The sequence below is a fragment of the Hevea brasiliensis genome, chromosome 2, assembly GCF_030052815.1.
Source record: "Hevea brasiliensis isolate MT/VB/25A 57/8 chromosome 2, ASM3005281v1, whole genome shotgun sequence".
NCBI lineage: Eukaryota > Viridiplantae > Streptophyta > Magnoliopsida > Malpighiales > Euphorbiaceae > Hevea > Hevea brasiliensis.
In genome coordinates, this window is record NC_079494.1 from 37,845,470 (window position 1) to 37,917,558 (window position 72,089).

Below are 72,089 nucleotides of genomic sequence, written 5' to 3' on the forward strand. Positions count from 1 at the left end.
GAAATTTTTACAGCAACAAGATAAGATATAGACAAACAACTTTCATGAGGGACACAAATCTAAATTATGCCATTAACCTAATCAAATCATTGAGCAAAGTGAAGTTTACTGTACTGAGATTTCCAGAATTTTCATTTGAGCAGTAATGTTTGGATGGCTATAACTCTCTCTAGAAAACTCGGATTTAGACGATTCTTGAACCGATGAAAACCTAAGGCATAGTAGAACATTTCATATGAAGAAAGTTAGGCCAAATTATGAACTTAACTTGATCAAATTACTGACCAAAGTTGGACCAAAATCTGCCAAAACCCAAAAGTGCAGCATGAACAGTATACGTGAACAGTAAACTTATTTTGGCCATAACTTGAGCTACAAAACTCCAAATGGAGTGATTCAAAAAAAGAAATTCAACTAGACAAAATAAGGAACAACTTTCATGTTTACCATTTCCTCAAATTCCCACTGTAGAAATATCAAATGGAACAATAAAGATGAAGCACCAAATCTGAAAATTTTGTTCAATTAGCATTAAGCTTAGAAATGGTATTGGCAACCAATACCAACAAGTTTTAAATACAAAATGTGGTATGTTTGGGGTGTTAAAACCAATACACCTATTTTCTATCCAAAAGTCAACATTTTTGTTGACCAATGAGGTGAATAGTGACACCAAAACCAAAAATTGGCAATTTTGCCAAAATGACCTAAGCTTTGAGAAAGTGACCAAAACTAACAAGTTTTGAATACAAAATGTGGTATGTTGGGAGTATTAAAACCAATGTACCTATTGTTTATGCAAAAGTCAACATTTCAGGTGACTAATGAAATGAATAGTGACATGAAAACTTAAAATTCAAAAATTGTGAAACTTAAAAATGCAAAATGCCCTAGTAGGCCTAATGTGATTGGTTTGGATAGTTTGGCATGCCAATAGGGTATTGTTTTAGCAGTACTGCGAAAGGAAAGGCTTTATGCCTGTATTCATGGCTTTATGCCCGTATCCATGGCTTTTATGCCCGTATTCATGGCTTTTATGTCGATTATGTGATATCATGGCTTTTTAGCCATATTGACTGCATACGTGGTTGGCGCTCACGTCCCATGGTATGACGCCCGAGGCACCATCGGTGTCCAACGACCGTTATCCATCCGATCGTCCAAAGATAGGTTACTTGCGCATGGAAAAGTATAACTGTGATTGAACTGATTATTAAAGAAAATACGAAAATTAAGTATCAGGAATGATTACAAAAATACAAAGAAGCTCAATATCATGAAGAAAATAATTAACGAAATGCATGAAGAAGTTAATATCATGAAACATGATTAGCCCTCGACTACACAATAAGTTAGTAATTATTCATTTCTTATGAACACAATAGCAAGGAAATTATTATTTTTATTTGCATATTGTATTTTCTTGTATTATTGGCACCACTAAGCTTTATGCTTAGCGCGTCGCTTTTGCAACGCGTAGGTACTGAAGATTTGGACAGAGGGCCCAGTAGACCACAGATTGGGTAAGGCCGTTCACAGTTCTGCATAGTGTCCGTGTCACCTCAACTTCTGTAGTGCATTGGTAAGACACTAGGTGTCATTTTGGCATTCTGTAATAAATTTTGATTTTCTCATATGTAATGAAACTTATGTAATGTATTTTGATTTTCATGTAAATAATGCAAATTTGTGCTTGTAAATGGAAAAGTGAATATTGATCTGTGACTGTTACATGACTATCAAACGAGATGAATGATTGAGAATTGAAATTGAGAAATGAATGGTTGACAAATGTTGAGATGATGATTATTGGAGTTTGAGACTAATTGAATACGAATATATGAATATTGGAAGTGTTTTTCACAGGTTCCGAAGAACTGTTTTCTCCATTTTTAGCCGGTACTCCGCCGGATTTTCTTTAAAATTTTCGGAACCTCAAATAAATTACAATTTCAATAAATGAATTATAATTCACAAGTTATATTCAAAAGGAAGAATAAAAATGAATTAAGATAAAATAGAGTGCTTGGCACACTAAGTGGCATAACTTGCTCGGCTACACTGTAGTCGGGTAAGGGGCATCACATTTAGTGGTATCAGAGCACGGTTTAGGCGTTTCTGGGCCTAGATTGAGTCCATACCATGCATTGCATTTGTAAGAGTCGAGGTGACACTAATGCAGATCTGTTTGTCTTTGTTATTTTGAATAGGATATGGACCCTTCATCTCAGAGAGCTGTTGAGGAGGAAGTGGAGAGTCATGATCCACCTGCAGTAGCTGAGACTGGGGGTAGGGGAGAACCTACTCCACCAGCTCAAGCAGAGCCTGCTCAGCCTCCACAGGCCATGTTCCAGCAAATGGCCGATTTCTTTAGACAAATGGCAGGGGTAATGCCAGCACCACCACCACCACCACCAGCTCCACAGCAGAAATCACACCTGGAAAAACTGAGGAAGTTTGGAGCAGTGGACTTCTATGGTAAGAGAGAAGATGATTATGTTGCAGCTGATAATTGGTTGAACAGAACAGGCAGAGTTCTAAAACAACTCCACTGCACCCCAGAGCAAAATTTAGAGGCTGCCATATCTCTGTTGCAAGATGATGCCTATGAGTGGTAGGACACGGTATCCAGTGAAGTGCAGCCAGAAGTTATGACATGGGACTTCTTTCTCTCCGAGTTTAAGAAGAAATATGTGGGTACTGTATACCTGGAAGAGAGAAGAAGGGAATTCATTAACCTGAGGCAGAAACAGTTGTCAGTGGCTGAATATGAGAAGGAATTTGTTTGATTAAGCCGCTATGGAAGGGAGATAGTCCCTAATGAAGCTGAAAGATGTAAGAGATTTGAAGAGGGACTAAATGACAACATCAAGATCCAGCTCACTGCCTTGGGAATCACTGACTTCACCAAGATAGTGGAAGCTGCATTAAAAGTGGAGAAAGTGAGAATAAATGAACAAAATAGGAAAGATAGGCAGCGTAAGAGGGAATTTGGACCAGGACAGTCAAGTATACCAACTGATAGTAAGAAGTTTAAGGGTTCTAGTTCACAAGATCAGACACAGGGCCACAGAGGCCAAATTGGAATATCTATAGCTAGTTTCCCGGGCACAATAACAAGGGGATCAACCCCAAAGCTTGAATGTATGCATTGTGGTAGAAGACACAGAGGGGAGTGTCGACTGTTAACTCGAGAGTGTTTCAAATGTGGGGCTACGGATCATTTCATAAGAGATTGCCCTCAGAGGAGTGGTTCAATAGCTCCGGTACAAGTTGATAGACCTTCCCCTATAGTTCAAAGGGGTAAAAGATCGGGTAGAGCAGAAACGGCTGACATTACACAGAAGATTGTTTCTGAGACAGTTGAAAAGCCCGAAGTCAGGGTGGCACCACAAGTATATGCTATGGAAGCTCAGGAAGAGCCAAACCCAGACACTGATGAGGCGATACAAGGAAGTGAAGAAACAAGGAGGTAGCAACTCCCCGATTACTTAAGTCAGGTAAATTTCGAGGACGAAATTTAAATTAGAGGGAAAGAGTTGTAACACCCTCCCGGTAGCACTCCGTACATTCTACTATTCCGATGACCGGTGTCGGTCCGGACAGCTAGAATGTCCAGAAAAATATTTAAACTAAAGTCAGGAATCATAATTAACTCAAATATTAACAAGAAAAATTTAGTAAAAATTTTAGAAATAAAATACAACCAAGTTAAACGAGCCGGTGCCCAAGCGATGGGTAACCAGAGGTAAGTTGCGGTTCTCGCAACGAGGAGCCCTAGACCCGGAAAAAAATTCATAAAATAATTTTTGGGGCTCCAGAGAAGGGTCATTGAGGTTCCTATGGCATTAGAATGCCAAGAAAATATTTAGAAAAATTTTTCAATCGGTACAGACAATTTTGACCCGTTAAGCCAAACGGAGGGCATTTTGGTCATTTCGCCTTTAGAGGTGATTTTTGACCGACTTGTCCAGTTGAGTAAATAATTAATATGACATAAAATATGGATAAACATTACTAGAAATTAAATTGAAGATGAGTAGTGGAGGAAAGAAAAGAAAGTGAAGAAAAAGCTTATTTATGACATCATTGTGATGTCATTTAAAATTGCCAACCAATCACCATTAAGTAACCATTTGACTAACTAATAAAAGAGCTAAATAAAGACCAAGGAAGACCAAAAACCAGCTGCCTTCTCTTCAGCCAAAAACGTGAGTTTCTCTTCTTCCTCCCTCCATTGATGTTCAATCAAGCAAGCTTAATTTCCTACCTTGTTTCACCATAAAACCCTAACCCCGCTTCATTAAAATTTTACCCTACACCTTAAACAAGCTTTTGGCAGCCTAGAAGAGGAAAGAAAGAGAAGTTTGAGTTGGGAAAAAAACTGCCCTATTCAAGGTTAGTGCACTATATACCTAAAACTCTTTAATTTCATGAAATGGAACTTGAATTTAGTAAGAAAATGTAATTTAAATGAACAAAATTCATGTGTATGTGTACATGAGTTTTGGCTGCCCTAGTGAAGGAATAGGAAGGAGTGTTTTTGATGAGCTTGAAGTGAACTAGAATTATGTAGGAAGTTTATAAACATAAGAATAATAAGTTGGTATGCTAACTAAGGCATTTTGTAGAAAACCTAATGTGAAGCTAGGGTTTTGGGGAGTGAAAATTGACTTGGCTTAGGAAATTGTTAGAGCACATTTTAATGGTCAATTAGTGACCATCTTAGGTAAGTTGACCATAAAATGGACTGAAAAATAGGATTGCAAAGGGAAGTTGCAGTCGCCCTAGACAAGAAAGCAGAGGGACTGAAAATTCAGTCCACTTGCACTACCATAACTTGGGCTGTGTTGGTCCAATTTGTGTTTGGCCAATTGGACATGAAACTAGGCTTATAATGGCACATTTTCGCTGAAGAAACCATGCCCAAAAGACCAAAGCAAGAGGACCAAAACTTGGCCCCAATCCAGATACCCTGCAAACAGCCCCTGCAGAAATGACCAAATGAACAGGCCATAACTCACTGTAGATATGGTCAATTGACCTGAAATTTTTACAGCAACAAGATTAGATATAGACAAACAACTTTCATTAAGGAAACCAATCTAAATTATGCCATTAACCTAATCAAATCATTGAGCAAAGTGAAGTTTACTGTACTGAGATTTCTAGAATTTTCATTTGAGCAGTAATGTTTGAATGGCTATAACTCTCTCTAGAAAACTCGGATTTAGGTGATTCTTGAACCGATGAAAACCTAAGGCATAGTAGAACATTTCATATGAAGAAAGTTAGGCCAAATTATGAACTTAACTTGATCAAATTACTGACCAAAGTTGGACCAAAATCTGCCAAAACCCAAAAGTGCAGCATGAACAGTACACGTGAACAATAAACTTATTTTGGCCATAACTTGAGCTACAAAACTCCAAATGGAGTGATTCAAAAAAACAAATTCAACTAGACAAAATAAGGAACAACTTTCATGTTTACCATTTCCTCAAATTCCCACTATAGAAATATCAAATGGAACAATAAAGATGAAGCACCAAATCTGAAAATTTTGTTCAATTAGCATTAAGCTTAGAAATGGTGTTGGCAACTAATACCAACAAGTTTTAAATACAAAATGTGGTATGTTTGGGGTGTTAAAACCAATACACCTATTTTCTATCCAAAAGTCAACATTTTTGTTGACCAATGAGGTGAATAGTGACACCAAAACCAAAAATTGGCAATTTTGCCAAAATGACCTAAGCTTTGAGAAAGTGACCAAAACTAACAAGTTTTGAATACAAAATGTGGTATGTTGGGAGTATTAAAACCAATGTACCTATTGTTTATGCAAAAGTCAACATTTTAGTTGACTAATGAAATTAATAGTGACATGAAAACTTAAAATTAAAAAATTGTGAAACTTAAAAATGCAAAATGCCCTAGTAGGCCTAATGTGATTGGTTTGGATAGTTTGGCATGCCAATAGGGTATTGTTTTAGCAGTACTGCGAAAGGAAAGGCTTTATGCCTGTATTCATGGCTTTATGCCCGTATCCATGGCTTTTATGCCCGTATTCATGGCTTTTATGTCGATTATGTGATATCATGGCTTTTTAGCCATATTGACTGCATACGTGGTTGACGTTCTGCGTCCCATGGTATGACGGCCCGAGGCACCGCGGTGTCCAGTGCCAACGACCCGTTATCCAGTCCGATTCAAAGATAGGTTACTTAGGCATGGAAAAGTATAACTGTGATTGAACTGATTATTAAAGAAAATACGAAAATTAAGTATCAGGAATGATTACAAAAATACAAAGAAGCTCAATATCATGAAGAAAATAATTAACGAAATGCATGAAGAAGTTAATATCATGAAACATGATTAGCCCTCGACTACACAATAAGTTAGTAATTATTCATTTCTTATGAACACAATAGCAAGGAAATTATTATTTTTATTTGCATATTGTATTTTCTTGTATTATTGGCACCACTAAGCTTTATGCTTAGCGTCGCTTTGCAACGCTGTAGGTAATCAAGATTTGGACAGAGGGCCCAGAGACCACGATTGGGTAAGGCCGTTCACGATTACGCATAGTGTCCGTGTCACCTCAACTTCATAGTGCATTGGTAGGACACTAGGTGTCATTTTGGCATTCTGTAATAAATTTTGATTTTTTTTCATAAGTAATGAAACTTATGTAATGTATTTTGATTTTCATGTAAATAATGCAAATTTGTGCTTGTAAATGGAAAAGTGAATATTGATCTCATGGATCATACATGACTATCAAACGAGATGAATGATTGAGAATTGAAATTGAGAAATGAATGGTTGACAAATGTTGAGATGATGATTATTGGAGTTTGAGACTAATTGAATACGAATATATGAATATTGGAAGTGTTTTTCACAGGTTCCGAAGAACTGTTTTCTCCATTTTTAGCCGGTACTCCGCCGGATTTTCTTTAAAATTTTCGGAACCTCAAATAAATTACAATTTCAATAAATGAATTATAATTCACAAGTTATATTCAAAAGGAAGAATAAAAATGAATTAAGATAAAATAGAGTGCTCGGCACACTGAGTGGCATAACTTGCTCGGCTACACTGTAGTCGGGTAAGGGGCGTCACAGTGTGCCGATACATCGTGTGGCATTGCTTACTCGGGTATGCTGTACACGGGTAAGGGGTGTCACATTTAGTGGTATCAGAGCACGGTTTAGGCGTTTTTGGACCTAGATTGAGTCCATACCATGCATTGCATTTGTAAGAGTCGAGGTGACACTAATGCAGATCTGTTTGTCTTTCTTATTTTGAATAGGATGTGGACCCTTCATCACAGAGAGCAGTCGAGGAGGAAGTGGAGAGTCATGCTCCACCTGCACCAGCTGAGACTGGGGGTATGGGAGAACCTGCTCCGCCAGCTCAAGCAGAGCCTGCTCCGCCAGCTCAAGCAGAGCCTGCTCAGCCTCCACAGGCCATGCTCCAGCAAATGGCCAATTTTTTCAGATAAATGGCTGGGGTAATGCCAGCAGCACCACCACCACCAGCTCCACAGCAGAAATCACACCTGGAAAGGCTAAGAAAATTTGGAGCAGTGGACTTCTTCGGCAAGAGAGAAGATGATTCTGTTGCAGCCGAAAACTGGTTGAATAGAACAGGTAGAGTCCTAAAACAACTCCACTGCACCCCAGAGCAAAACTTGGAAGCTGCTGTATCTCTGCTGCAAGACGATGCCTATGAATGGTGGGACACGGTATCCAGTGAAGTGCAGCCAGAAGCTATAACTTGGGACTTCTTTCTCTCAGAATTCAAGAAGAAATATGTGGGTATTGTGTACCTGAAAGAGAGAAGAAAAGAGTTTATTAATCTGAGGCAGAGACAGTTGTCAGTGGTCGAGTATGAGAAGGAATTCGTTCGATTAAGCCGCTACGGAAGGGAGATAGTCCCTAATGAAGCTGAAAGGTGTAAGAGATTTGAAGAGGGACTACATGAAAACATAAAGATCCAGCTCACTACCTTGGGAATCACAGAATTTACCAAGTTAGTGGAAGCTGCAATAAAGGTTGAAAAAGTAAGAATCAGTGAGCAGACTAGAAGGGATAGACAACAGAAGAGGGGACCAGGTCAGTCTAGTTCAGCTCCTGCATCTGGGAAGAAGTTCAGAGGTCCATCTGCACAGAGTTTGGGTCAGCCACAAGGTCAGGGTCACCTCGGGGCCCAGCCACGCTTTACCCCTAGAGAGGTCACCCACACCATCGTGAGGCGCCTCTCCAGGGATGGGGTTCAGGGGACCAGCCCCAGTATCTTCTGCATGTCCACACTATTTGAAATGGCATAAGGGGGAGTGTTGGAGAGTGACTGGTGCCTGCTTAAGGTGTGGGTCAACAGAGCATCAGTTGAAGAACTGTCCACGCAGAACGACTACAGCTGCTCCAACACAAGCAGACAGACCCGCTCCTGCACCACAAAGGGGTAGGAAATCTGGCAAATCTGAGGCAGTGGGACCATCACAGAGGCCTGCATCTGAGCCAGCAGAGAGGCCAGATAACAGACCACCTGCCAGAGCCTATGCCATTAGAGCTCAGGAGGAGCAAGATGCCCCGGATGTCATCAGGGGTACGTTCTCCCTCTACAATACACCTGTGCATGCATTGGTGGATCCAGGATCCACTCATTCATACATCTGCATCAACCTACCCGTAGAAAGGGGGATACTAGTAGGGGAGAGTGACCAAGACATTCAGTCGAGAATCCATTGGGCCACAATGTAGTGGTGAACAAAGTATACAAGGGTTGCCCGTTAAGGATTGTGGGTATGATTTCTTGGAAGACCTAATTGAGTTGCCCTTCCATGAGTTTGACGTGATTTTGGGAATGGACTGGTTGTCACGTCATCAGGCAATAGTTGATTGCAAATTGAAGAGAATTTCTTTGAAAACTCCTGAGGGTAATGAGATCACAGTTGTGGAAGAAAGGACAGATTTCTTGTCCAATGTCATATCAGCCATAGTTGCAAGAAGAATGATGAGAAAAGGCTGTGAAGCCTACCTAGCACATGTGGTGGATACTAGGCAGACTAAGCCAAACCTGAGTGACATACCCACAGTAAAAGACTTCCCAGATGTGTTTCCTGAAGAATTGCCTGGTTTGCCACCAGAAAGGGAAGTTGAATTTGCTATTGAGACACTGCCGCACAAAGACCCATTTCCATTGCTCCTTATAGGATGGCACCCACAGAATTGAAGGAACTGAAAATCCAGTTACAAGAGTTGCTGGATAAGGGGTTCATACGCCCCAGTGTGTCACCATGGGGAGCTCCAGTGCTGTTTGTAAAGAAGAAGGATGGGACTTTGAGGCTATGCATTGATTACCGGCAGTTAAATAAAGTGACTGTGAAGAACAAATATCCATTGCCTAGAATTGATGATTTGTTTGATCAGTTAAAGGGAGCAGGAGTATTTTCTAAGATTAATCTCAGATCAGGGTATCATCAGTTGAGGGTGAAGGATGTAGATGTGCCCAAGACTGCATTCAGGACCCGGTATGGGCATTATGAGTTTCTGGTGATGCCCTTTGGCCTAACAAATGCACCAGCGGCATTCATGGACCTTATGAACCGTATCTTCCATCCATACCTAGATCGGTTCGTAGTGGTCTTTATTGATGATATTCTGGTGTATTCCAAGACCAGGGAAGAACATGATGAGCATTTGAGGATTGTTCTGCAAACCCTGAGAGAAAAGAAGCTGTATGCTAAGTTGTCCAAGTGTGACTTTTGGTTGAATGAGATTGCATTCCTTGGACACATAGTGTCAGCTGATGGGATTAGGGTGGATCCCAAGAAAATAGAAGCAGTGATGGAATGGAAGCCTCCCAGGAATACAACTGAGGTTAGAAGCTTCTTGGGGCTAGCTGGGTATTACAGGAGATTTGTGAAGGGATTTTCCTTAATAGCTACTCCAATGACCAAGTTGTTACACAAGAATGTCAGATTTGACTGGAATGACAAGTGTCGCACCGCTTTGAGAAGTTGAAAGCTATGTTGACAGAGGCACCAGCAGCACACAAGGTCGTGAAAGGACTTCGTGGTCTACAGTGATGCCTCTCATAATGGGTTAGGGTGTGTATTGATGCAAGAGGGGAAAGTGATTGCCTATGCCTCTAGGCAGCTAAGGCCACATGAACAGAATTACCCTACCCATGATCTAGAGCTTGCAGTAATTATCTTCGCACTGAAGATATGGAGGCATTACTTGTATGGTGAAAAGTGCTACATTTACACGGACCACAAAAGCCTGAAATACTTGCCAACCCAGAAGGAGCTCAACCTTAGATAGAGGCGATGGATTGAGTTCCTGAAAGACTATGATTGTGTAATTGACTACCATCCTGGGAAGGCAAATGTAGTTGCTGATGCTTTGAGCAGAAAGTCCATCACAGCTTTGAGATTATTGAATGCCCGTCTAACTTTGATTCGAGATGGAGCTATTTTGGCTGAGTTGCAAGTGAGGCCAAACTCATGACAGATTTTAGAGGGGCAAAAGGCAGATGAAAAGTTAATGGCTATTATGAGCACAATCTCAGAGGGGAAAGCAACTGACTATGAGGTGAAAGCAGATGGGTGTCTGTATTACAAAGGAAGATTGTGTGTACCGGATGATGGGGAATTGAAAGCCAGTATTCTGAAAGAGGCACATGCCAGTGTTTATACTATGCACCCAGGAAGTACAAAAATGTATCATGATCTGAAGCTTCAGTATTGGTGGCCTGGTATGAAGAAGGACATAGCTGACTATGTGACTAAATGCTTGACATGCCAGCAAGTTAAGGCAGAACATCAAGTTCCATCAGGTTTGCTACAGCCTATACGCATACCTGAATGGAAATGGGATCGGGTCACCATGGATTTTGTAAGTGGTCTACCTCTCACCCAGAAGAAACATGATGCAGTATGGGTGATAGTAGATAGATTGACGGTCAAGACACTTTCTCGCCGATTAGACTGACTACTCACTGGAGAAGTTAGCAGAATTGTATATCAGTGAGATAGTTAGACTACATGGAATTCCACTTTCCATCATATCTGATCGAGACCCAAGGTTTACATCGAGATTCTAGAAGAAGTTGCATGAATCCTTGGGTACACAACTCCACTTCAGCACAGCTTTCCATCCTCAGACGGATGGGCAATCCGAAAGAGTAATCCAGATAAACAATTGAAACCAATGGAATTGATACAAATATTGAATTAAAATGATAACAATAACATGAAATAAATGTCAAGTCCTTGAGGATATGCTGAGGAGTTGTGTCATTGAGTTTGAGGGAAGTTGGGATAGATACCTCCCACTGGCAGAATTTGCATACAACAATAGCTACCAAGCTAGCATCCAAATGGCTCCATATGAAGCACTGTATGGGAGAAAATGTAGAACTCCAGTGTGCTGGACTGAATTGGGCGAAGACAAATTGGTGGGGCCAGACCTGGTGAAACAGACTGAGGAGAAAGTGAAACTAATCAAAGCCAATCTGAAGGTTGCCTCGCATGCATGTAAATCTTATGCCGACCTGAAGAGAAAAGAAATAGAATATGCGGTTGGCGACAAAGTGTTCCTCAAGGTGTCACCGTGGAAGAAGGTATTGAGGTTTGGAAGGAAAGGTAAGTTAAGCCCTAGGTTCATTGGCCCATATGAAGTCATTGAACGTGTGGGTCCAGTGGCCTATAGGCTAGCTTTACCACCAGAGCTGGACAAGATCCACAATGTGTTCCACGTGTCCATGCTCAGAAGATACCGCTCAGATCCTTCACATGTCATCTCCAGGGAAGAAATTGAAATACAACCGGATCTGACATATGAAGAAGAACCCATACGGATCCTAGCTCGGGAAGTAAAAGAATTGAGGAACAAGCAGATTCCACTGGTGAAAGTGCTTTGGAGGCACCACAACACCGAGGAGGCAACTTGGGAAAGTGAAGAGACGATGAGGCAACAGTTCCCTCAACTGTTTGCATCAGGTAAATTTCGAGGACGAAATTTAAATTAGAGGGGAAGAGTTGTAACACCCTCCCAGAGCAACTCAGTACATTCTACTGCTCCGTGACCTGGTCCGGACAGTTAGAACGTTCGGAAAAATATTTAAACTAAAGTGAGGAACCATAATTAACTCAAATATTAATAAGAAAAATTTAGGAAAAATTTTAGAAATAAAATACAACCAAGTTAAACGAGCCGGTGCCCTAGCGATGGGTAACCCAGAGGGAAGTTGCGGTTCTCGCAACTAGGAGCCCTAGACCCGGGGGAAAAATTATAAAATAATTTTTGGGACTCCAGAGAAGGGTTATTGGGGTTCCCATGGCATTAGAATGCCAAGAAAATACCTAGAAAAATTTTTCAATCGGTACAAACAATTTTGACCCGTTAAGCCAAACGGAGGGCATTTTGGTATTTCGCCTTCAGAGGTGATTTTTGGCCAACTTGTCCAGTTGAGTAAATAATTAATATGATATAAAATATGAATAAACATTTCTAAAAAATTAAATTGAAAATGAGTAGTGATGAAAAGAAAAGAAAAATGAAATAAAAAGCAAATTATGACATAATGTGATGTCATTAAAAGTTACAACCAATTGCATTCAAACAACCAATTAACTAACTAATAAAAAAAGAGATAAATATGACCAAAGAAATAAAAAAAATACAGCAGCCATCCTTTTCCCTCTTACCAGCCGAAACCTCTCCCTCTTCTCCCTCCATTGATGTTCAACCAAAAAGCTTCATTTCTCCCTTTGTTACACCACTAAACCCTAAACCCCTTTCATTAAAACTTGACCACACCTCTTGGGGAAGTGTTTGGCAGCCTAGAAAAGGAAGGAAAGTGAAGTTAAGCTTGGGGAAAATTCTGCCACTTAAAGGTTAGTGCACCTATCTATTTAAAACTCTTACTTTCTATGTTAGGGACTTGAAATCAACATGAACTTGTGACTTAAATGAACAAAAGTTAAGTGTATGTAGCCCATGGATTTCGGCTGCCCCTAAGTAAGGAACAAGATTGAGTGTTTTGATGGACTTGGAGTGCACTAGAGATTATGTTTAAAGTATGTAAATATAAGTATAATGGATTAGTTAGTTAATTAAAGCATGTTGTGAAAACTAATATGGGAATTAGGGTTTTGAGAAGTGAAAATTTGGCTTGGCTTAGGAAATTGTTAGAGAACATTTTAATGGTCAATTAGTGACCATTTTAGGTAAGTTGACCATAATTTGGACTGAAATATAGCATGGCAAAGTGAATGAGTATGTCGCCTAGGACAAGAAAGAAGGGTGGCTGTGATTCCAGCCCACTTAGACAGCCATAACTTTGGCTGTGTAGGTCCAATTGGTGTTTGGCCAATTGGACATGAAACTAGGCTTATAATGGCACATTTTTGCTGAAGAAACCATGCCCAAAAGACCAAAGCAAGTGGATCAAAAGTTGGCCCCAATCTGGATACCCTGCAATAGCACCTGCAGAAATGACCAAATGAACAGTGTTCATTTGGCCATAACTCACTGTAGAAATGGTCAATTGACCTGAAATATTTACAGCAACAAGCTAAGACATAGACAAACAACTTTCATGAAGAAACCTACACCAAATTATGACCAGAACCTAACCCAAATGGCAGTGACAGTCACTATTCATAGTACTATAGATTTGGTAATTCTGCAGTTTTTCCAATCCGGCCAGCTATGGTTTTTGGACCATATCTGGAGCTACAAAACTCTAAATGGAGTGATTCAAAAAAATAAATTCAACTAGACAACATAAGGAACAACTTTCATGTTTACCATTTCCTCAAATTCCCACTGCAACAGTGCTTAATGGAACAGTAATATTAGGCTTCAAAAACTGAAAATTCTGCCCTCTTGGTTTTAAGTTTAGAAATGGTATGGGTGCTCATTTCCAACAAGTTTTAAATGTAAAATGTGGTACATTGAGGGTGTTAAAACCAATACACCTATTTTCTATCCAAAAGTCAACATTTTTGTTGACCAATGAGGTGAATAGTGACACCAAAACTTGAAATTCAAAAATTAAAGAATTTAAAAGTATCAAATGCCCTAGTATACCTAACAAGATTGGTTTGGATAGTTTGGCATGCCAATAGGGTTCAGTTAGCAGTACTGCACATGGCAATATGCCATTCTGTGATTTTATGGCTTTTAGCCATTCTGACCTTGTATGGAGATGTGGCCTCGTGCCTAATATTATATACAGCTTATTAGCTGTTCTGTTGCACACCGGGAGATACATATGTGACCGATGGTGTGACGGCCCGAGGTACTTGATACCCAAAGCGCGGTTACCCGCTTATCCAAATTACTGCCTAGTATAGGTTACTTGGGTAATCAAATGAATGAAAGTGGACAAAGTTAATGATATACAAATTCAAAAAAAATGAAACATATACATTCACTACATATTTATTTTCTTTCTATTTCTTTTATTTTATTATTGCACCACTAAGCATTATTGCTTAGCGCGTTGCTTTTGCCACGCGTAGGTTCTGGAGATACAGATCGTGAGCCCGAGATCGCAGATCGGGTGAGTCCATCCTGTAGTTCTGCACAGTGTCCGTGTCACCTCAACTTCTGCAGTGCATCGGTAGGGCACTAGGTGTCATTTTGTAACTAAATTTTTATTTTCTCATATGTATTTAGAATTATGTAATATATTTTGATGTTCATGTAAATTATGAAAATTGTATTTGTGAATGGAAAAGTAAATATATAATTGTGATTTATACTTGATTATCACATGTGATGGATGATTGAGAACTAAAATTGAGAAATGTTGTTGAGATTTTGATATTGGAGTTTGAGATGATGAGACATGAATATTGGAAGTGTTTTTCACAGGTTTCGAAGAACTGTTTTCTCCATTTTTTAGCCAGATCACTGCGGATTTTCTTTAAAATTTTCGGAACCTCAAATAAATAATAATTTTGATAAATGGCTTAAATAAATTATATTTCATAAACTATATTCAAAATTATGACAATAATTGATTAAGGAAAAATAGAGTGTGCCGATACACCGTGTGGCATTGCTTACTCTGTATGTCAGACACTAAGGGGTGTCACATCCAGGATCCACTCCTGCCTACATGTGCATCAAACTACCCCTAGCGAGGGGCATTCCAGTAGAGGAGTGTGATCACGACATTCGGGTCACAATTCCACTAGGCCACAGTGTGATAGTGAATAAAGTGTATAAAGGTTGCCCGTTGAGGATTCAGGGGTATGAATTCTCGGCAGACCTAATTGAATTGCCCTTCCACGAGTTTGACGTGATTTTGATAATGGATTGGTTGTCACGTCATCAGGCAATAGTTGATTGAAAATTGAAGAGGATTTCTCTAAAAACTTCTAAGGGTAATGAGATCACTGTTGTGGGTGAAAGGATAGATTTCCTGTCCAATGTTATCTCAGCCACGGTTGCAAAAAGATTGATGAGAAAAGGCTGTGAAGCTTACCTAGCACATGTGGTTGATACTAGGCAGGCTAAGCCAAACTTGGGTGACATACCCACAGTAAGAGACTTCCCAAATGTATTTCCTGAAGAGTTGCCTGGTTTACCACCAGAAAGGGAAGTTGAATTTGCTATTGAGGTAATGCCGGGTACAGCACCCATTTCTATTGCTCCTTATAGGATGGCACCCACTGAATTGAGGGAGTTGAAAACTCAGTTGCAAGAGTTGCTTGATAAGGGGTTCATACGCCCCAGTGTGTCACCATGGGGAGCTCCGGTGCTGTTTGTGAAGAAGAAGAATGGAACCTTGAGATTGTGCATTGATTACCGGCAGTTGAACAAGGTAACTGTGAAGAATAAATATCCATTACCTAGAATTGACGATCTGTTTGATCAGTTGAAGGGAGCCGGTGTATTTTCAAAAATTGATCTCAGATCAGGGTATCATCAGTTGAGGGTAAAGGATGCAGATGTGCCAAAAACTGCATTCAGAACCCGGTATGGGCACTATGAATTTCTAGTGATGCCGTTTGGGTTAACAAATGCACCAGCAGCATTTATGGACTTTATGAACCGTATCTTCCATCCATACTTAGATCGGTTTGTAGTGGTCTTTATTGATGATATTCTGGTGTATTCCAAGACCAAGGAAGAACATGATAAACATTTGAGGATTGTTCTGCAAACCCTGCGAGAAATGAAGTCAGATGCTAATTTGTCCAAGTGTGACTTCTGGATGAGTGAGATCTCTTTTCTTGGACACATAGTGTCAGCTGAAGGGATTAGAGTGGATCCCAAAAAGATAGAAGCAGTGATGGAATGGAAGCCTCCCAGAAATACAACTGAGGTCAAAAGTTTCTTGGGGCTAGCTGGGTATTACAAAAGATTTGTGAAGGGATTTTCCTTAATAGCTGCTCCAATGACCAAGTTGTTATAAAAGAATGTCAGATTTGACTGGAATGACAAGTGTCAGGCTAGTTTTGAGAAGTTAAAGGCTATGTTGACAGAGGCACCAATGTTAACACAGCCAGTGTTGGGAAAGGATTTTGTGGTCTACAGTGATGCCTCTCATAATAGGTTAGGGTGTGTATTGATGCAAGAGGGGAAGGTGGTCGCTTATGCTTCCAGACAGCTACGGCCACATGAACAGAATTACCCTACCCATGATCTAGAGCTTGCAGCAATTATCTTCGCGCTGAAAATATGGAGGCACTACTTATATGGTGAAAAGTGCTATATTTACACAGACCACAAAAGTCTAAAATATTTGCCAACCCAAAAGGAGCTCAATCTTAGACAGAAGCGATAGATTGAGTTCCTAAAGGACTATGATTGTGTGATAGATTATCATCTTGGGAAGGCAAATGTAGTTGCTGATGCTTTAAGCAGGCAGTCCATCATAGCTTTAAGATCACTAAATGCCTGTATGTCCTTAGCTCAAGATGGAGCTATTTTGGCTGAGTTGCAAGTAAGGCCAACCCTGCTACAGTAGATACAAGATGGGCAAAGGGTAGATGAAAAAATAATGGCCATTATGGGTAAAATTCATGAGGGGAAGGAAACTGAATATGAGGTGAAAGCAGATGGGTGTCTATACTACAGAGGAAGAGTGTGTGTACCAGATGATGGGGAACTGAAGACTAGTATTCTGAAAGAAGCACACACTAGTGTTTATGCTATGCACCCAGGGAGCACAAAAATGTATAATGATTTGAAGCCTCATTATTGGTGGCCTGGTATGAACAGGGATATAGCTGACTATGTGACTAAGTGTTTGACATGTCAGCAAGTCAAAGCAGAACATCAAGTTCCATTAGGATTGCTATAGCCTATAAGCATACCTGAATGGAAATGGGACCGGGTCACTATGAATTTTGTTAGTGGTCTACCTCTCACCCAAAGAAAGCATGATACAGTGTGGGTGATAGTGGATAGATTGACAAAGTCAGCACATTTTCTGCCAGTTAGGACTGACTACTCACTGGAGAAGCTAGCAGAATTGTATGAAGTTAGGGTTTTATTTGTGGTGAGTTTAATGAAGTTAAAAGACCATCATGGCAGCCCACAATATGTACCCACGAAGTGGATTGATGAAACACAAGTTAAATGCATGATTTGAGATGTTAGGGTTAGGGTTTGGGTATAAAATGGAGACTTTAATTATTTAATGATGAAAGTGAGTTTTAATGGTCAATTAGTGACCATTTGGTTATGTGTAAACAAGAAATGAGGTGGTTTGATTAGTGGGAATTACAGTTGGTGTGGCTGCCCATGGTGACCTATAGAATCGGACATGAGTTCAGCAGGTTTGGGCAGCCATAACTTGAATTGTAGAGGTTCAATTGGTGCAAGGCCAATTGGAAATGAAACTAGACACATAATGGCACAACTTTTTTGAAGAAACCATGCCCATAAAACCAAACCAAGTGGACCAAGAGCTTGCCCCAATCTGGGTGAACTGCAGTCTGTTTCTGTAGAATGACCAAATGAACAGTGATTGTTCATTTGGCCATAACTCAGTGTAGAATGGTCCAATTGACCTGAAATTTTACCAGCAACAAGTTGAGATGTAGACCAACAACTTTCATGAGGAAACCTAACCCAAATTATGACGAGAACCTATCCAACAAGTGAGTTACAATCACCATTCACTGCACTGTAGATATGGTCAGCCTAGAAAATTTTCAATCCGGCCAGTTGTGGTTTTTAGACCATAACTTGAGCTACAAAACTCCAAATGCAGTGATTCAAAAAAGGAAATTCAACTAGACAAAATAAGGAACAACTTTCATGTTTATCATTTTGCTAAATTCCCACTGCAAAAATGACTAATGGAACAGTAAAAATGAAGCATGAAAACTGAAATTTCTGCTCAATTAGCATTAAGCTTAGAAATGGTATGGGCAACCAATACCAACAAATTTTCAATGCAAAATGTGGTATGTTGGGAGTATTAAAACCAATGTACCTATTGTAAAACTCAAAAGTGTAAAATGCCCTAGTATACCTAACAAGATTGGTTTGGATAGCTTGGCATGCCAATAGGGTTCTGTTAGCAGTACTGCATATGGCTTCATGCCATTCTGTGTTTCATAGCTTTCCCATGCCATTCTGTGAAATAATAGCCTTTGGCTATGTTATTTGAGTTAATATGCTTGGGTTTTAACCCTGATCATTATTACAGCTTATTAGTTGTTCTGTTGCACACCAGGAGACATAGTGTGACCGATGGTGTGATGGTCCGAGGTACTTAGTACCCAGTACCAGTTTAACCATTTATCCAGTCCAGTCAACTAGTATGGGTTACTCGGGCAATGATAATAAACCTTACCAAATTTTAAGTGAATAATACTGCAAATAATACCAGAAATTAAGTCTACCCAAAAATGAAATCATACATTCTGCATAATTTTTTTTTCTATTTTATTTTATTTTATATTGTCACCACTAAGCAAAATTGCTTAGCGCGTTGCTTTTGCCATGCACAGGTATTGGAGACCTAGCTGGGGAGCCCAGCAGACACCAGACAGGGTGAGCCTACAAAGCTGCATCAGGAGTTCAGAGTCACCTCACATCTGCACTGCATATGGTAGGACATTAGGATTATAGGTGGCCCTTTTGTATTTTGAATTTTGTATTAGTTTGGATTGTAACTATAAACTCCTGTAATTATGTATTAATGTAAATATATGAAATTTTATATTATTGAGTGTTGATTGATGAAATGTTGAGAATTATTTGTGAATATGCTTCAAGTGATGAAGTGAATAGAAAAGTTTTGAAAATAGTATTGTGATTTGAGATTGAGATTTTGAGATTGGCTTGAAGGTGTATAATGGAGTTTGGATTTGGAAATTATTTTGGAAGTGTTTTTAAACAGGTTTAGAAGAACTGTTTTTCCAATTTACAGCCCGCACTCTGCCGGATTTTCTATAAAATTTATGGTTAAAATTCAGATTTACAAAAATTTAAAATAAATGAATTAAAAAGGGATAAATTGTAATAGAAACATAAATTGGTGCTCCAGCACACTGAGTGACATAACTTGCTCGGCTACACTGTAGACGGGTAAGGGGTGTCACAGGAAATAAAGTTAAGACAATAAGGAATAATTTCTATAAGAAAACTTAGCCAAATTCTAACAGCAATATGACCAATGGAACAGTTCAAAACAGGACACCAAAACTGAAAATTTGCAATTTTGCCTAAAAGACTTAAAATTTGAGAAAACAACCAAAACCAATAAATTAGGTAACTAAAATGTGGTATATGAGTGAAATTGGAATTTCCATACCTATTAAGCATTAGAAAGTCAACAAATTGACTTGAATAGTGTCATGAATAGTAACCCCAAAATACAAATTTTAAAGAACGTCAAGTTTAGCATATTAAAGCTAGGTATAAGTAGATTTGAATTTATTTTTGGAGTTATGATAAATCGTGATATTGAAACACTATGAAACTGTGTGTTTCAGTGGAAAGGAATACCGGGAAAGAACCCGAGGCATCGAGTCAAGGCCAAGAGGTGACTCGTATAAGGTTTGTGCACAACATAGAATTTCTATAAATTTTCTTCTGCACATTGTTTTGAATGAATTGAAATATTACATTGTGACAACATTGTCTTGAAATGTTTATTATGCTTTTGATTTAAATAGTTGAAAGGCTACTTGTTTGTGTTTGACATGGCAATAAATGTTTAGTAAATTGTTAAGATAGTTTTGAAACCACAATGTCATGACCTTATATTTGAATACCTCACTAGCATGAATAGTGGGGGAAATCAGTTTCGAATTTCAATTCCTTCTCTGGCTGAAGTGTTGAGGTGTGTGCCAGTGAAGAAGAAAAAGAATGGGTTCCCATATATTTTAGGTAGCTAGCCTTGTGATGTGACTTCTCATAAGCCTCTGGCTATTGAGATTAATATGTTTCGAATGGCATGATGTAACTGTGTGTTTTTATGAAATTTGTTTTAAGACTTAAGAAATGAAATTGTTTGGATTAAAATTTTATAAGTCATGTTTTGAATTTATTGCTCATGTTCAATTTAATTTTTGAATAAGTATGATTTAAATTTCACATAAAGATTATTTTAGTATTTTGTACACCACTGAGTCATAGTACTCAGTGATGGCTGTTATTGCTATCACAGATATAGAGACTAGAGGAGTAGCAGAGTGAGCTACTAAGGATTGTGGAGCCACCTTCCCTGAAGTTTTATCGCGTATATTTTATACCCTGATTGTAAATATTATGTTGATGTGTGTAGATGTATGTAAATGTAGAAAATGGTCATGAGCAGTTGTATAAAGTTGGTAATAATATTAGTTTGGATTTTTCTAATGTAAATTTTGGATGAATGTAAATTGTTTTAATTTTAATGAAGTATGAATGAAAGTATTTTGCTTTAATTTGAATGAAATTATTTAGTATTATTTTGGATGTTATTTGAATTGAAAATTACTGATTTGAATTTTTGAAATTTGAGAAATGATGTTGAAATTGGTTGTCATGGATGTTGATTTGATAAAGTTGATGAGTTAAATCATTGAAGTGCTTTTTACAGGTATTTGAAGAACTGTTTTCTCAAAATACAGACGGCAATCTGCCGAAATTTTTATAAAATTTGCGGAAAAATAAAATGTGATAAAAATCTTAACTAGTTTTCAAACTCTAATTAAATGTTTTGATATCTACTAGAAAATGCTCACCACTTAATAAAAGTAAGAAAATTGTTTTAAAATCCCGTGTAGGGTGCTTAATGAGTTATCGGTAGGTGAAGTTCGGTAGTTCATTAGGTATTCTATAGGATCATGTTATGCCTTACAGAGGGGTAAGGTGTGATATAGCCTGGTATATTTCACTGTTCTGGTGACCGGTATCGATTCGGACAAATAAGGGAATTAGAATCACATTTAAGACACTTAGAAAAGCCCTGAATGAAAATAAATAGTGCTGACTAGAAGGTTAAGTATAAATAAGAAAAATAAAGTATAAAAGGTTAAATGAGCCGAGGGTCACAGCGATGGGTAACCTTACTGGGAAGTGACTGCGAAGTCAGTCATAACCCTAATTTGGAATGGGAAATTGTGACGCCGCGGTCCTAAAGACTATTGAGAAGGTAGTGAAAAAGATAAAATCACAGAAAAGGGTTGATAAGTAGGTTAAATAATTAGGTCAGGGTTCCGAAAGAAATACTGGATTTTGTGCAAACCAGATCAAACCGGCAAGGGGCAAATTAGTTAATTCACCACTAGAGGTGACTCACAACCTAACTATCCAATAAATTTGAAGAAATGAAAATTTTGGAATAGCGAATTAAATTAAAGAACTATTGAAAAATTAAGGAAAAAGAAAAAGAATGAAAATTGAATTATTGCATCACTTAAATGACATCATACATGGTGTCAAAATTGAATTTTATTTTCCCAAATTTTTTTGACCAAGTCAAAATTAACTTAAATACACATAAAAAAAACAAAAGAAATTCACTCACCTTTCTCTCCCAACCAGCCGGCCGAACCTCACCATTGCCATCTCCATAGTTTTTCTTCCATTAAAGCTTGATCCAAGCTTTTAATTCCATAAGTTAACCCTAAATTCCCCAAAATTGGCCCATAAAACCTTGCTATCTCAACTAAAAAAGAAGATTAAAGAAGAAAAAGAAAGGAGAAAAGGGAAGAATTGAAGGATTGGAAATCAAAGATTGAGGTTAGTGATTTAAATTGAAATTTAGTTTAATACTTATGTTTTTAGTTCAATTAGCTTAGAATTTAACCTAAATTCAAACAAAACCATCATGGGAGGACTAAGTGGGATTTTTGGCCAACCTTAAGGGGAATAGAAATTGCTTGAATTTGATGGAATTAAAGTGTTAGAGAAGTTGAATTAAGTGTATAGATGTTGATTATGTACTTTAATTTCTTTAATTGAATGAATTATGTAAATTAGGGTTCTTGAATTCTTAAAATTAGGAGAAAAATTATAGGAAATGGTTAATTGATGCAATTGAACCTAATTGAGGTTAAAAATGGTCAATTGGGACCAATTGTGATATGTTGGAATGAGTGGAAACAAAATACAATTTGGATTGGTTAGAGGTCCTAATCTGGCAGTTTGCCCTAGGTCCTTTTCAGGGACCAAAACTAAACTTTTACCAACCCAATTGGTATGAGATCAGTTGGGAATGAAAATAGACACACAATGGCACAATTTTCATTTAGAAACTATGCCTAGAAAATGACATTAAGATAGTGAACAATTAGGTTAAATCCAGGTAATGTACACTGCCATTGTACAGAAATAACCAAATAAACAGTGTTTGTTCATTTGGCCATAACTTAGTCTAGACAGGTCCAAATAACCTAATTTTTGTGGCATTGGAAAGCTATGACATAGCACTACAACTTTCATGCAGAATAATAGCCCAAATTCTGCCCATAATCAAGTGAAATTGCCAACTAAAGTTGGTATCTTAAAACTACCAGACCTAAAAGTTACCTAGAATTCTGGGTTAAAAACCGATCCGGCCAGTCTTAGAAAAATGTGCATAACTTGGGATAACAAATGGAGTGATTCAAAAAGGAAATTAAAGATAAGATAATAAGAAACAACTTTGATGAAGGACACTTAGCCAAATTCCCACAGTTACCAGACCAATAGAACAGTGCAAAACAGGGGATCCAAAACTGAAAAATGGCAATTTCTCTTAGGAGAGTTAGAAATTGAAAGGGCAATCAAGACCAACAAATTAGACACTCAAAATGTGGTATGTGAGTGTAATTGGAATTCACATACCTATTAAACATGAGAAAGTCAATATTTTGACTTGAATAGTGTCATGAATAGTAATCCCAAAATGCAAATTTTAAATAACGTTAATTTAAGCATATTAGAGTTAGAATTTAGTAGACATGAATTTATTTAATGGATTTATTATAAGTTATGATACTGAAACACTACAAATTGTGTGTTTTAGTTGAAAAGGTTACTGAGAAAGGAAAGGAAACATCGAGTCAAGGCCAAGAGGCAACTCATACGAGGTTTGTACATAACATAAAAACTGTCTTTAAATTTCTTTTGCAAATTGTGTGAAATGGATTGTGATAATTAAATTGTGACTTATTTGTATTGAAAATTTTGATTGAAAGAAACAATATGCTATTGACCTAAACTATTGGAAAAATAAATTGTATGTTTTTTATTTACAAATTAATGTTTAGAAAATTATTAAAATAGTTTGAAAACACAGTGTCATGACCAAATGTTTGAATGCCTCAGTAGCTTGACTAGTGGGAGGAATTAGTTTTGTATTCCCGCTCTGGCTGAAGTGTTATGGTGTGTGCCAATAGAGGAAGAAATTTGAATGGGTACCCATAGTTTGAGCTAGCTAGCCTTGGAATTCCTCTAAAGCCTTTGGCTGTTGAGATGAATAATATATTGATGGTATGACATGACTGTGTGAATTTATAAAAATTGTTTAGTGAGTTTAGAAGTGAGAAATTCTTTGCTTAAAATTGTAAATTGTATTTTGTATCTGTTTAATGATTTTAGCATGGCATTTAGAATAATTGTGATTTAGTATATGAATAAATTAGTATTTTTGTTATGTTGTGCACCACTGAGTCATTGTGCTCAGCGATGGCTTTTGATTGCTGTCGCAGGTAGAGAGAATAGTAAAGCAGCCAAGTGAGCTGCTAAGGACTACTATGCTACACTTTGAGATTCTATCAGGTATTAAATTATACCCTTTCTGCATATTTATTTTGATGTATATGACAGTATGTACATATTGTAAATTGGTTTTAAGCAGTTGTACAGAACTTGTAATAACATTATTTTGGATTTTCTGATGTAAATTTAGACCGATGAATGTAAATCAATTTTTCTTTAATGAAATGTGAATGAAATTCTTTAGTATTAGTTTGAAAATAATTGAGTTGAGAATTGGCTTGAATTGTGGAGTTGAGAAAAATTGTGTTGATTTGAGTTATGATGGTGGTTGATTTTGATGAAGTGAATTATAGGAAGTGCTTTTCTACAGGTAAAAAATTTTGGTTTTTCTCAATTATAGCCGGCACTCTATCGAAATTTTTACAAAATTTGCACAAAAATAAAAATGGTCAAAAAAAATTTTACCTAACTTTTAAACTTCAATTAAACGTTTTTAATACCTGCTAGAAATGCTCACCACCTTCAAAATGTAAGAAAATTATTTTAAAATCCCTTGTAGTATATTTAATGGGTTATCGGTAAGTGAAGTTCGGTAACTCATTAGGTATACTATGGGATCATGTTATGCCTTACAGAGAGGTAAGGTATGACATGTTTTAGTAGTATCAGAGCAAATTTTTAAAGTATGTTCTCACTTGTGAATTTGTATATTTTCTTTGATAAGTGCATGTGACACCCCTTACCCTTCTACAGTATAGCTGAGTAAGATATGCCACACCGTATATCGGAATACCCTATTTTAATTCAATCATTTTTATTCTTCCTAATTTTTTTTTCATAGTTATGAAGTACAATTTACGAAATATAATTCATTTCAGTCATTTATTGAAATCATAAATTTATTTGAGGTTCCACAAGTTTTATAGAAAATCCGACAGAGTACCGGCTAAAAATGGAGAAAACAGTTCTTTGGATCCTGTGAAAAACACTTCCAAAATTTTCAATCAATCCCAAACTCCATTTTATCAACAAAATCTCAATATTTTTCAACAACATTTCCATTTCTCAATCATTCATCTCATATGATATTCATGTAAAAGTCATAAATAAATATTCACTTTTTCATTCATAAACGCAATTTCCACTATTTACATTAATACCAAAATACATTACATAAGTTTCAATTACATATAGAAAATAAAAGTTAATTACAAAATACCCAAAATGAAACCTAGTGTCCTACCAATGCTCTGACGTTGGTGAGGTGACACGAATACTATGCAAGCTGCAGATGATCTCACCCAGTCTGTGGTCTACTAGGCTCTCTATCGGTCTCTCCAGAACCTACGCGTGGCAAAAAGCAATACGCTAAGGAATAATGTTTAATGGTGCCAATAATAAAATAAAAAGAAATAACAAAACATAAATATGCAGTGCATGTTCTTATGTCTTATGCAGACCATTTTTCGATCATTATTGGTAATCTTATTTATTATGTACTTGTTATATTCATAATTTCATTAAATTTATTCACTTTCATTTTTGGTTGCCCAAGTAAACTATACTGGATGACTGGACTGGATAAATGGGTAAATTGGCACTGGGTATCAAGTACCTCAGGCCGTCACACCATTGGTCACATATGTATCTCCCGGTGTGTAACAGAACAGCTAATAAGCTGTAATAATATTAGGCACAAGGCCAAGTCTCAACACAATGTCAGAATGGCTAAAAGCCATAAAATCACAGAATGGCATAGTGCCATGTGTAGTACTTCTAACTGAACCCTATTGGCATGCCAACCTATCCAAACCAATCTTGCTAGGTGTACTAGGGCATGTTAGACATTAAACTTTACAATTCTTGAAATTTAGGTTTAGGTGTTACTATTCATTTCCTTAGTCAACTAAAATGTTGACTTTTGCATAAACAATAGGTACATTGGTTCTAATACTCCCAACATACCACATTTTGCATTCTAAAATTGTTGGTATTGGTTGCCAATACTATTTCTAAGCTTAGTGTTAGTTATTCAAAATTTTCAGATTTCAAGCCTCATGTTTACTATTCCATTGGTCATTAGTACAGTAGGAATTTGGCAAAATTGTCTTCAAGAAAGTTGTTCCTTATTGTGTCTAGTTATATCTTCTTTTTTGAATCACTCCATTTGGAGTTTTATAGCTCAAGTTATGGCCTAAACGCTATAACTGGCTTGATTGGACAGAATCCAAAATTCTGGCAAAACTGGTTCTGCCAGATTTGGTAACCTAAGTTTGGTTAGCAATTTGACTAGGTTATGGTCAGAATCTGGATTTGTGTTCTTCATGAAAGTTGTAGGTCTATGTCTCATCTTTCTGCTAGTAAAATTTTAGGTCAATTGGACCTTTCTACACTAAGTTATGACCAAATGAATAAACACTATTCATGTGGTCATTTTGCCCAAGTAGAATGCAAGTCACCCGGATTAGGGCAATTTTTAGATCAACTTGATTTGGTTTTCTGGGCAGGATTTCTATGCCAAAGTTGTGCCATTATGTGTATAGTTTCATGTCCAATTGGCCTTGCACCAATTGAATCTCTACAACTCCATTTATAACTGCCCAAACCTGCTGGACTCATACTCAGTCTTGCAGGTCAGCCAAGGCAGCTTACCAAACTCAAATACCAAGCCACAACTCACTTTATGACACCCCTTACCCATCTTCAGTGTAGCCGAGTAAGATATGCCACATAGGGTACTAGAACACCATAACTTATCTCATTGATATTTATCAGTTCTTAATTTATTTATTATAGTTATTAAGTGAAATTTATGAAATTGATCTCATTTAGAATTCATAAATTTATTGAGACTGGTGGGATACAATGTCTAGTGAAGTGCAGCCAGAATTAATAACTTGGGACTTCTTCCTCTCAGAATTCAAGAAGAAGTATGTGGGTAGTGTATACCTAGAAGAGAGAAGAAGAGAGTGTTAGTAGTATGCCCTAGAGCATATCATTTAGTATGTATCTTGTACATATTTTTAATAATAAAAGGCATTTCCACTTTTCCGTTTACATAATATATTTATGTGTAATAGAAAAGGTCCATTGATATTTTGTTAGAAATATTATTCTTAAGTTGTTAAGAATATGAGTGACAATATTTCTAGCACGAAGTATCATAAATAGGTTCACAATCGAGGATACTTCATAATAAGGACATGACTTATCCAGAAAGATTGTATTCATGTTTGTTCCCAAGTTATTTATATGAGATATAAATAAGATGGAATGGTGAGTCTCATGCCATATAACAAACATGATAGGCACTTATAAATGATAAGTAGGCCGAACCAGTGACGCTTATGACAAGCACATGGAGTTTACTCTTGTCAATGTTTTGTCATAAATCATATCGATGCATATAATCTTTAGACCTGAGATAGCACAGATTATCTTGTATATAGGTAGTTTGAGTTTGATATCGCTTTCATACTTGTACTATGTATGGGTATATGTGCATGTGTTGGCTCCTACTAGTTATATATGGAGGTAGGTGATGATCAAGATGTAAACTGTTCCTCTAAGTAAATAGAGATAAAATCCTATGTTCATTTAATTGTTCTTGATGTTTCAAGTTCTGGCCAGACAGATAGATTTATTCGTAAAAGAGTTTCTGATGAGAAAATCTTTTTAATCAAGAACTGGAATTAAAAGAGAACATAATATTTATAGCAAATGGAGTTTGACATAAACCATGACTCCAGCTTGAGTTGGGATTTTGTAACAGAGAGATTCTAGTGCATGATAACATATGATTATAGGTTCATTTAAGGTAAATCTTATTACTAATTGGGTGGCCATGGCATGCTATGCTAGGTGTTAACCATGGTCTATGAGGTTCATAAAATGATTTAGAGAAATCATTTATGGTAAGAAAGAGTTCTGATGATATTAAGAGTTGATATCATGTCTCATTGCCAATTAGTGATGAGCCTAGTAAGTCACACACATACACAAGTTATCACCTATTTAAATATGATTTAATTAATTAATTAAAGAGTTTAATTGATTAATTAAATAGATTTGGTTTGCAATAAAATTGCAAAGTCCCTAGCATGACTTGAAACCAAATCTAGATTATTGGATGTGTAGTATAAATTAAATTTATATTTAAAGTGTTTAAATATGAATTTAATTGATGAGAAATTAATTAATAGAGATTAATTAATTAATTTATATTTGATATAAATTAATTAGAAGAAGAAAATAATTATTTTGGGTTAAGAACTCAAAATTAAGACACAGGGTCATTTTGGTCATTTTGCAGTGTGACACGTGGCACCATGAGATGGTGACACATGGTATAACACATAAGCTTGCCAAATATTTTTAATCATGTAAGATGATTAAAATCAAGATTAAATATAGGTTTGACACTTGGCACAATGTGATTGGGTCACTTAAACCTAGAGCTAATCAAAAGGTGACATGTGGCTAGGGTTTAATGTGTTAACCTAGCTATTTAAGTGTGGTTATGAAAAGAAAACATAACCAGCAGCCTCTCTTCTCAATTGTCACGCCACTTTGAGCCTCTCCAGCTATTTCTCTTTATCTCTCATCAATTCAAAGAGATTAGCCATCAATCTCTTGAATTAAGAACACTAGAAATTGTTTCTAGTGTCCTGTTTACATCTCTAATCTCTTAAAAGGCAGAACTTGAATTTCTAATTAATAGAAAAGGCTTTAGAAGCTGTTCAAGGGCTGCCATAGGTGTTCTTGGTGTGGACAAGCTAGAGGGACAACATCTGGTGTCCTGAAGACGAATCTCAAAGGCGCAGACACGCTGCAGCACATCAAGAGGTTAGTGTAATCGTTCTTGATTTAATCTAGTGTTATAAAATTAATCTTATTAATTTTAAAATATTAAATGGCAAATACAGATCCAAAAACATATTAAAAGAGTTTTAATATGTTGTTTATCATTGAAATCAAATAGATAAAAATAAATCTTGCATGGTGCATGTGACCCTAGGTGAAAATTTTTGAATTCAATGGTATAATCTTGTGTTTTTCACGCCTGCCTTCATTTGGTATCAGAGCCACTATATTTGCCATTTAGATTGTTGATTATATAATTTAATTGTGTGTTTGATCATGAGATCAAGAGATTCATTGCTGGTTGGATCATGAGATGTGGCGTCACACATGGTGAAGCCACCATTGGTGGCGGCAACAATGGTTCCATGGGTGATTCAAGGTTTGGCTTTTAATTATGCAATTGTTGTATGATCTAAGGCCTATTCTTTGACTAATTAAAGTGTTTAATTAGTTGTTTTAATCACACAATTAAATTATGATTCAAATCAGAATTTTAAAAATTGTTTGAATGTGATTCAAATCTGAATTTTAAAAGTTGTTTGAATGTGATTCAAATCTGAATTTTTAAAGTTGTTTGAATCATATTTAAATCTGATTTTTTATTTTTGATTCTATAAAATTCAGATCTGATTTTTTAAAAAATATTTGAATGTGATTCAAATCTGATTTTTTAAAAAATGTTTGAATGTGATTCAAATCTGAATTTTTAAAGTTGTTTGAATGTGATTCAAATCTGAATTTTTAAATTTGTTTGAATGAGATTCAAATATGAATTTTTAAATTTATTTGAATCATATTCAAATCTGGATTTTTAAGTTGAATACGAGATATTCAATTTAATTTAAGTATGTATGTTTTATTTAATTGTTAAATAGTGATATGCATGATGGATGATCATGGACTATAAAAGACCAATGTGATTGGATTTATTTCTTTTATGTTTCTTTGGGATTGTAAATTAATTAATTTATTTTAATTTATTTTGGGCATGTATTATTAAGTTTGTAATAATTTTTGGGTTGTAATTTCATTTATTTAAGTTCTTGTAAATTCGCCTTGGTATGCCAAGGATTACTATGTAATATTGGATTGCAAGAAGTTCAAGGAGGTCAAGAGCATTGGTGGGACCAGTGGGAGGAATTCAATATCAAGTGTTGATTATGTACTCCTTCAGCAACTCTTGTAAAATGAATGAATGAAATGCACCTAGGAATGCCCTGATTCAATTCTTGGTGGCTCAGTATTGAATCCCTTAGAAAGTCCATGATCATACCATATTTACTGCTTATCCATGAATGCATGAGATGTATGGGAATGTATGCAATTATATGATATATGCATGCTAAATGGATAATGTGCAAAGTGAGACCTTAATAGTAATTAGGATGGCTATAAAATCTTCCAAACAAATGATTAAGTTGGAAATGCTATAATTAAAGTAATTATAACATAAGCCCTCCATTGGGGCAATTATTTTAAGAAATTTTAAATAGTTGCATGAGATGCAATTAATTTAAGAGATTTTCTTAAGAATAATTGTTAAGCATGAGATGTTGTAAATATGTAAATGGTTTGGTGGCCAATATTGGATGTACCTGAGGACATTAAAATTATTTGCATAATTACTGGCTCAATGGGATCAACTTAACTAATGCACGATAAGTCAATATTGGATGTACCTGAGATTTTGAGCATTAGGGGCTAGTAAAAGGATTGAACCTCACATGAGATGTGATGGGCAAGGAGTTGCTCACTTATAGTTTATTGTAATTCCAATAATGGATGTACCTGAGGATGATCAATAGAATTATAAGAATTCAATCACCCACTAGAAATCCATCCAACTAGGATTTCCGTTTTCTACTTTGGAAGTGTAGGATTCGCTAAGTTAGTGGGAGGACCAATTTGATTAAAAGACCATAATCATTTTGGTTAATTACATGATACATTTACTAATTAATCTGGTTATTTTCTGCAATTAATTTTCTGATAATAATGAGCACAAAACAACCACCACCATCCAATATCCTTGCAAGCATACTTGATCACAACAGGTTGACAGGACCTAATCTGTCTGATTGGCTAAGAAATTTGTAACTTGTCTTGAACCTTGAACATATAGGATATGTTCTAGATTCAAATGTTCCTGGTCCCTTACCTCCAGAGGCCACACAAGAGGAACATGAAACTTTGGACAAGTGGAAGGAGCATGATATGAGAGCTAAGTGTTACATGCTTGCTTCTATGAGTAATGAGTTACAGAAGCAACATGAGAACATGCAGAGTGCGAGTGAGATCCTCCTTCACCTACAAGAGTTGTATGGTGAGCACAGCAGGAATGCTAGGTATGAGATATCTAAACAGTTATTCCGTATGAGGATGTCTGAAGGACAGAATGTTGGGGATCATGTCCACAAGATGATTCGGCTGATTGAGCAGTTGGAACATCTTGACTTCAACATGGATTTCCAACTACAAACGGATTTGATCCTTCAGTCCCTTCTTGAGTCTTTTGGGAATTTTGTGACAAATTTCCATATGACTAAACAGGAATGCACCTTAGCTGAATTACTCAACATGCTGGTTATTGCCCAAAAGAATATGCCAGGCAATAAAGAAAAAGAGGTAGCTTTGGTTGCATCTTCTTCTGCTGGAAAGTCCAACAAGAAGAAAGGCAATAAGAAAAAGAAACCTCAGATTCCTGGTCCTTCCGAGAAAATAGCTAAACAGAAAAGTAAGACTAAAGCTGATGGAGGCAAAGGAAAGTGTTTCCACTGCCAACAGGAAAGTGTTTCCATTGCTAACAGGAAAGTGTTTCCATTGCCAGTAAGAAAGTGTTTCCACTAGCCAGAGTATAGCAATCTAAATGAATGCAATGCCATGGTGAAAACCAACTCAAGTTCAAAATATATTTGGCACTTAAGGTTATGTCATGTTGCAGAAGATAGGATTGCAAAATTGGAGAAAATGGGGATTCTATCCTCATTGGGCTCTGAGCCTACTCCAACTTGTGAATCTTGCCTTCAAGGGAAAATGACTAGATTACCCTTTGTTGGACAAGGGCTAAGAGCTGAAAATATTTTGGAACTAATACATAGTGATGTATGTGGTCCGTTTAAAGAAATGGCTAGAGGGGGCTTTCATTATTTTATTACCTTTACTGATGATAAATCAAGGTTTGGGTATTTGTATTTGATGAAATACAAACATGAATCCTTTGAAAATTTTAAGGAATTTAAATCTGAAGTAGAAAATCAAACAGGAAAAAGTATTAAAGCTCTTCGATCAGATCGTGGAGGTGAATATTTGAGTACTGAATTTGATGAATACTTGAGAGAGCATGGCATTGTTTCTCAGCTGACTCCTCCAGGAACGCCACAGCTGAATGGTGTATCTGAAGGAGAAATCGTACCTATTGGATATGGTACGTAGTATGATGAGCTATCTTGATATGCCAATCTCCTTTGGGGATTTGCATTAGAATCGACTTTATATATTCTCGAATAGGATTCCATCAAAATCAGTTTCTTCCACACCTTATGAGATATGGCATGGAAGAAAACCAAGTCTTAAGCATGTTAAGATTTGGGGTTGTCCATTATATCAAAAATGAACACCGATAAATTGGAGACCGGATCGTAAAGAGGTCGATTTGTTGGATATCCAAAAGATAGTTTTGGATATTATTTTTATTTGCCTACTTCACAAAAGGTTGTGATAAGTAGAGATGCCACATTTCTTGAACAACAGTTTGTTCAAGAAGGAGGCAAAGGAAGGCAAATAGAGTTAGAATTGGAGAATTCGACCAACCAATGCATCGATGGATATAGATCCATCTAGTCAACCTATACCCATTGATGAAACATCTACACTGTTCCTCGTAGAACAACTGTGGTATCTCACCCACCGGTGAGATATGGTTTTCTTCATGAAGAAGAACAAGAGTTGTCTACTCATGAAGAAGTAGATCATGGAGATGATCCACTTACCTATGAAGAAGCTATATCAGATATAGACTCTTCAAAATGGATTGATGCTATGAAATCCGAGATTGATTCCATGTATAAGAATCAAGTTTGGGATCTTGTTGACCCACCTGAAGGTATTGTACCTATAGGGAACAAATGGGTTTTCAAGAAGAAAATTGGTTCTGATGGAAAGGTAGAGACCTATAAGGCAAGGCTAGTAGCGAAAGGGTTTCGCCACAGGCACGGACTAGACTATGAGGAGACTTTCTGCTTTGTTGCCATGCTTAAATCAATTAGGATTTTATTAGCAATAGTGCATACTATGATTATGAGATTTGGCGGATGGATGTCAAAACGACTTTTCTTAATGGATACATTGAAGAAAACATTTTCATGGAACAACCTAGGGATTTGAATCCCAAGATGGTTCCAAGGTATGCAAGCTAAAGCGATCCATTTATGGGTTGAAACAAGCTTCGAGGAGTTGGAACATCCGTTTTGATGAAGCCATTAAATCCTTTAGTTTTATCAAAAATGAGGATGAGCCATGTGTATATAAGAAGGTTAGTGACAGTGCTATCATTTTCCTTGTCTTATATGTGGATGACATACTGTTGATGGGTAATGATACAGGTATGTTGACGACTATAAAGGTATGGTTGTCAAATACATTCTCCATGAAAGACTTAGGGGAGGCAACCTATATTCTTGGGATTCGCATCTATAGAGATAGATCGAAAAGAATAATTGGTTTATCCCAAAATCTATACTTGGAAAAGGTGTTAAAGAGGTTTAACATGCTTGATTCCAAGAGAGGATTGTTACCAGTGAGACATGGTATCCACCTTTCTAAAGAGATGTCTCCAAAGACACACAAGAAAGAGATAAGATGGCCAGGATTCCATATGCTTCGGCTATTGGAAGTTTAATGTATGCAATGTTGTGTACTAGGCCGGATATCGCATATGCTGTTAGTTTGACTAGCAGGTATCAATCCAATCCAGGTTTGGAACACTGGATAGCTGTCAAGAATATTCTTAAGTACTTAAGAAGAACTAAGGATTTATTCTTGATTTATGGAGGTGGAGACTTGCAATTGGATGGTTATACTGATTCTGATTTCCAATCGATATCGATGATAGAAAGTCTACCGGATATGTGTTCATTTGTAATGGAGGTGCGATCGTCGGAAGAGTTCCAAACAGAGCACGATTGCAGATTCCACTCATCGAGGTCGAGTATATTGTTGCATCGATGTCGCAAAGGAAGTCGTTTGGATAAAGAAGTTCGTGAATGTAACTTATAGTAGTTCCTTCCATTAAGTCGCTAGTTCCACTACTTTGTGACAACAATGGAGCGATCATGCGAGCTAAGGAACTAAGGTCTCACCCAAAATCCAAACACATAGAAAGGCACTACCACATTATCGGAGATATAGTTGGGCAAGGCGATTTAGCCATGCAGAAAATAGCATCACCGAAAATCCGGTGATCCATTCACTAAGCCTATGTCACGCACTCATTAGACCGACATCTTGAGAAGATAGGTCTAAGATATTGTAATGAATGGCTCTAGTGCTAGTGGGAGATTGTTAGTAGTATGCCCTAGAGCATATCATTTAGTATGTATCTTGTACATATTTTTAATAATAAAAGGCATTTCCACTTTTCCGTTTACATAATATATTTATGTGTAATAGAAAAGGTCCATTGATATTTTGTTAGAAATATTATTCTTAAGTTGTTAAGAATATGAGTGACAATATTTCTAGCACGAAGTATCATAAATAGGTTCACAATCTAGGATACTTAATAATAAGGACATGACTTATCCGTAAAGATTGTATTCATGTTTGTTCCCAAGTTATTTATATGAGATATAAATAAGATGGAATGGTGAGTCTCATGCCATATAACAAACATGATAGGCACTTATAAATGATAAGTAGGCCGAACCAGTGACGCTTATGACAAGCACATGGAGTTTACTCTTGTCAATGTTTTGTCATAAATCATATCGATGCATATAATCTTTAGACCGAGATAGCACGATTATCTTGTATATAGGTAGTTTGAGTTTGATCTGCTTTCATACTTGTACTATGTATGGGTATATGGGCATGTGTTGGCTCCTACTAGTTATATATGGAGGTAGGTGTTGATCAAGATGGAATCTGTTCCTCTAAGTAAATAGAGATAAAATCCTATGTTCATTTAATTGTTCTTGATGTTTCAAGTTACTGGCCAGACAGATAGATTTATTCGTAAAAGAGTTTCGATGAGAAAATCTTTTAATCAAGAACTGGAATTAAAAGAGAACATAATATTTATAGCAAATGGAGTTTGACATAAACCATGACTCAAATTGAGTTGGGATTTTGTAACAGAGAGATTCTAGTGCATGATAACATATGATTATAGGTTCATTTAAGGTAAATCTTATTACTAATTGGGTGGCCATGGCATGCTATGCTAGGTGTTAACCATGGTCTATGAGGTTCATAAAATGATTTAGAGAAATCATTTATGGTAAGAAAGAGTTCGATGATATTAAGAGTTGATATCATGTCTCATTGCCAATTAGTGATGAGCCTAGTAAGTCACACACATACACAAGTTATCACCTATTTAAATATGATTTAATTAATTAATTAAAGAGTTTAATTGATTAATTAAATAGATTTGGTTTGCAATAAAATTGCAAAGTCCCTAGCATGACTTGAAACCAAATCTAGATTATTGGATGTGTAGTATAAATTAAATTTATATTTAAAGTGTTTAAATATGAATTTAATTGATGAGAAATTAATTAATAGAGATTAATTAATTAATTTATATTTGATATAAATTAATTAGAAGAAGAAAATAATTATTTTGGGTTAAGAACTCAAAATTAAGACACAGGGTCATTTTGGTCATTTTGCAGTGTGACACGTGGCACCATGAGATGGTGACACATGGTATAACACATAAGCTTACAAATATTTTTAATCATGTAAGATGATTAAAATCAAGATTAAATATAGGTTTGACACTTGGCACAATGTGATTGGGTCACTTAAACCTAGAGCTAATCAAAAGGTGACATGTGGCTAGGGTTTAATGTGTTAACCTAGCTATTTAAGTGTGGTTATGAAAAGAAAACATAACCAGCAGCCTCTCCTCTCAATTGTCACGCCACTTTGAGCCTCTCCAGCTATTTCTCTTTATCTCTCATCAATTCAAAGAGATTAGCCATCAATCTCTTGAATTAAGAACACTAGAAATTGTTTCTAGTGTCCTGTTTACATCTCTAATCTCTTAAAAGGCAGAACTTGAATTTCTAATTAATAGAAAAGGCTTTAGAAGCTGTTCAAGGGCTGCCATAGGTGTTCTTGGTGTGGACAAGCTAGAGGGACAACATCCGTGTCCTCAAGACGAATCTCAAAGGCGCATACACGCTGAAAACCATCAAGAGGTTAGTGTAATCGTTCTTGATTTAATCTAGGGTTCTAAAATTAATCTGATTAATTTTAAAATCTTAAATGGCAAATACAGATCCAAAAACATATTAAAAGAGTTTTAATATGTTGTTTATCATTGAAATCAAATAGATAAAAATAAATCTTGCATGGTGCTTGTGACCCTAGGTGAAAATTTTTGAATTCAATGGTATAATCTTGTGTTTTTCACGCTTCCGTTCCTTCAGAGAGTTCATTAATCTGAGGCAAAAATAGCTGATAGTGGCAGAGTATGAAAAGGAATTTGTCAGACTAAGCCGTTATGGAAGGGAGATAGTCCCTAATGAAGCTGAGAGGTGTAAAAGATTTGAAGAGGGATTAAATGACAATATAAAGATTATGATTACTGCCTTGAGAATCACAGACTTCACCAAGTTAGTGGAAGCTGCATTAAAAGTTAAGAAGGTTAGAATAAGTGAGCAGACCAGAAGAGAGAGATAGCAAAAAAGGGGCCCGAGTCAGTCTAGCTCATCTCCTACATTAGGAAAGAAGTTTAAAGGTCCACCTGCATAGAGTTAAGTCAATCTCAAGGTCAGGGTCAGTCCCAGGGGCCCAGGCCATAGTTCACCCCTAGGAGAGGTCAATCCACACCATCAGTGGGCAGCTCTCCAGAGACAGGGTTCAGGGGACCAGCCCCAGCATTTTTTGCATGTCCGCATTATTTGAAGTGGCATAAGGGGGAGTTTTGGAGAGTGACGGGTGCTGCCTAAGGTGTGGGTTGACAAAGCATCAGTTAAGGAATTGTCCATACAGAACTGTTATAGCTGCCCCAACACAAGCAGACAGACCTGCTCCTGCACCACAAAGGGGTAGGAAATTTGGAAAATCTGAGGTAGTGGGACCATTTCAGAGACCTGCATCTGAGCTAGCAAAGAGGTCTAAGGGTAGAGCACCTACTAGAGCCTATGCCATAAGAGCTCAGGAGGAGCAAGATGCCCCGGACGTCATCAGGGGCACGTTCTCCCTCTACAGCACATCTGTCCATGCATTGGTGGATCCAGGATCCACTCATGCATACATCTGCATCAACTTACCCATAGAAAGGGGGACACTAGTAGGGGAGAGTGACCAAGACATCCTGGTCACTAATCCATTGGGCCACAGTGTAGTGGTAAACAAAGTGTATAAGGGTTACCTGTTAAGGATTAAGGGGTATGAATTCTTGGCAGACTTGATTGAGTTGCCTTTCCATGAGTTTGACGTGATTTTGGGAATGGACTGGTTGTCACGTCATCAAGCAATGATTGATTGTAAACTGAAGAGGATTTCTTTGAAAACTTCTGAAGGTAATGAGATCACAGTTGTGGGGGAAAGGACAGATTTCTTGTCCAATGTCATCTCAGCCACAGTTGCAAGAAAACTAATGAGAAAAGGCTGTGAAGCCTACCTAGAACATGTGGTGAATACTAGGCAGGCTAAGCCAGATCTGTGTGACATACCCACAGTAAGAGACTTCCCAGATGTCTTCCCTGAAGAATTGCCTAGCTTACCACTAGAAAGGGAAGTTGAATTTGCTATTAAGATACTGCCGGGTATAGCACCAATCTCTATTGCTCCTTAGAGGATGGCACCCTCAGAATTGAAGAAACTGAAGATCCAGTTACAGGAGTTACTGGATAAGGGGTTCATACACCCCAGTGTGTCACCATGGGGAGCTCCAGTGTTGTTTGTGAAAAAGAAGGATGGGACTTTGAGGTTATTCATCGATTATCAGCAGTTAAATAAAGTGATAGTGAAGAAAAAATATCCGTTGCCTAGAATTGATGATCTGTTTGATCAGTTGAAGGGTGCAAGAGTATTTTCCAAAATTGATCTCAGATCAGGGTATCATCAGCTAAGGGTGAAGGATGCAGATGTGCCAAAGACTGCATTCAGGACCCGGTATGGGCATTATGAGTTCCTGGTGATGCCCTTTGGCCTAACAAATGCACCAACAGCATTCATGGACCTTATGAATTGTATCTTCCATCCATACCTAGATCAGTTTGTAGTGGTCTTTATTGATGATATTTTGGTGTATTCCAAGACCAGGGAAGAACATAATTAGCATTTGAGGATTGTTCTGCAAACCCTGAGAGAAAAGAAGCTGTATGCTAAGTTATCCAAGTGTGACTTCTAGTTGGATGAAATTGCATTTCTTGGACACATAGTGTCAGCAGATAGGATTAGAGTGGATCCCAAGAAAATAGAAGCAATGATGGAGTGCAAGCCTCCCAAAAATACAACTGAGGTCAGAAGTTTCTTGGGGCTAGCTGGGTATTACAGAAGATTTGTGAAGGGGTTCTCTCTCGTAGTTGCTCCAATGACCAAGTTATTACACAAAAATGTCAAATTTGGCTGGAACGACAAGCGCCAAGCTAGTTTTGAGAGGCTGAAGGCTATCTTGACAGAAGCACCAGTGTTAACACAGCCAGTGTCAGGAAAGGACTTTGTGGTCTACAGTGATGCCTTGCATAATGGGTTAGGGTGTGTATTGATGCAAGAGGGGAAAGTGGTCACCTATGCTTCCAGTCAGTTAAGACCATATGAACAAAACTATACTCATGACCTGGAGTTAGCAGCAATTATCTTCGCACTGAAGATATGAAAGCATTATTTGTATGGTGAAAAGTGCGACATTTACACAGACCACAAAAGTCTAAAATACTTGCCAACCTAGAAGGAGCTCAACCTTAGATAGAGGCGATGGATTGAGTTTTTGAAGGACTATGATTGTGTAATTGACTATCATCCTGGGAAGGAAAATGTAGTTGCCGATGCCTTAAGCAGAAAGTCCATCACAGCTTTAAGATCATTAAATACCCGTCTATCATTGGCTCAAGATGGAGCTATTTTGGCTGAGTTGCAAGTGAGGCCAAACCTACTACAGCAGATGGGCAGAAGGTAGATGAGAAATTAATGACTATTGTGGGTAAAATCTCAGAGGGGAAAGCAACAGACTATAAGGTGAAAGCAGATGGGTGTCTGTACTACAAAGGAAGAGTATGTGTACCAGATGATAGGGAATTAAAAGCCAGTATTCTGAAAGAGGCACATACCAGTGTTCATGCTATGCACCCAGGAAGTACAAAAATGTATCATGATCTGAAGCTTCAGTATTGGTGGCCTGGTATGAAGAAAGACATAGCTGACTATGTGACTAAATGCTTAACATGTTAGCAAGTCAAGGCAGAACATCAAGTTCCATCGGGTTTGCTACAGCCTATACGCATATCTGAATGGAAATGGGATCGAGTCACCATGGATTTTGTAAGAGGTCTACCTCTCATCTAGAAGAAGCATGATGCACTATGGGTGATAGTAGATAGATTGACAAAATCAGCACACTTTCTGCCAGTTAGGACTGACTACTCACTGGAGAAGTTAGCAGAATTGTATATCAGTGAGATAGTTAGACGGCGTGGAATTCTGTAACACACCCCCTGTAGCAGTTCCGTACATTCTATTATTTCGGTGACCGGTGTCGGTCCGGACAGGTAGAACATCTGGAAAAATATTTAAACTAAAGTGAGAAACCATAATCAACACAAATATTAATAAGAAAAATTTAGAAAAAAAATTTAGAAATAAAATACAACCAAGTTAAGTGACCCGGTGCCCTAGCGATGGGTGACCTAGTGAGAAGTTGCGGTCCTCACAGCTAGGAGCCTTAAACCCGAGAGAAAATTTGTGAAATAATTTTTAAGACTCTAGAGAAGAGTCATTGAGGTTTCTATGGCATTAGAATGCCAAGAAAATGCCAAGAAAAGATTTAGAAAAATTTTTCAATCGGTACAGACAATTTTAGTATGTTAAACCAAATGGAGGGAATTTTGGTCATTTTGCCCTCAAAGGTGATTTTTGGCCGATTTGTCCAGTTAAGTAAATAATTATTATGACATAAAATGTTAAGAAATATTTCTAAAAATTAAATTAAAAATGAGTACAAAAGAAAAGGAAAAAAAATGAAAGAAATTAGGAATTATGACATCATATGATGTCATTAAACATTCTCTACCCAATCACAACTTGACAAGCATTTAAAGAAGATAAAAACTAAATAAATAGGGAAAAAAATAAAAAGAAATCAGATTGTCTTCTTCAATTTCCCGGCAACCTTCCTTTCCTCACCTCCATTGAAGAAGCTTTCATCTCTCTCTTTTCCAAACCTTGATTTTTCACCACTAAAACCTAAGTTCTTTTCATTAAAAATTGTACCTACCTCTTGGGAAGGTATTTGGCAGCCAAGAAAATCAAGCAAAGTGAAGTTTAAGCTTGGGAAAAATTCTACTCAAAGAGGTCAGTGTCCAATCTCTTAGCACTTTTACTTGATTCATGCTTAATGCCATGAGATAAGTAGAAAATGTAAGAAAAACAAAACAAAAATTATGTGTATCCATCCCTATAAATTTTAGCAGCCTAGGGGTGGTTATGGTTTGATGAATTTACCTGAAGTAAAGTGTTTATGAGCTGCCCATAGTATGAGATGAGTGCTTGAACATGATTGTGTAAGTGAAATGCAAGAATAGTGCATGAACTTGAGAACTTGGACATTTGAATAACATTAGGGTTTCCTCATGTAATAGTATGTTAACCTTGTAATGGTCAATTAGTGACTATTTGAATGTGTGTGAGGAGGAATTGAAGTGAGTAAGGATGTTGGAGTGGAACTTAGGCATGCTACCCTTGGTGACCTGCAGGACTGGTTGTGAGTCCAGCAGGTTTGGATGGCTATAAATGGAGTTGTAGAGGTACAATTGGTGCAAGGCCAATTGGACATGAAACTAGATACATAATGGCACAACTTTGGTGAAGAAACCATGCATAGAAAACCAAACCAAGTTAACCTAAAAATTGCCCTAATCCGGGTGACTTACATTCTTCCTGGGCAAAATGACGAAATGAATAGTATTCATTTATTTGGTCCAAACATAGTGTAGAAAGGTCCAATTGACCTAAAATTTTACCAGCAGTAAGCTGAGAGATAGCTCTACAACTTTCATGAAGAAAAGAAATCCAAATTTTAACCATAACAAGCCCAAAAACTGACCTGCATTCAGTGTACAAAACTAGCCGAATTGGTTATGCCCAGAAAAATCTGGAAAATTGTAATCTAGCCAGTTATGGTGTTTAGGCCATAACTTGAGTTACAAAACTCCAAATGGAGTGATTCAAAAAATAAAATGTAACTAGACACAATAAGAAACAACTTTCATGAAGACAATTTTGCCAAATTCCTACTGTACAAATGACCAATGGAACAGAAAACTTAGTGCTTGAAATCTAAAAATTGTGAATAACTAACACTAAGCTTTGAAATGGAATTGGCAACCAATGCCAACAACTTTGGAATGCAAAATGTGGTATGTTGGTGATATTTGAACTGATATACCAATTATCTATAAAAGTCAACATTTTAGTTGACTAATAAAATGAATAATAACCTTACATATAAAGTACAAATATTCAAGAAATGACTTTGTAATATTCTCTAGTAGGCCTAATGTGATTAGTTTGGATAGGCTGGCATGCCAATAGGATTCTGATAGTAGTACTGCATATGATGTATGGCTTCATTACCATTCTGTGATGATAGCCTATGGCTATACTGATTATGATGTTATACTTGGCTTTATGCCTTATTGCTTTTATGGCTTATTAGCCATTTTGTTTGCACACCGAGAGACACATTGTGACCGATGGTGTGACGGCCCAAAGTACCTGGTATCCAGTGCTAGTTTACCCATTTATCCAGTCCGATCAATTTGTATAGGTTACTTGGGCATGGAAAAGTATAACTGTAATTGAACTGATTATTAAAGAAAATAAGGAAATGAAATATCAAGATAAAGATCAAGAATGATTACAATAAAATATAAAGAAGCTCAAAATCATCAAGAAAACAATTAACAAAATACATGAAGAAGTTAATATCATAAAATGTAATTAGCCCTCGACTAAATAGTAAGTTAGTAATTATTCATTTCTTATAAACACAATAACTAGGAAATTATTACTTTTATTTGCATATTATATTTCTTGTATTGTTGGCACCACTAAGCTTTATGCTTAGCGCGTCGCTTTTGCAACGCGTAGGTACTGAGGATTTAGACAGAGCGCCTAGTAGACCACAGATTGGGTAAGGCCGTTCATAGTTCTGCACAGTGTCCATGTCACCTCCTCAACAATGAATTTAGATAAGGCCCATATAAATCATATTATATATTTTGTACATTATAATTAGTTATTATTTGTAATGTAAGCTACGAGTTGTATGTTGAAATATAGATTATGAAACTGTAATTAATTTATAAATCATGTAAATTATGAATTCAGGTAATCAGTCTGTAAATCATGTAAATTAATGAAACTTGAGAATTTATATATATAAATTGTGCATGAATGGAAATACATGGAAATGAATATGTAATTGAGATATATGAATGGGATATGAATTATGAGATGGTTATGAGAATAATTGATGAGATTTTTATTGTAAAATATTATTGAAAATTTCAAGCAGGTGAATAGTGAAGTACACCAAATGATAATAAAATAGGGAAAACTCTACTGGTTTCTCCGTCTAAAAATAATTGATATTAAAATATAACGATATTAAATTATTAAAGGAATAAAGTAAGAGAAGATAGGGTGCTCCGGCACCGAATGTAGCACACTTTGCTTGGCTACACTGTAGTCGGGTGAGGGGTGTTACATTTATTGGTATCAGAGCGCAATTTAGGCGTTTCTGGACCTAGATAGACTGCATATCATGCATTGCATTCATAAGAGTCGAGGTGACACTATTGTAGATCTGTACTTCCCATTTATTTTAGGTTAAGGTATGGAATAAGAGAGTGAAGAGACAATGAGATAGCGAATGGAGATGAAAAGGAGACTGCATTTAAGATGAAAAAGGATGAGTACAAAACTGTTTGAGGATAGGATTGAGGCTAAGGAGAAAGTGAAGTGTGATAACACGGAAAGGTGTAGAAGTAAGGAGGTAGCAGTTCTTCGATTGCTTATGTCAGGTAAATTTCAAGGACGAAATTTAAGTTAGAGGGAAAGAGTTGTAATACCCTCCCTGTAGCAATTCCGTACATTCTACTGTTCCGGTGACCGGTGTTAGTCCGGACAGCTAGAACGTCAGGAAAAATATTTAAACTAAAGTAAGGAACTATAATTAACACAAATATTAATAAGAAAAATTTAGAAAAAAATTTTAGAAATAAAATATAACAAAGTTAAGTGAGCCGGTGCCCTAGCAATGGGTGACCCAGTGGGAAGTTACGGTCCTCGCAGCTAGGAGCCTTAAACCCGGGAGAAAATTCGTGAAATAATTTTTGAGATTCTAGAGAAGAGTCATTGAGGTTTCTATGGCATTAGAATGCCAAGAAAAGGTTTAAAAATTTTTTTTCAATCGGTACAGACAATTTTAGTCTGTTAAGCCAAACGGAGGGCATTTTGATCATTTCGCCTTCAAAGGTGATTTTTGGCCGACTTGTCCAGTTAAGTAAATAATTATTATGACATAAAATGTGAATAAATATTACTAAAAATTAAATTGAAAATGAGTAGAAAAGAAAAGGAAAGAAAAATGAAAGAAATTAGGAATTATGACATCATATGATGTCATTAAACACTCTCCACCCAATCACAACTTGACAAGCATTTAAAGAAGATAAAAACTAAATAAATAGGGATAAAAATAAAAAGAAATCAGATTGTCTTCTTCAATTTCCCGGTAGCCTCCCTTTCCTCACCTCCATTGAAGAAGCTTTCATCTCTCTCTTTTCCAAACCTTGATTTTTCACCACTAAATCCTAAGTTCTTTTTATTAAAAATTGTCCTTACCTCTTGGGAAGGTATTTGGCAGCCAAGAAAATCAAGAAAAGTAAAGTTTAAGCTTGGGAAAAATTCTGCTCAAAGAGTTTAGTGTCCAATCTCTTAGCACTTTTACTTGATTCATGCTTAATGCCATGAGATAAGTATAAAATGTAAGAAAAACAAAATAAAAATTATGTGTATCCATCCCTATAAATTTTAGCAGCTAGGGGTGGTTAGGGTTTGATGAATTTACTTGAATTAAAGTGTTTATGAGCTGCCCATAGCATGAGATGAGTGCTTGAACATGATTGTGTAAGTGAAATGCAAGTATAGTGCATGAATGAACTTGAGAACTTGGACATTTGAATAACATTAGGGTTTGCTCATGTAATGGTATGTTAACCTTGTAATGGTCAATTAGTGACCATTTGAATGTGTGTGAGGAGGAATTGAAGTGAGTAAGGATGTTGGAGTGGAACTTAGGCATGCTGCCCTTGTTGACTTGCAGGACTGGTTGTGAGTCCAGCAGGTTTGGGTGGCTATAAATGGAGTTGTAAAGGTTCAATTGGTGCAAGGCCAATTGGAAATGAAACTAGACATATAATGGAACAACTTTGGTGAATAAACCCTACCCATAAAACCAAACCAAGTTGACCAAAAAATTGCCCTAATCCGAGTGACTTACATTCTGCCTGGGCAAAATGACCAAATGAACAGTATTAATTCATTTAGTCCTAACTCAGTGTAGAAAGGTCCAATTGACCTAAAATTTTACCAGCAGCAAGCTGAGACATATCTCAACAACTTTCATGAAGAAAACAAATCCAAATTTTGTCCATAACATATCCACAAACTAACCTGTAATCAGTGTACAAAACTTGCAGAATTGGTTCTACCCAGAAAAATCTGGAAAATTGCAATCCGGCCAGTTATCGTGTTTAAGCCATAACTTGAGCTACAAAACTTCAAATGGAGTGATCCAAAAAACAGAAATGTAACTAGACACAATAAGAAACAACTTTCATGAAGACAATTTTGCCAAATTCGTACTGTACAAATGATCAATGGAACAGTAAACTTAGTGCTTGAAATCTGAAAATTATGAATAACTAACATTAAGCTTTGAAATGGAATTGGCAACCAATGCCAACAACTTTGGAATGCAAAGTGTGGTATGTTGGTGATATTTGAACCAATATTCCTATTATCTATTAAAAAGTAAACATTTTAGTTGACTAATAAAATAAATAGTAACCTTACATATAAAGTACAAATATTCAAGAAATGACTTTGTAATATGCCCTAGTAGGCCTAATGTGATTGGTTTGGATAGGTTGGCATGCCAATAGGGTTCTGATAGTAGTAATGCGTATGATGTATGGCTTCATTGCCATTCTGTGATGATAGCCTATGGCTATACTGATTAGGATGTTATACTTGGCTTTATGCCTTATTGCTTTTATGGCTTATTAGCCATTCTGTTTGCACACTAGGAGACACATTGTGACCGATGGTGTGACGTCCTGAGGTACCTGGTACCTAGTGCTTGTTTATCCATTTATCCAGTCCGATCAATTTGTATAGGTTACTTGGGCATGGAAAAGTATAACTGTAATTGAACTGATTATTAAAGAAAATAAGGAAATGAAATATCAAGATAAAGATCAAGAATGATTACAATAAAATATAAAGAAGCTCAAAATCATCAAAAAAATAATTAACAAAATGCATGAAGAAGTTAATATCATAAAATGTAATTAGCCCTCGAGTAAACAATAAGTTAGTAATTATTCATTTCTTATGAATACAATAACTAGGAAATTATTACTTTTATTTGCATATTATATTTTCTTGTATTATTGGCACCACTAAGCTTTATGCTTAGCACGTCGCTTTTGCAACGCGTAGGTACTGAAGATTTGGACAAGGGGCCCAGTAGACCACAGATTGGGTAAGGTCGTTCACAGTTCTGCATAGTGTCCGTGTCACCTTCTCAGCAATATATGTAGATAGGGCCCATATAGATCATATTATGTATTTTGTACATTATAATTAGTTATTATTTGTAATGTAAACTGTGAGTTGTATGTTGAAATATAGATTATGGAACTGTAATTAATTTGTAGATCATGTAAATTATGAATTCAGGTAATCAGTCTGTAAATCATGTAAATTAATGAAACTTGAGAATTTATATATATAAATTGTGCATGAATGGAAAAGCATGGAAATGAATATGTAATTGAGATATATGAATGTGATGTGAATTATGAGATGGTTATGAGAATAATTGATGAGATTTTTATTGTAAAATATTATTGAAAATTTCAAGCAGGTGAATAGTGAAGTACACCAACTAATAATAAAATAGAAAAAAACTCTACTGGTTTCTCCGTCTAAAAATAATTGATATTAAAATATAACGAGATCAAATTATTAAAGGAATAAAGTAAGATAAGATAGGGTGCTCCGGCATCGAATGTAGCAGCACACTTTGCTTGGCTACACTGTAGTCAGGTGAGGGGTGTTACACACTTCATTTCATCATCATATATATTCAAATGGTCACTAATTGACCATTACAAGGTTAATGAACCATCACATGAGCAAACCCTAGAATTGTGCAAGTGTCCACATTTTTCATGTTCATACATGCCTAATCTTTGCATTTCGCCTATACAACTAAGTTCAATCATTCATTTAATACCAAGGGCTGCTCATCACCACTTTGTTATCAAGTAAAATCACCAAACCTAACTAACCCTAGCTACCGAAATTTGTAGGGTGCACACACACACTTGTTTGTTTTATTTTCTTACATTTCCTACACAATTCATGCGCTTAAACATGAATTAAAGCAAAAGGAACAAGAAATTGGACACTAACCTTGTTGGAGCATAATTTCAAGCCAACTAAACTATCTTTTTTCTTCCTCTTTTGGCTGCCTAGAGGATGTTCAAGTTGCTAGGTTAATTTTTTGTGAAGCTAGGTAAGGGTTTCAAGGTGGAATGAGGTGAGTGATAACGCTTTTGTAATCTTCAATGGTGGAATTGGCTATGGAGGTGTTTCGGCTGGTTTGGAGAGTGGGGTGGTTGATGACTTTTTGGTTTCTTCTTATCTCTTTTTATTTTTTTTAAATGGTGTAACACCCCTCACCCGTCTACAGTTTAGCCGAGCAAGGCATGCTACACGGCGTGCCGGAGCACTTAGTCTGTGATTGTCACATTTTCTAAACTCAATTTGATTTTAAGAAGTCTTTATGTGCTATTCATAGCATACTGGTTCTATTTTCACACTTTAATAAAATCAATGTTTTAAAAATAATAATAAAAATTTGGCAAGGTGCCATCTCAGATTTCTGACAAATCATCCTTCCAAACCTGTTGAAAACAGTTTAATATGATAATATCAAAATCTCAAATATTTCACAGTCTCTATTTCTCTGTAAAGTCAATAGACTTTTACAGTCATTAAACAGTTCCATAATACAATCCATAATAATTCAAATATATCCAGAAAATTTCCATGTTATTTAATATGTACAAGATATTACAAACTTTAAAGCTTTCATAATGTTACAAAATACAAGGCCGAATTTCAAAGATACAACAAAAATACAAAATACAAGATATCCTAAGTCCTACCATGTATGAAATGCAGTACAGATGACTCTGGACTCCTGTGCAGATCTGATGTCCCACCAGGTCGTAAGTCTGCTGGGCTCCCCAGCTGTGTCTCCAATACCTACGATCTACAAAAGCAACACGCTAAGCAATTTTGCTTAGTGGTGCCAAATATAAAGAAATATACACTAAAATAAAGTAAATAAAGTGTTTACGAATTTTTGGTAGTGCTGTATGTCAATAGACTGGATTTAGGTATTTGAATTTAATAGTACTTGTATTACTGCCCGTGTAGCCTATATACTGACCAGACTGGATAAACGGATATACTGGCACTGGGTACCTAGTACCTCGGTCCGTCACACCATCGGTCACAAAGTGTCTCCCGGTGTGCAAATAGCGTGGCTAAAAAGCCATATAGTCAATCTGGCGATAAGCCATGAATAAATACACAATATGTATAGTCGTAGGCTATTATAGTCACAGTGCGGCATAATAAGCAGTAAAAGCACAGTATGGCATGAAGCCATTTACAGAACAGCTGTCAGAATCCTATTGGCATGCCAACCTATCCATACTAATCAACTAGGCAAACTAGGGCACATTATAAATTAATTGTTTAATTCTTCAATCTTTGGAGTTTACTAACTATTATATAATTCACAAGTGAATGCATATGTTGACCTTTTTAGGTAATATGGATAAGTTGTTCTAGCATCAATATGTCACAATTTATATCTCAGTATGCTGCCAATATAGTGCAATTTACCATTTTTACAAGTTGTCATTCATTGCCAAAATGCTTCAAGCATCATTGTATGTAAGATGTCAAATTCTTAATTTTTGTGTGATAGATTGGTCTAGCTTAAAGTCCTATTTCTCTTGGTTTTTAGCTTCTGGTCAAAGAAGCAAAATTGTAGCTCTATGTCTTATTGCACGCAGGGCAAAATATCAGGTCATTCTGAGTTGTATAGACCAAGATATGGTCAATTTACTAAAGCTGGACAGATTGCACCTTTAGTGCAAAATTTGGTCAATTTTTAGGTCACTTTTGGTTTGGCAGTTTTTGTACTCGAATTTGTGGAAGCCAATTGACTTGGTTCTGGCCATTTCTGGGCTTTGGTGTCTTCATAAGAATTGTAGATCTATGTCTAAAATAACCATGGTAAAAATTTCAGGTCAATTGGACCCGTTTTGAGTGAGTTATGGTCATCCCAAGGACTACTGTTCATATGATCAAAAATCTGGGTTGCAAGTTTGCTAATCCGGATTTGGTCATTTTTAAGGTCAGTTTCTAGGCAGAATTTTGGCAACATTTCTACATGAAAGTTGGCCTATTTGGTGTCTAGTTTCACTCCTCATTGGCCTCATACCAATTGGGTTCATAGTTTGACACTTATGGCCTAATTTAGGTACTGCCTTCAATACACAACCTGCACAAAGTACATACACTTCCAATTTGATATTCCTTCTCCTCCTCATTACTTCAATATTCAATCAATAACACTTCCATATATATATTGTACACAATTCCAGCAACAATTTTGGGCAGAATATTCAAGTGCTTAATGCACACAATTCACCATTAAGTTCAACATTCACTTCCACCAAAATTCAACATATCTCAATGTCAATATTATACATACACTTCAACATAATCATACTTCAATATCACTTACACTTGCTGCTCACAATTTAATATTAGCATATTTCATTAATAACTACATGTTCATAAACAAATTCATGGTTTAATAGGCTGCCAAACATGGCAGTTTGCCCAAAACATTAAGGTTCCATTACACGCCCTTAATTCAAGCACTACATGCACATACTTAGATTTTAACTTACTACTTCCTCCATTTAAGTTATTCAACCTTATTTTCCATCCATTATAGATAAGAAAAATTCAACTACAACATATATTCATGGCTTCCAAAAATGGACCATTTCATTTCTCAAGATTTTCTTCATTTCTCTTAACTAAAATACTCACCTCAACCTAAACACAAGGTTTACTAAAGCAAGGGAGAGATTTTGGACACTTACCACTTTTGAAGCTTATCAAAACTTCACCAAATCTTGTTTTTCTTGTTGCCAATAAGTAGGCAAGCTTTAATGAAGGAATCAAGAGGAAAGGATGGCTTGATCAATGGTGCATGTTGATGGAGGGAGTTTGGCCATGGTGGACTTCCATGGAGGTTTTGGGAGGATCAATTCGGCTGGTCATTTGGGAGGAAGAAGATGGACTGAATTTCTGTCCAAAATGACTTAATTAAGTGTCCCAAGACTTGAGTTAGTGGAGCACTCACTTTAACTTAATGTTTAATTATTTCAATTTTCCTAAATTGCACATTTATCTCATTTCCTTCACTATTTACATAATGTACCACCATTTAATTTTTTTTATAACATTTATAAAGTGTAATATCATTTATTTTTAATGGAAATTGAGGTCAAAAGGCAACTCTAGGTGTCAAATGACCAAAATACCCCACTTCGGGTTATATTCCCGATTTTTCGGTAACACCGATTTTTGTCTGTTTCTCGATTTTTCGTTTTTCTTTGTACTAATTTATTAATTTTTCTTTTATATTTTTAGTGTCAATTACATTTCAATAAACCTTTATTTATGCCTCAAAATTAAATTCCGAGGGTTCCCCGCAGTCCTGGGATTGGCAACGGCCTTCCCAGTGCGGTCACCCATCACTGCGGTGCCGGCTCATTTAACTTAGCTTCATTTTCTCTCTTTCATTTTTCTTTGATTTTTCTTGTATTTTATTTTTATTTATTTCATCATTATATGTCTGTTCACTATCACCGAAGTGTAGTTCTAGACATCCTAACCTGCCTGGACTGTTATTTGGCCACTGGAGCAATAGAACGTATAGAATACGTACAGTGGGGATGTTACAAATGGGCTTACTTAATTGTAATTGGTGGTAAGTGTTTAATGACATCATGGTGATGTCATAATTAGCTTTTTATCTCATTTCCGCTTATTTTCTTCTCTACTCTTTTTCAATTTAATTTTTAGCAATATTTATTCACATTTTGTGACATGATAATTATTTACTTAACTGGACAAGTCGGCCAAAAATCACCTATGAAGGCAAAATGACCAAAATGCCCTCCGTTTGACTTAACAGACCAAAATTGTCTGTACTGATTGAAAATTTTTTCTAAGCATTTTCTTGGCATTCTAATGCCATAGAAACCTCAATGACCCTTCTCTAGAGTTTCAAAAATTATTTTATGAATTTTCTCCTTGGTCTAGGTCTCCTAGTTGCGAAAACCGTAACTTCCCACTGGGTTACCCATCGCTAGGACACCGGCTTATTTAACTTGGTTGTATTTTATTTCTAAAATTTTTCCTAAATTTTTCTTGTTAATATTTGAATTAGTTATAGTTCCTCACTTTAGTTTAACTATTTTTCCAGACGTTTTAGCTGTTCGGACCGACACTAATCACCGGAATAGTAGAATGTACGGAGTTGCTACAGTGAGGGTGTTACAGTACAACTGCTCAATGTCCTTATTTGATACAAGGCAGTAATCATGATCTTTATGTTGTCATTTAATCCCTCTTCAAATCTTTTACACCTCTCGGCTTCATTAGGGACAATCTTCCTTCCATAACGACTCAGTCTGACAAATTTCTTTTCATACTCTGCCACTGTCAGCTGTCTCTGCCTCAGATTAATGAACTCTCTTCTTCTCTCTTTTAGGTATACACTACCCACATACTTCTTCTTGAATTTTGAGAGGAATAAGTCCCAAGTTATTAATTCTGGCTGCACTTCACTAGACACTGTATCCTACCATTGGTAGGCATCATCTTGCAATAGAGATATAGCAGCTGCTAAGTTTTGCTTTGGAGTGCAGTGGAGTTGTTTTAAAACCAATTTTCAGCTGTAACAGAATCATTTTCTCTCTGGCCAAAGAAGTCCACTGCTCCAAATTTTCTCAATCTTTCCAGATGTGATTTTTGCTGTGGAGGTGATGGTGGTGGTGGCATTACCCCAGCCATTTGTCTGAAGAACTCGGCCATTTACTAGAACATGGCCTATGGAGGCTAAGCAGGCTCTGCTGGAGCTGGTGGAGCAGGTTCTCCCTTACTCCCAGTCTTAGCTACTGCAGGTGGAGCATGACTCTCCACTTCCTCCTCAACTGCCCTCTAAGATGTGGGGTCCATATCCTGTCCAAAATATCAAGGACAAACAGATATGCATTAGTGTCACCTCGACTCTTACAAATGCAATGCATGGTATGGACTCAATCTAGACCCAGAAATGCCTAAACCGTGCTTTGATACCACTAAATGTGGCACCCTTTACCCGTCTACAGTATAGTCGAGTAAGATATGCCACATCATGTACCGGAACACCTTATTTTAATTCAATCATTTTTATTCTTCCTAATTTATTTATTTTTTCATAGTTATGAAGTACAATTTTCAAAATATAATTCATTTCAGTCATTTATTGAAATCATAAATTTATTTGAGGTTTCACAAGTTTTATAGAAAATCTGGCAGAGTACAAGCTAAAAATGGAGAAAACAGTTCTTCGGAGCCTGCGAAAAACACTTTCAAAATTTTCAATCAATCCCAAACTCCATTTCATCAATAAAATCTCAATATTTTTCAACAACATTTCCATTTCTCAATCATTTATCTCATATGATATTTATGTAAAAGTCATAAATAAATATTCACTTTTTCATTCATAAACACAATTTCCATTATTTACATTAATACCAAAATACATTACATAAGTTTCAATTACATATGAGAAAATAAAAGTTAATTACAAAATACTCAAAATGAAACCTAGTGTCCTACCAATGCACTGACGTCGGTGAGGTAACACGAATACTATGTAGAGCTGCAGATGATCTCACCCAGTCTGTGGTCTACTGGGCTCTCTATCGGTCTCTCCAGAACTTACGCGTGGCAAAAAGTAACTCGCTAAGCAATAATGCTTAGTTGTAACATCCTCCCTGTACATGTTTTGTAAGTTCTGTTGCTCCGGTGACCTAATATCAATCCGGGCAAGTCAGGATATCTGGAACTATACTTCGGTGATAGTGAACAGACATATAATGATGAAATAAATAAAAAGAAAATGCAAGAAAAATTAAAAAAAAATGAAAGAGAAAAAAATGAAACTAAGTTAAACGAGCCGGCACCGTAGCGATGGGTGACCGCACCGAAAAGTTACAGCGAAGGCAATTGTGGACCCCAGGATTGCGGGGAACCCTCGGAATTAAATTTCAAGACATAATTAAACTTTTATTGAAATGTAATTGACACTAGAAATATCAAAGAGAAATTAATAAATGAGTATAAAGAAAAATAAAAAATCAAGAAACAGACAAAAATCGGTGTTACTGAAAAATCGAGAATACAACCCGAAGCAGGGCATTTTAGTCATTTGACACCTAGAGTTGCCTTTTGACCTCAATATCCATTAAAAAAATAAATGATATTATAGTTTAAAAATGTCATAAAAAATAAAAATGAGATACATAATGTAAATAAAGAAAGAATGGTGGTTAAAGTGTAAATGGTGAAACTTTAGATCATTAAACATTAGGCAAATGGTTTAGTGCTCCACTAACTCCTAATTTGGGACACATAAGGGACTTTGGGACAACAGATCCTACTCATTTCATCTTCTTCTTCTACAATCATCTTCTTGCCGAAATAGAGCTTTCCACCAAAACCTCTATGGATGCACACATTGAAGCTTTCTCTCTCCATCATCAAGCCATAATTTCTGCAATTGTTCTTCATTAAAGTTGATCTACACATCTTCGGAAACCTTTAGGCAGCACAAAGTAGAGTAAATTCCAAGGTTTTATCAAGGTCAAGTTGAGGTAAGTGTCCAAATCCTCTCCCTTGCTTTAGTAAACTTCATGTTTAGGTTGAGGTGAGTTGAATGGTGAAGAGAATGGAAGAATTTGTTGAGTTATGGTATTGTTCAATTTTGGTAGCCATGAGAACCTATGTTGCTTGAGTTTTTCTTACCTCTAATGGATGGAAAATAATGTTAATTTAGTCATTTTAAAGTTGTAGCAATTTAGTTTCCATTGTATATGTACATTGAGTACTTGAAATTAAGGGTTTGGAAAGCAATTTGTATACCTTAGTAAACTACCACTTTTGGAAGCCTTTAAATTCATGAATTAGTGTTTAATTTCATGAATTTTCTTGATGAATTATGGTGAAGATGAATTGAGGGCAGTGTATGTGAAGTAATGGTTGGGAGGTATATGATATAATCAAGTGTTTTCATGTATATATTATGTTGAATTTAACTTTGCAAATTAGGGTTGTATAACGTATGTGGACCACTTATATATTCTGCCCAAATGGACATGGTTGAGATATGATGAATGTTATAGAAGTGTTATGAATGTATATTTGTAGTTTGGGAGGAGGAGAAGTGTCATTTGGAAGTGTTCTTTGTGTGCAGATTTTGTGTTGTGAAGGCAGTAGATAAATTGAACCATAAGTGACAATTGGTGACCCCAATTGGTATGAGGCTAATGGAAGGTGAAACTAGACACAAAATAGGCCAACTTTCATGTAGAAATATTGCCAAAATTCTACCTAGAAACTTACCTTAAAAATGACCTAATCTGGAATTGGTAAGTGCAAGCCCAAATTTTTGACCATATGAACAGTAGTCACTAAGATGACCATAACTCACTCAAAATACGTCCAAATGACCTGAAATTTTTACCATGGAAAGCTTAGACAAAGAGCTACAATTCTTATGAAGACACCAAAGCCCAAAAATGGCCAGAACAGAGTCAAATTGCTTGCACAAATTTGGGTACCAAAACTGCCAGAACTGAATGTGACCTAAAATTGACAAAATTTTGCACTAAAGGTGCAATCTGTCTAGCTTTAGTAAATTGACCATATCTTGGTCTATACAACTCAGAATGACCTGAAATTTGTGCCAAAAGTTCAATAAGACATAGAGCTACAATTTTTCTTCTTTGACCAGAAGCTAAAAACCAAGAGAAATAGGACATTAAGCTAGACCAATCTAGCATACTAAAACTGAAAATTTGACATTTACATATAATGATGCTTAAAGTAATTTGGCAATAAATGCCAACCTGTAAAAAGGGTAAATTGCACTATATTGGCAGCATATTGAATTACAAATTGTGACATGTTGATGCTAGAATCAAATTGTGACATGTTGATGCTAGAATCAAATTATCCATATTACCTAAAAAGGTAAATTATGATGGATTGTATTTTAAAACTATAAAATAGTTGAGATTTTGAGAATATTATCATATTGAACTGTTTTTAATAGGTTTAGAAGGACAGTTTGTCCGAAATATAGACGACACCTTATCGGATTTTTATTACCATTTTTGAAATATTGATTTTATTAAAGTATGAAAATAAAATCAGCATGATATGAATTTTACGTAAAAGACTTCTTAAAATCAAATTGAGTTCAGGAAATGAGATGATCACAGACTAAGTGCTCCGGCATGCCGTGTAGCACGACTTGCTCGGCTATACTGTAGACGGGTGAGGGGTGTTACATTAGTGGTGCCAATAATATAATAAAAATAAATAACAGAAAATAAATATGCAGTGCATGTTCTGATGTCTTATGCAGACCATTTTTCGGTCATTATTGGTAATCTTATTTATTATGTACTTGTTATATTCATAATTTCATTAGATTTATCCTCTTTCATTTTTGGCTGCCCAAGTAACCTATACTGGATGACTAGACTGGATAAATGGATAAACTGTCACAAGGTATCAAGTACCTCGGGCCGTCACACCATCGGTCACATATGTATCTCCCAGTGTGCAACAAAACAGCTAATAAGCTGTAATAACATTAGGCACAAGGCCAAGTCTTAACACAATGTCAGAATGGCTAAAAGCTATAAAATCACAGAATGGCATAGTGCCATGTGCAGTACTGCTAACTAAACCCTATTAGCATGCTAACCTATCCAAACCAATCTTGCTAGGTGTACTAGGGCATGTTACACTTTTAAACTTTACAATTCTTGAAATTTGGGTTTAGGTGCTACTATTCATTTCCTTAGTCAACTAAAATGTTGACTTTTGCATAGACAATAGGTACATTGGTTCTAATACTCCCAACATACCACATTTTGCATTCTAAAATTATTGGTATTGGTTGCCAATACAATTTCTAAGCTTAGTGTTAGTTATTCAAAATTTTCAGATTTCAAGTCTAATGTTTATTGTTCTATTGATCATTTGTATAGTAGGAATTTGGCAAAATTATCTTCATGAAAGTTGTTCCTTATTGTGTCTAGTTACATTTTTCTTTTTTGAATCACTCCATTTGGAGTTTTGTAGCTCAAGTTATGGCCTAAACACTATAACTAGCTAGATTGGACAAAATCCAAAATTCTGGGCAAAACGGGTTCTGCTAGATTTGGTAACCTAAGTTTGGTTGGCAATTTGACTAGGTTATGGTCAGAATTTGGACTTGTTCTCTTCATGAAAGTTGTAGTTCTATGTCTCATCTTTCTGCTGGTAAAATTTTAGGTCAATTAGACCTTTCTACCCTGAGTTATGACTAAATGAATAAACACTATTCATGTGGTCATTTTGCCCAGGCAGAATGCAAGTCATCCGGATTAGGGCAATTTTAAGGTCAACTTTGTTTAGTTTTTTGGGCAGGGTTTCTATACCAAAGTTGTGCCATTATGTGTCTAGTTTCATGTCCAATTGGCCTTGCACCAATTGAACTTCTACAACTCCATTTATAACTATCCAAACCTGTTGGACTCATACTCAGTCCTGCAGGTCAGCCAAGGCAGCTTACCCAAACTCAAATACCAAGCCACAACTCACTTCATTTCCTCATCATACACATTCAAATGGTTACTAATTGTTCATTACAAGGTTAATGAACCATCACATGAGCAAACCCTAGAATTGTGCAAGTGTCCATATTTTTCATGTTCATACATGCCTAATTTTTGCATTTCACCTACACAACTAAGTTCAACCATTCATTTAATACCAAGGGCTGCTCATCACCACTTCGCTATCAAGCAAAATCACCAACCCTAACTAACCCTAGCTGCCAAAATTTGTAGGGTGCACACACACACTTGTTTGTTTTATTTTCTTACATTTCCTACACCATTCATGCCCTTAAACATGAATTAAAGCAAAAGGAACAAGAATTGGACACTAACCTTGTTGGAGCAGAATTTCAAGCCAACTAAACTGTGACACCCCATACCCTTATACAGTATATCCGAGTAAGTAATGTCACACGGTGTACCGGCACACTCTATTTTTTTTACATTAATTAATTGTTGTCGTAGTTTTGGATTTAGTTTATGAAATATAATTTATTTAAGCCATTTATCAAAATTATTATTTATTTTAGGTTCCGAAAATTTTAAAGAAAATCCGGCGGAGTACCGGCTAAAAATGGAGAAAACAGTTCTTCGGAACTTGTTAAAAACACTTTCAATATTTGTATTCCATCATCTCAAACTCCAATATCCAAAATCTCAACAATATTTCTCAATTTCAGTTCTCAACAACCTTTTCATTTCTCAAACATCCATCACATGTGATAATCAAGTATAAATCACAAATAAACATTCTCTTTTCCATTTATAAACATAATTCTCATTATTTACATGATCATCATGATACATTACATAAGTTCAAATACATATGAGGAAATAAAAATTAGCCACAAAATATCAAAATGACACCTAGTGTCCTACCAATGCACTGCAGAAGTTGAGGTGACACGGACACTGAGCAGAACTGCAGGATGGACTCACCCAGTCTGTGGTCTACTGGGCTCACGATCTGTATCTCCAGAACCTACGCTTGGCAAAAGCAACGCGCTAAGCAATAATGCTTAGTGGTGTAATAATATAATAAAAGAAAATAGCAGAAAATAAATATGTATAGAATGTGTATGATTTGTTTGTTTGGTATTGGTATATCCATCATTTCATTAACTTTGTTCACCTTCATTCATTTGGTTGCCCAAGTAACCTACACTAGATGACTGGACTGGATAACGGGTAAACTGGCACTGGGTATCTAGTACCTCGGGCCGTCACACCATCGGTCACATATGCATCTCCGTGTACCATGAGCAGACTAACAAAGCTGTAAATTCATCAGGCACAAGGCCAAATCTCAATGCAAGGTCAGAATGGCTAAAAGCCATCAAATCACGGAATGGCATATTGCCATGTGCAGTACTGCTAACTGAACCCTATTGGCATGCCAAACTATCCAAACCAATATTGTTAGGTATACTAGGGCTTTTGAAACTTTTAAATTCTTCAATTTATGAATTTCAATTTTTGGTGTCACTATTCACCTCATTGGTCAACAAAAATGTTGACTTTTGGATAGAAAATATGTACATTGACTTTGGCACTCCCAACATACCACATTTGGCATTCAAAACTTGTTGGCATTAAGCATTTATACCATTTCAAAGTTTAAACCAAGGGAAGCAAAATTTTCAGATTTTGAAGCCTGATTTTACTGTTTTATTGAGCACTGTTGCAGTGGGAATTTGAGTAAATGGTAAACATGAAAGTTGTTCCTTATTTTTTCTAGTTGAATTTCCTTTTTTGAATCACTCCATTTGGAGTTTTTTAGCTCCAGATATGGTCTAAAAACCACAGCTGGCTGGATTTCCAAAACTGCAAAGTTACCAAATCTACAGTAACATGAACAGTGACTGTGACTGCCATTTGGGTTAGGTTCTGGACATAATTTGGGGTAGGTTTCTTCATGAAAGTTGTTTGTATATATCTTAAATTGTTTCTGTAAATACTTCAGGTCAATTGACCATTTCTACAGTGAGTTATGGCCAAATGAACAGTTACTGTTCATTTGGTCATTTCTGCAGGTGCTGTTGCAGGGTATCCGGATTGGGGCCAACTTTTGGTCCTCTTGCTTTGGTCTTTTGGGCATGGTTTCTTCAGCAAAAATGTGCCATTATAAGCTTAGTTTCATGTCCAATTGGCCAAACACCAATTGGACCAACAAAGCCAAAGTTATGGCTGTCTAATTGGACTGGAATCTCAGTCACTATTGCTGCTGTCCCTAGGCAGCATAGTCATTCACTTTGCCATGCTATTTTTCAGTCCATATCATGGTCAACTTACCTAAAATGGTCACTAATTGACCATTAAAATGTTCTCTAACAATTTCCTAAGCCAAGTCACATTTTCACCCTCAAAACCCTAGTTTCCATTTCAATTTACCCATACACCTTAGTTAAGCACACTAATTCATTATCTATGTAGATATATAGCTTAAACATAATCTCTAATTCATTCTAAGTCCATTAAAACCATAAAAAACACTCCATCATTGTTCCTTCCTTAGGGCTGCTGAAATTCAAGGCATGCATAAACATAAATTTCATTCATTTAAGTTACAAATTCTTACTCACTTTAAGGCTTTAACATGGAATAAAGGAGATTTAAGTATATATGTGCACTAACCTTGTTGTGTGCCAATCCAAGCTTGAAAAAAACTTCTTTATTTTCACTTCTTTTTGCTGCCCAAGTATTGCACAAATTGTGATGACCAATTTTTGTGAAAGGAAGATGGGGTTTTATGGTGGGATGAAGGGAGAAATCAAGCTTACAAGGAGGCTTTCATAGAGGTTGAGAGAGGTGAGGGAGAGGGCTGCGAAATTTGGAGAAGAGGAGCAGAAAATTTGTTTAATTTTTAACTCATTTCTTTACTTTTTAAGTGGTTTAAGAGTGCTTGTTAAAGTGTGATTGGTGGAGGCCTTTTTGATGACATCATTATGATGTCATAATTCAAGTTTTCATTCAATTTCTTTTCTTTTCTTTTCTACTAACTTTAAATTAGTTTTTCATCAACATTAATTTATATTTTATGTCATAATAATTATATACTCAACTGGACAAGTCGGCCAAAAATCACCTCTGAAGGCGAAATGACCAAAATGCCCTCCGTTTGGCTTAATGGGTTAAAATTGTCTGTACCGATTGAAAAATTTTTCTAAATATTTTCTTGGCATTCTAATGCCATAGAGACCTCAATAACCCTTCTCTGGAGTCCCAAAAATTATTTTATAATTTTTCCCCCTGATCTAGGGCTCTTAGTTGCGAGAACCGCAACTTCCCTCTGGGTTACCCATCGCTAGGGCACCGGCTCGTTTAACTTGGTTGTATTTTATTTCTAAAATTTTTACTAAATTTTTCTTATTAATATTTGAGTTGATTTTGGTCCCTCACTTAAGTTTAAATATTTTTCCGGACGTTCTAACTGTCCGGACCGACACCGGTCACCGGAACAGTAGAATGTACGGAGTTGTTACCGGGAGGGTGTTACATAAACTCTCTTTTTTCTTCCTCTTTTGGCTGCCTAGAGGATGTTCAAGTTGCTAGGTTAATTTTTTGTGAAGCTAGGTAAGGGTTTCAAGGTGGAATGAGGTGAGTGATGAAGCTTTTGTAAGCTTCAATGGTGGAATTGGCTATGGAGGTGTTTCGGCTGGTATGGAGAGTGGGTGGCTGATGACTTTTTTGTTTCTTCTTCTCTCTTTTTATTTGTTTTAATTGGGCTTGCTTAATTGTAATTGGTGGTAAGTGTTTAATGACATCATGGTGATATCATAATTAGCTTTTTATCTCATTTTCTCTTATTTTCTTCTCTACTCATTTTTAATTTAATTTTTAGCAATATTTATTCGCATTTTGTGTCATGATAATTATTTACTTAACTGGAAAAGTTGGCCAAAAATCACCTCTTAAGGCGAAATGACCAAAATGCCCTCTGTTTAGCTTAACAGACCAAAATTATCTATACCGATTGAAAAATTTTTCTAAGTATTTTCTTGGCATTCTAATGCCATAGAAACCTCAATGACCCTTCTCTGGAGTCTTAAAAATTATTTTATGAATTTTTCCCCAGGTCTAGGGCTCCTAGTTGCGAAAACCGCAACTTCCCACTAGGTTACCCATCGCTAGGGCATCGGCTCATTTAACTTGGTTGTATTTTATTTCTAAAATTTTTCCTAAATTTTCTTATTAATATTTGAGTTAGTTATAGTTCCTCACTTTAGTTTAACTATTTTTCCAGATGTTCTAGCTATCCAGACTGACACTGGTCACCGGAACAGTAGAATGTACAGACTTACTACCGTGAGAGTGTTACAGTACAACTGCTCAATTTCCTTATTTGATACATATAGTTTATTACATTATAAATATGAACTAACGGAGGGAAATCTCCTTGTGTTATTTTTTCAGGAGGTATAATACCCTCGAATTGAAATGGAAGAAGGGGACCGCTCAGTTGAGCAATCTGTAAAGGCTGAGGCACAAGGAGAAGCCCTAGCCCTTCAAAATGTAAGCGGATTAGTGGCACCAGCCCTACCAATGCCACAGTTTCCTGCACAATTTGCCCAGTAGATGGCTGCGATGTTCCAATAAATGGCTGGAAGCATGCCTACTCAAGCTCCACTTCAGACACCAATAGTGCAATCTCAGCCTCCAGCCAAGCAGTATGACAAGCTAATTAAGTATGGGGCTACAGAGTTTAAACGTACAGTAGACCCTTTAGAGGCAGAGCAGTGGTTGGAGAGAATGGATAGAGTGTTCAAGAAATTGCACTACACATATGAGTTAAAATTTGAGTGTTCAGTGTCACTTCTGCAGGGGGATGCATATGATTGGTGGAAAACCATCCCCCATAGTTTGATGGAACCACCAGTGCTATCATGGGATGACTTCCTCAGAGAGTTTAGACAAAAATACATCCCAGATGCTTATGTGGACCAGAAGCTATAGGAATTTTTAAGTCTGAAACAAGGAAGTAGATCAGTGGCAGAATATGAAAGCGAGTTCTCCCATCTGAGCCACTATGCTGGGAGTCTACTTTCTACTAGCAGAGAAAGGTGTAAAAGGTTTGAAACTGGCTTGAAGCCTAGTTTAAGAGTACAAGTGGTCGGATTTAAACATAATAATTTCTCTGAACTCATTTCTCAAGCACTTGAGGTAGAAAGAATTAAGTTAGAGGCAACAGCAATGAAAGAGAAAACAGAGAAGACAGAGAAATCAGAAAAAGAGAAAAGTGGAAAGGCAGTGGATCAAGGTTCCAGTGGTGCTACTGGTAAGAGAAAGAATTTTGGGGGATCAAGCAGAGGTAGAAGGTCTGGTAGGGGTAGATTTTCTAGGCAGAGACCCTCTTGGTCTGGTTAATAGATGACTAGGAGTTCTCACCCTCCCCACCTTTGTGAGACATGTGGTAAGACCCATGGTGGGATATGTTATTGGCCTTCAGGAGCTTGTTTTAATTACGAGGGTACGGGACATCTAGCTAAAGACTATACTAGTGCCCATAGATTTGGGCCACCTCTTACTACTACAGAAAGATCTATTCAGAGTTCTACTACTAGAGGTTCACAAACAGTTAGGAGAGGTAGAGGTAGAGGCAGAGGTCAGGGCAACACTTCAGGCAGTCAGGGTACAGTAAACCAGTCAGAACAAGGTAGTGCTTTGGCCAGAGTCTACGTGATAAGACAGAGGGAAGAAGCTAAAACTTCTGACATTGTGGCCGGTACATTCTTTATCTCTGATCAAGAAGTATTTGTGTTGTGTGACCCGGGTTCTACCCACTCATATGTTAGTGCTAACATCGTTAGTTTCCTTATTGTTTCGTGTGTCCAAATGGATTTTGAGGTGCTAGTAACTAGTCCATTAGGACTAGAGGTCAAAGTCAACAGAATGTACAGAGATTGCCCTTTGTTGATCCAAGGACATGTTTTTCTATCAGATTTGATTGAAATGGCCTTTCGAGATTATGACATCATCTTGGGCATGGATTGGTTAGCCAGGCATCATGCCATGATTGATTATAGACTGAAGACAGTTATTTTTGGTCTCCCTTAGTACGATAATATAGTGATACATGGGGAGAGGCAGCTATTGCCATCAAACATCATTTCGGCTGCACTAGCTAGAAAGATGATCAGAAAGGGGTGTGAAGCATACTTGGCACATGTAATAGACACCCAAGTGGGGAGTCCAGCATTAAGGGACATCCCTATAGTATGTGACTTTCCGGATGTGTTCCCTGATGAGTTGCCAGGATTACGTCTGGAAAGAGAGGCACAATTTGAGATTGATGTCATGCCTGGTGTGGACCCAATCTCCATAACACCATGTAGAATGGCACCAATAGAATTGAAAGAGTTGAAGGTGCAGTTGTAAGAATTGCTTGACAAGGGCTTTATTCGTCCTAGTCTGTCGCCTTGGGGAGCACCAGTGTTATTTGTTAAGAAGAAAGATGGCACTCTCCGCTTATGTATTGACTATCGGCAGTTGAATAAGGTGACAATAAAGAATAGATATCCATTACCCCGCATTGATGACTTTTTTGATCTGTTGAGGGGTGCAACTGTGTTCTCCAAAATTGATCTAAGATCGGGAGGTACAAAAGCAGAGTATCCCAAAAACTGCCTTTAAAACTCGATATGGCCATTATGACTTCCTGGTTATGTCATTCGAGTTGACTAATACTCCAGCTGCATTTATGGATCTGATGAACACTATCTTCAGAACATACTTAGATCAGTTTGTGATGATGTTTATTGATGACATTTTGGTGTATTCTAGGAGTGCAGAGGAGCATGATAGACATCTGCGGATTGTGCTACAGACTTTGAGGGAGAAATAGCTATATGCCAAATTGTCAAAATATGAATTTTGGCTAGCAAAAATTTCTTTCTTGGGGCACATAGTATCGGTAGAGGGTATTAAGGTAAATCCCAACAAGATTGAAGCTATCCTTAATTGAAAGCCACCCAAGAATGTCATAGAAATTCATAGTTTTCTGGGTTTAGCTGGATACTACTATCGATTTGTGAAGGGGTTCTCTATGTTGGCTTCTCCACTGACCAAGCTGCTTCGGAAAGATGTAAAATTTTAGTGGATAGATAAATGCCAGTAGACTTTTGATGAGTTAAAGAGATGTTTGACTGAAGCTCCAGTCCTTACTTTACCTACCCCAGGTGAAGAGTATATTGTTTACAGTGATGCTTCTCACAATGGTTTAGGCTGTGTACTAATGCAAGATTAGAATGTCATTACATATGCATCACGCCAGCTGAAACCGCATGAGAGGAACTATCTAACAAATGACTTGGAGCTAACATCTATTGTATTTGCTCTTAAGATCTGGAGACACTACTTATATGGGGATAAGTGTTATATCTACATAGATCATAAGAGTTTGAAGTATTTGGGTACGCAAAAAGAGTTGAATTTGAGACAGAGGAGATGGTTAGAACTGATTAAAGACTATGATTGTCTAATAGACTATTAGCCAGGGAAAGCTAATGTGGTGGCTGACGCCTTAAGTCGTAAGACTATGGCAAGTCTAAGAATTTCTCCTTTGTTTATGGTATATGAGTTGAGAGCATTGCATGCCTGTAACACCCTAGGCAAATCCCACATCGGCAAAACATGGGAGAGATGCTGGGTTTATAAGTTGGCGGTTCGTAACCCCTAGTGATGCGTTTTAAAACCGTGAGGGCTTCAGCCCAGAGCGGACAATATCACTAGTGGGCCGAGCCATTACAATGCCAGCGTAGTGATTAATGATGAGGGGCAGACAGTAGTTGGATGGCATGTACAGCTAGTGTTGATTGATAATATCAGTATGGCTGCTCAGAATGATGAAAAATATCAGAAGCTACTGGAAGAAGTCCGGCAGGGCAAGAAATCTGAATTTTCAGTGAGAGATGATGGCCTACTGCTACACCAGGGCAGAATGTGCATTCCTAATGACGTTGACTTGAGACAAATCATTATGAAGGAAGCACATGAGTCTAATTTTGCTATGCACCCTGGTGGCACTAAAATGTACAGAGGATTAAAAAAGCATTATTGGGGGATGGGTATGAAAAGGGATATAGCTGATTTTGTCTCCAAATGCCTAACTTGTTAGCAAGTCAAGACAGAACATCAAGTCCCAGCTGGTTTACTACATCCATTGCCAGTACCTGTGTCACATCCTACTCCTCAGTAAGATGTAATATGATCCCGTAGTACATCTAATGAATTACCGTACTTCACCTACCAGTAACCCATTAAATATACTATAATAGATTTTAAAATAATTTTCTTACTTTTTGAAGGTGGCGAGCACTTTTGGTAGGAATTAAAAACATTTATTTAAAGTTTAAAGACTAGTTAAAAATTTGTATATTTTTATTTTTACGCAAATTTTGCAAAATTTCTGGCAGAGTGTTGTCTATATTTGGAAAAAACAGTTCTTCAAACACCTGTAAAAATACTTCCAATAATTTATTTCATCAAAATCAACTACAACCACAACCCAAATCAACATCATTTCTCCCAACTCCATAGTTTAAAATAATTCTCAATTCAATTGTCTTCAGAAATAATATTAAATAACTTCATTCATATTCCACTAAAGAAAAATTAATTTACATTCATTACAAAACTCAAAAATAAGTTTAAACATTACAATAATTGACACTTCCATTACACACCCAAAATAACATTTTAAAAGTTTTATACATCTGCTCAAATAATTTACACACATATATTTACATGCATAATCAAAATCTAATATACAAGGGTATAACTAAATACCCGTACAAAAGCCTCAGTGTAGTCCCAACAATCAGCAGCTCACTCTACTATCTTTTTCCTTATTTCTATCTGCGACAGCAAAGAAAGCTATCGCTAAGTATAAAAATACTCAGTGGTGCACAATAAAATATAAAATGCAAAATATAAAACATTTGTTATTAATTCACAGTTCAAATATTTCACAATCACATTTCAAATTTCAAATCACATTTATCACAAATCACAATTTAAATATTTCACAATTTTCAAAGCTTAATATAATACAAATTTGATCAAATAATTTAATAACACAGTGTTGCCAATCACTAACACAACTTAGGCCATGACACAAAATTTTCAAACATGCCGTGTGTACATCACGATAAGGCATACTTACCCCACTAATCGAAATCAATGAGGGAGGTAGCTAGCTAGCTAATGGTACTCATCCAAACTCACCCCTTAGACTGGAAAGCCAGAGAGGGAGGAATATAGTCATACTCACCCCATAAATGGAGGAGGAACATAGTGATATTGCCATGCCAAGTGTGAATCAAAAATAATTTAATTCAAGTTATTCAAACATTTCATGCAAAACACAAATCAATTTCCAATTCAAATTTCCATTCATAAAATGGCAACACAGCATTTCTCGAAACTCATAATTAGTACAACTAATTTACAATGCATAGCTAAATAAGTTTTCAATTAGAAAACGATAAATTAAAGTTTATTATGCAAAAACCTCTTTTGTCGACTTAACTTACTCAAACTTTCGTTTCTCCTTCGAAGATCCCTTTTTAACTGAAACACATAAATTTAAAGTGCTTCAGTATCCATTTCTAATGCTTAAATTCCAACAATTTCTTTACAAATTTATCCTTCCTATTACGGTTTATAAATTTCGAGTCTTTCATATTTTTGTATTTGGTGGCACTATTCATGTCAAAACGTTGACTCTTCTATACTTAATAGGTTTATTAGTTCTAATTGCACCCATATACCACATTTTGGGTGTCAACTTTTTTGGCATTGATTGCCAATTCAATTTCTAAGTCTCCTAAGAGAAAATACAATTTTTCATTTTTGGTCCCCTATTTTCTATTGATCCATTGGTCTAGTTACTGTGAGAATTTGGCTAAGTTTACCTCATCAAAGTTGTTCCTTATTATCTTAGCTTTAATTCCCTTTTTGAGTCACTCCATTTGGAGTTTTATATCCCAAGTTATGCCTATTTGAATGGGGTTGGCCGGATTTGGTGTTACCCAGAATTCTGGGCATTTTCTGGACATTGGCAATTTTTATACATTGATTGCAGGTGACTTTTTGGATAGGTTATGGTCAAAATTTGGGTTTATTTTCTTCATGAAAGTTGTAGGGCTGTGTCTCAGCTTTCTATCGGTATAAAATTCAGGTCATTTGGACCTTTTTAGACCAAGTTATGGTCATTTACATAACTACTGTTCATTTGGTCATTTTCGTACAGGTAAGTGTGCCCTAATCCAGATTTGGCCTAATTGTTCACGAAGTTATGGTCACTTTCTGAGCATGATTCCTAAATAAAAAATGGTCCATTTTGTGTCTTATTTCATTCTCAATTGACCTCACATCAATTGAGTTGGTAAATTTTTAGTTTTGGTCCCTGAAAGGGACCTAGGTCTAGTTGTCTGCATATTGGCCTTAACCAATCCGAATTGAAACTTAGTTCTAACAATTCACACACAAGACAAATGGTCACAATTGACCATTTCTCAACTCAAATAAGGTCAACTACATCAATTGACCAATTCCCAACTTTTTCTCCAATTTTTCAAAATGCTCAAAACCCTAATTACATAGAGTTCAATTCTAATGCATTCAAAACATATATCCATACTTCACATACACAACTCAACCTAAGCAACCATTCAAACACCTCAAAATCATTCATTTCAAACCCTAACACAAGCTGGCCTAAATTTCCTTTTTGGTCCCCTAACAATTGTTTTCTTTTATTTTTAAGTTAATTTCTAAGTTACCTACACCAATAACACAAATATTAAACATAAATTTTCAATTTAAATTCACTAACCTTAAACTTTGAAGTTCAATCTTCAATTCCACTCCTCTTTCCTTCTTTCTTTCTTGCTCAATCCTCTTCTCAAGTGAGGTTATCAAGTTCTAATGGATTAATTTGGGGTCAAGGTAAGGTTTAGTGGTTAGAAGCAAGCTTAAAGCATGCTTTAATGGTGGTTTTTGGTGAGAGAAGAAATGGGATAGAGAGAGCTACAGGAATGAGGAGAAGAAGAAGAAAAAAATTTGTCTTTTTAATTTTATTTTTATCCCTTTAATTGACTTAGTCAAATAGAATAATTAAATGGTAATTATTTATGAGGTAATGCTTAGGTCATGTAGATTATTCTAATTTTCTTTTCTTTTTCTTTTTCCTTTATTTTTCTATAGCTTCTTAATTTAATTCCCGATTCTAAAATTTTCTTTTCTCCAATTTTATTGGACAGTTAGGTCAGGAGTCAGTTCTAGGGGTGAATTGACTAAATTGCCCCTCGCTAGTTCAATCCGGTTTGCAAGTTATTCGATATTTCTTCCGTATCCCTGACCTAATTATTTGACCTGTTTAACAATTCTTTTTCGTGATTTTCTCTTTCCACTGTGTTCGCAATAGTCCTAAGGACCGCAGCATCACATTTTTTGGTTCGAAATTTGAGTTAAGACTAATCTTGCAGTCATTTCTCGAGAAGGTCACCCATCGTTGTGACTCCCGACTCATTTAATTTCTTGTGTTCTGTTTTTCTTATTTATACTTAACTATTTGGCAATTACTAATTATTTGTATTCAGGGCTTATCTAGGTGTCTTAGATATGGTTCTAATTCTCTTAATTGCCTGGATCAACACCGGTCACCAGAACAGTATAATTTATCAGGCTATACAAATATGGGTGTTACAATTCTCCCCCCCCCCCCCTTAAAATAAATTTCATCTCGAAATTTTTACCTGGTATCATTCTTTGAACAGCTATGGGTGTTGTCTCCTCATGTCCTCTTCTCATTCTCAAGTAGCCTTGTGATGCCCCTCACCTGACTACAGTGTAGCCAAGTGAGGCATGCTTCATTCAGTGCTGAAGCACCCTAACTTATCTTACTTAATTTCTTTAATAATTTTGAACTCGTTATATTTTAAAATAATTCATATTCTATGGAGAAACTAATGGAGTTTCCTTTATTTTATTTACTTTTGACGTGATTTACTATTCACCTGCTTGAAATTTAACAATAATATTTTAAAATAAAAATCTCAACAATATTTTCCATACAATAATTCATCCATACTCATATCATCATTTCAAAAATCATTATGTAATTCAAATCCATACTCATTTGTACAAATTCATTCATGCTTATTACATATATCAAAATTCTCAATTTCATTAGTTTACATAATTTGCAAACTAATTGCATAAATTTATAATTTACATCAGGTGCATATTACATACAATTTCCTAATTTTCATTACAACATAATGAATAATTATAATGCACAAATTATATAATATGACTAATGTGAGCCCTATCTACATGCATTACTGAGGAGGTGAAAACCTTGAATACTTCAGACACTTCTGTAGATCAGAACTCCAAAATCCCTATTTAATATTCGTTGGGCTTTACCTTTAGTACCTGCACTAAGGAAACAAATCCATCGCGCTAAGCATTTCTGCTTAGTAGTGCAATAATATAACAAGAAAATAATATACAAATAAAGAAAGAAATGGATCAAAATTTGGATACTCTGGAATTTAATCTAATTTCATATAATACTTCTAGTATTAACTATCCTTTGTTCTAATTTATTCCACTTCAAAAGTGCTCATTTCTTTCATAATAATTAAATTTTAATATCGTTCCAATTCATTTCATTTTTTTTTCTGCTAAATAACTAATCTAATTTATTTTAAAAATTCTTACTCATTTATTTAATTGCTAATATTTTCAGTTGCTAATATTCTGATGATAATAACTCTTTCTAGCATTTTCTTAATCATTTTCTTGATGATTTTGAGCCTCTTTTTATTGTAATCATTCTTGTTCTTTATCTTGATATTTAATTTCCTTACTTCCTTTAATAATCAATTCAATTACATTTATACTTTTCCATGTCCAAGTAACCTATACAAATTGACTGGACTGGATAAATAGGTAAACTAGCACTGGGTACCAAGTACCTCGGGCCGTCACACCATCAGTTACAATGTGTCTCCCGGTGTGCAGATAGAATGGCTAATAAGCCATAAAAGCAATAAGACATAAAGTCAAGTATAACATCATAATCAGTATAGCCATAGGCTATCATATCATAGAATGGCATGAAGCCATATGCAGTACTGCTATCAAAACCCTATTGGCATGCCAACCTATCCACACCAATCACACTAGGCCTACTAAGGCATATTACAGAGTTATTTCTTGAATATTTGCACTTAACAAGTAAGGTTACTATTCATTTGGTCATTTAAGTCAAAATATTGACTTTCTCATATATAATAGTTACATGAGTTTTAATCACATAGATTTACCACATTTTGGTTCCCAAAAGTATTGGCATTAGTTGCCAATCCATACTTCTAACCAATAGAGAATAAATCAGAAATTTTAGTTTTTGGGTGCTATAGTTCACTATTCCATTAGGCCATTCTACAGTGAGAATTTGGCCAAGTGTTCTCAATCAAAGTTGTTCTTTATTGTGTCTAGTTACATTTCACTTTTTGAATCACCCCATTTGGAGTTTTCTAGCTCAAGTTATGACTATTACACCATAACTGGTCAGATTGCCTTTACCTAGAATTTCTGGGTAATTTTTGGTTCTGCCAGATTTGGTAGTCCAAATTTGACTAGCAATTTCATTTAGTTAAGTCCAGAATTTGAGTTTATATTCGACATGAAAGTTGTTCCAAATTGCCTCAGCTTTCCATTGATATAAATTTCAGGTTAATTGGATCTTTCTACATTGATTTATGACCAAATGAATGAACACTATTTATTTGGTCATTTTGCCCAGGTAGACTATGTGTTACCCAGATTTGGTCAATTTTTAGGGCATCTTAAGTTTGTTTTCTAGATAGGTTTCCTTCATCAAAGTTATGCCATTATGTGTCTAGTTTCATTTCCAATTGGCATTGCACCAATTGAACCTACACAACTCAAGTTATAGCTGCCCAAACATGCTGGACTCACATCCAGACCTGCAGGGCACTCAAGGCAGCAAACCCAAGCTCAAATCTAAAGCTACAATTCAATTTAATTCCTCATTATACTCAGCCAAATGGTCAATAATTGACCATTAAAACTTCCATTCACAATCAATATGGCCAAACCGTAATATAGCTCAAAACCCTAATTTCCAATACCTCAATTCATGCATAAGACCTTATAGTTCAACTTCTACCATATACAACTCATCAAGAACATTACTAATCAAATTTAATTCCATCAAAATCATAGTTTCCTCAAGGTTCCTCATGGCTGCAAAAATTTCATGGAATATAATCATGCATCTTTAATTCAATTTTCAATAAGTTTTCAACTTAACTTAGCTTAAATTCATGTTTAGAAAGAAGTAGCAGCAAAGAATATGGCACTAACCTCTTAGATGATTTTCTAAGCTTCTTCATACCTCACTTTCTTTCACTTTCTCTTCTTGTAATTGCTGCCCAAGTCTTGCTTTAGTGGTAAGGGAAATTTTTAGTGAAGGAAGGATGAGGTTTTAATGTTAATTGAAGTGGGAAATGAAGTTTAAGGGAGCTTTAATGGTGGAAAGGGTTTTGGGAATGGTTTTCGCTGGTTGGAGGTAAGGGAAAGTTTGATTAATTTTTCTGCCCATTTACTCATTTTAAGTGAATTATAGCCATGTGTCACAATGTGATTGGGTGGGAGTATTATAATGACATCATAATGATGTCAAAATTTCAAATTTCCTTCATTTTCTTCCCTTTTCTTTTTTACTCAATTTTAATTTAATTTTTAGCAATATTTATTTATATTTTATGTCATAATAATTATTTACTTAACTAGACAAATTGGTCAAAAATCATCTCCAAAGACGAAATGACCAAAATGCCCTCCGTTTGGCTTACTGAGCCAAAATCGTCTATACCGATCGAAAAATTTTTATAAGCCTTTTCTTGGCATTCTAATGCCATAGAAACCTCAATGACTCTTCTCTGGAGTCCCAAAAATTATTTCATGAATTTTCTCTCGGGTTTAGGGCTTCTAGCTGCGAAGATCGCAATTTCCCACTAGGTTACCCATCGCTAGGGCATTGGCCCATTTAACTTGGTTGTATTTTATTTCTAAAATTTTTCCTTAATTTTTCTTATTAATATTTGAGTTATTTATGACTCCTCACTCTAGTCTACATATTTTTTTAGATGTTCTAGCTATCCGGACCAATATCAGTCATCAAAACAGTAGAATGTACGGAATTGC